The 72,089-nt window shown below is 44.6% G+C and overlaps 2 pseudogenes; both read right to left on the bottom strand.

Moving 5' to 3' along the window:
* Positions 1-33,096: 33,096 nt before the first annotated feature.
* On the bottom strand, positions 33,097-33,213 carry LOC124778349 (annotated as a pseudogene).
* A 7,825-nt stretch (positions 33,214-41,038) lies between these two features.
* Positions 41,039-41,156, bottom strand: LOC124778289 (annotated as a pseudogene).
* Positions 41,157-72,089: the final 30,933 nt, after the last annotated feature.

Below are 72,089 nucleotides of genomic sequence, written 5' to 3'. Positions count from 1 at the left end.
AATGTCATTCACACAATTCTCATTATGACATCGGCATGTACACAATTCCAAGGAGTGCAAGAACTGACAAGTGCGAAAATTCTCGCACAATCAGCTTAACGGCTCATGCATCCAAGCTTCTGACAAGAATAATATACAGAAAAATGGAAAAGAAAGTTGAGGATGTGTTATATGGAAATCATTTTCTAAACAAACAATCTACAAAACAATTGAGAAGATCGAATTCACAACATCTGCTGCAGACAAGAAGAAGAATACTGTGAAGAACACAGCTGCTACTGCACTTGTCGACGGACCATGCGTTTTCTGTGGATGTAGACTTAATTTCAGCATTGACATTAACGATTCATTTACTCATGGTAATGGTTGGTTGACTGTAGCTATTGTACGAGGTGGTAGTGGAGTTCCCAGTTTCTCATGAGAACAATCCTACCACTGAACTTTTCTCAGTAACTCACTCTCTGCCCTACTTATCTGTCAACAATGAACTGTGTTCGCGTTACGTCATTTTCTGCTGCAGTTGGAAATTTGGAAATTTTTGGTAAGGTCTCATGGGACCAAACTGCTAAGGTCATCGGTCCCTAAGCTTACGAACTACTTAATCTAAGATAAGCTAACTCACGCTAAGGACAACATCCACACCCATTTCCGAGGGAGGACTCGAACCTCCAGCGGGAGGGGTCGCGCAATCCGTGACATGGCGCCTCAAACCGCGCAGCAACTCCGCGCGGCTCTCTGTAACTGCCGTGGCCGTTAGTTACCTTTGAGATTGGACGTCGTGAGTTTATGTTAGTAAAGAACGGCTTTAAGGCGACAAAGACGCCATTATCAACACCTCACAGGTTTGAAAGGGGTTGTGTAATGGTGCTACGAGAAGCTAGGTGTTCCTTCTGCAATACTGCAGAAAGACTTGGCAGGAATTTAGCTCCTGCACACAGTGCCAGCAGTTCTTAGCATAAGTTAGTTTAAATAGTGTGTAAGTCTAAGGACCGATGACCTCAGCAGTTTGGTCCATTAGGGATTCATACACATTTGAACATTTAGTTACACAGTGTATTTAAAGGAAACCTTATTTGCATCCTCACAGTAACGCTACAAGCAGGCAACAAAAGATTGTCTTATTAAAAACATCAGTTTTGCTATTTGGGTAGCAAAATAACTGATGATGGTCAAAGTAGAGAAGATATAAAATGTAGATTGGCAATATCAAGGAAAACGTTTCTGAAGAAGGGAAATTTGTTAACGTCGAGTATAGGTTTAAGTGTCACGAAGTCTTTTCTGAAAGAATTTGTATGGAGTGTAGCCATGTATGAAAGTGAAATATGGACGATAAGTAGTTTAGATAAGAAGAGAATAGGAGCTTTCGAAATGTGGTGCTACAGAAGAATGCTGAAGGTTAGTTGGGTAGTTCCTTAACTAATGAGGAGGTACTGAATAGATATGGGGAGAAGAGGAATTTGTGGCACAACTTGACTAGAAGAAGGGATCGGTTGTTAGGACATGTTCTGAGGCATCAAGGGATCACCAGTGAGTATTGGAGGGAAGCGTGAAGGGAAAATATCGTAGAGAGAGACCAAGAGATGAATACACTAAGCAAATTCAGAAGGGTGTAGTTTGCAGTAGTTACTCGGAGATGAAGAAGCTTGCACAAGATAGAGTACCATGGAGAGCTGCATCGCCGGCCGGAGTGGCCGAGCGGTTCTAGGCGCTTCAGTATGGAACCGCGCGACCGCTACAGTCGCAGGTTCGATTCCTGCCTCGGGCATGGATGTGTGTGTCGTCCTTAGGTTAGTTAGGTTTAAGTAGTTCTAAGTTCTAGGGGACTGATGACCTCAGAAGTTAAGTCCCATAGTGCCCAGAGCCATTTGAACCAAGAGGCGCATCAAACCACTCTCTGGACTGAAGTTCACAACAACAACAAGGACCTATTACAAGGAGGAATTAAAAAGTCATTCTGTATCCTGAAGTAGAACTACAACCTGAACTGGAAACACAAGTCAATGACAAGAGGATCGTGAGGAAGAACATGTCAGGCCCGATTTTCCAAAACCAAAAAAGAAGAAGCGAAAACGCAGTTGTAAACTATCTATCTCCAACCCCTTGAGACACAAATAGTTTAGAAGTAAAAATCAAATCCTTTGGCCACTATAAAATAAGGGATCTCAGAAATCTAATTTCATGTTTTCTTGAATTCAAAAATTTAAGTGGTTTTGGGCCCATTAATGCTAGAATACTATATCAATTTAGAACCCTGCCATACCTATACCTTCGTCGATACGACCACCACACCTAGGTTTGGCCAGGAAAATTACTGAAAGCGACGCAACGGTAGAATTATAAAACCTTGCCTGCTGCGAGGAGGGCGCTTCCCTCCACTCCACAACAATAAGGGGGGGGGGGGGGGGGAGTTATTGAAGGGGAATGTGTTCGTCGAATCGACTACCAGTAGTATTCTGGGGTTGACAGCTTCCAAATCAATGTTTGGTGTAAGAGGTGCAATAACATAGAATAAAAATACCTGTCTTTTCCCAAAATAATGCTGTACAGGGTACGGTAATTTTTCTCAGTTTGGGGCCAATTTATTTGATCTTAAATTTTTGTACACTGTAATGTGCTATACGCCTCAAGGAGTTAACCACTTAATGCGTAAAGTGAACTTAGAAAGTCTGTTCACAAACTACATTTTAAGGGTATCATCAATATGTAAATTTAAACAACGATACTAAAGTGAAATTTTAAAAAGCGTTATCTCAAAATGCCTGTATTCCGTTACCATTGTTCAACCTGTCATAACTCACTTAAATTTAGAGATGTAAGTCTATTTTTTTCGAATTGTTAAGAATTTAACGCTGAACATAGAAGTTGCCATACCTCAAAGTCAAAAATTTTCCTAAGGGGTTCTTTTCAGTTTCCATCTCACATGCGTTGATGCGACCCACAGTCTACGTGGGCTTCCCGACAGCGGCTTTCCTGACCATGTCATAGGTGGACACGCGGCATTTCTGATCAACTGTTTTTACATCATGGTATTTCCGACCACCATGTATTCACGTCATTCGGTGACGAGCAGGGAATTTGTTGTCACTGTCAGTCAGGCAGTGCCCTCGTCGGCTGCCTTCGTTTGCTTGCAGTTTTGAACACTACTTGAGTTCTATACACTTTGTGTAATCAAAATGGTTACGGCGACGAGAGTGAAACCGTGACTCCTCGACGAAGGTGTTCGCTACTGGGTGCACAGAATGTATGGGAAGTGTACGATCTGGCTGTGCATGAATTCCGAGTCCTTTAAAAATTGTAAATAGCAGAATTGTGGTTCAACAGCAACATCATTGCCCAAATGACAAAACAGACGTGCACATTAAAAAGCGGTTGCATAAATGCACGAAAAGAGACCACGAAGAAAAGTCGGTGTCTGTGTTCCACATTTTTAAAGAGAAGTTTCAAGATCTGAAGGATAAAGGCTTAGATTTCGTCGCAAATACGCCAAGTTATGAGAACTCAAAGACGAGATCTGACACTCCAGTCCTTTTCACATTCATCAGACATCAGCAAAAACACCCTGTGAATGGGTTAGCGTCACTAGAATACATTAATGGGGTAGGAGTGGACCCTTATTCTACGACAGAGTACATCGGTGTGTAGCTGTTCAATACTGGTTTCTTTTTGTATTTGTGTCACTTAAGCACACTGGTTTACACAATGACAATTGTCAAGATAACATATTACACTACTGGCCATTAAAATTGCTACACCAAGAAGAAATGCAGATAATAAACGGGTATTCATTAGACAAATATATTATACTAGAACTAACATGTGATTACATTTTCACGCAATTTGGGTGGATAGATCCTGAGAAATCAGTACCCAGAACAACCACCTCTGGCCGCAATAAAGACCTTGATACGTCTGGGCATTGAGTCAAACAGAGCTCGGATGGCGTGTACAGGAACAGCTGCTCATGCAGCTTCAACACGACACCACAGTTCATCAAGAGTAGTGACTGGCGTATTGTGACAAGCCAGTTGCTCGGCCACCATTGACCAGACGTTTTCAGTTGATGAGAGACCTGGAGAATGTGCTGGCCAGGGTAGCAGTCGAACATTTTCTGTATCCAGAAAGGCCCGTACAGGACCTGCAACATGCGGTCGCGCATTATCCTGTTGAAATGTAGGGTTTTGCAGGGATCGAATGAAGGGTAGAGCCACGGGTCGTAACACATCTGAAATGTAACGTCCACTGTTCAAAGTACCGTCAATGCGAACAAGAAGTGACAGAGACGTGTAACCAATGGCTCACCATACCATCACGTAGGGTGATACGCCAATATGGTAATGACGAATACGCGTTTCCAATGTGCGTTCGCCACGATGTCGCCAAACACGGATCCGACCATCATGATGCTGTAAACACAACCTGGATTCATTCGAAAAAAGACGTTCTGCCATTCGTGCACCCAGGTTCGTCGTTGAGTACACCATCGCAGGCGCTCCTGTCTGTGATGCAGCGTCAAGGGTAACCGCAGCCACAGTCTCCGAACTGATAGTCCATGCTGCTGCAAACGTCGTCGAGCTGTTCGTGCAGATGGTTGTTGTCTTGCAAACGTCGCCATCTGTTGACCCGGGATCGAGACGTGGCTACACGATCCGTTACAGCCATGCGGATAAGATGCCTGTCATCTCGACTGCGATACGAGGCCGTTGGGATCCAGCACAGCGTCCCGTATTATCCTCCTGAACCCACCAATTCCATATTCTGCTAACAGTCATTGGATCTCGACCAACGCGAGCAGCAATGTCGCGATACGATAAACCGCAATCGCGATAGGCTACAATCCGACCATTGTGAAAGTCGGAAACGTGATGGTATGCTTTTCTCTTCCTTACACGAGGCATCACAACAACGGTTCACCAGGCAATGCCAGTCAACTGCAGTTTGTGTATGAGAAATCGGTTGGAAACTTTCCTCATGTCAGCACGTTGCAGGTGTCGCCACCGGCGCCAACTTTGTCTGAATGCTCTGAAAAGCTAATCATTTGCATATAACAGCATCTTCTTCCTGCCGGTTAAATTTCGCGTCTGTAGCACGTCATATTCGTGGTGTAGCAATTTTAATGGCCAGTAGTGTATGTCCTTATTAGCAGAAATAACACTGAATACAAGAACATCAAATTTAAATAGACGGTTCTCTACTAGTTTTTTCTTGCATTTAGACAGCGAAGCAATGTCTGAGTTGGCCAATATTGCGTCATATCATCAGATTCTAGGTTCTAAGCTTGGTACTGTTTAGGATGACAATCAAGTCTGCAGATGATGGTTAGTTTTTGTGACAAGATATGCAAGAGTATGCAAAAGATTACTCAAGGTTGCTTGTGTTGACAGTGGACGTAAGTTGATGATCCAATATTTTTACGCCTCTGCCAGCGGCATTTACCTTTAGCTGCGACGTGTTGTCGGCTGTATGGCTGCCCTCGTCCTCTGAAAATCCTACAAGAAGCTAATCAAAATCCTTACTGATTTTATCAGCTGCCCTATGTTTCTTGTTATGCGAGAAAACATGCACTCATCCCTAGTTTGGAAAATATGGCAATATAGACTCGCATAAATGGAGCCTCTCAGTTCTCGCAAAAACAATTAACTATGTGGCTGTTTCGTGTCTCCGCTATTGGAGCTCAACGACTCTTCAGATAATTTCTAGTCAAATGTCAGCCAAAGTGAACGCAGTGTTCACACAAAATTCCTCTTTTTGCGTCGTGCCGAGCTTGATGCGCCCTGTTCTTCACTTGACAGTGTTTCAGAGGAGAGTCCCGGAAGTTTTCGGTATTCATTCTTTCTTAGCAAACTGTCCCCACCTGTGTCCTTTCGTGCTATGTATCATGGCCTTTTAGACTAATGGGAGCATTCCTTCTATCTCGTGGAAATTACCACGCCAATCACAAAGGGCGTACCTTCAAACTGCTCCATAATCCCGCCACTTGTACCTCTTCCAAGTTTATTTCAGACAATTGGACATTTTCTGCTACACATATACATAACGAGAGCACCACGGACCTTTCACGTGATCAGAAAATGCGAGTCAGAGTAAATCCTCTGTGAAAATGAAACTGTTCTTATGGACGGGAATTTCGTTAGTTGTTCTAAACAACTGAAACAATAATTGTACAGATACGAGTCGACATCAGAAGCGCAGAAGATGAGATGAAGGTTTCTCCAGTTGTTTTTGCTTGTCTTCTAGACAAAAGTCACATGAAAGACGCTTTTCCGGATTGAAAATAAGATGCCTGAATGGTTACCGAAAACATCCTAACGTAGAGTTTCTTTAAAGTAAGCTGAAGGAGGAAGCACTAAATGTATTTGAGATAAAAGTTGGCGAAAGGTTAAGAGATATTATAAAAAAAAAGGATTAAAGAAGATGTTTAAAATCTCTGGCGTTTTACAAAAAATTGAACAAGAAATTGAAATTAATTAAATAAGACAAAAAGTTTACTTATTTGAAAGCGCGAACATTGTGTTCTGCGTGTGAGCTTGTAATTCTGAGTGGAACTAGTTATTGCTTAGCGAACAGACTGTGCTACGCTATTTCATAACCTGTATATGCGGTACTATGTCAGCACTGGTCTTTTACCTGACTCTAGTGTGTGGAAGGTAAGGTTTTGTAGTGCGCATAAAATTTTGTTTGTGGTTTTCCCCGCACTGCAGCTCTCAATAGCGGAATCGGACCTTTGCCCTGTAGGCCACATACAACCCTTCCCGTAGATGTGACGAATGCCAATTTTGCAGTGTGTTAATGTAAGTTCTTTAGCAAATATTTTAATTTTCAATACAGCTCTGCAGGATGGGACCATGCCTTGACGAAGACTGTTTCCATTTTCTTATAGATCTTTCTGATAATGCCGCAGAACGGTGAAACGCTTCAATAAAAGTATTGTTTCCCCTGCAACCAAGACTGCTTTCCTTTCGAAATACTGCCCACGGCAGCTGTGTCAGATGCACCATGGAGTGGCAAGAATTGTACAAGTTTACTCATTTGCTGCAGTACTGATGTAAAAAGAAAAAAAGGTAAAAATAAAAAATAGCATTCAAACATGCCTATGTATTATGCGCGTAACCAGTCCTAGGCCTGCTTAAAATGTGAAGTGATGTTTTTATTACTAGAACGCTCATAAAGCACACGGCCAAAATATTTGTGGTCGGAAACACAACGTTCACGTCAGGGGTCGCAAAATCAACGATCGGAAATTCTACGACGCTGGTTCATATATTTAGTACAAACTTAGCTGATAAAGAACAGTGTAAACTGGCCAGCCGCTTGGTTGTCTTTGGGATGGAAGGACTGGGCAAACAGGCCTTTAACACCATTGGTGACACAGATAAATTTTATATACGCTTTATTACAATCACCAAGTTCCTTGACAAAGTAAAAATAATAGTACAACAGAAAGCTCTTAGCTGAAGTTCAAAGAACAAGTTTCAACTCGGGCGTCATGGATTAATCAGGACGCTTGAACATACTAGTCTGGTCATGGAACTCAGACGCCGTTTCACTCTAAAACACAGACTGAAACACCTTGAAATGCGTGCAACAACAGCACATAAAATTAACACCATACACAGCACCGAGCGAGGTGGCGCAGTGGTTAGCATACTAGACTCGCATTCGGGAGGACGACGGTTCAATCCCGCGTCCGGATATCCTGATTTAGGTTTTCCGTGGTTTCCCTAAATCGCTCCGTGCAAATGACGTGATGGTAACTCTAAAAGGGCATGTCCCACTTCTTTCCTTAATCCGATGAGACCGATGACGTCGCTGTTTGGTCTCCTCCCCCAAACAGCCCAACCCAATCTCACACACCATAACTTACAACAAGAATCCTTCGTTTTAAAAACAAATTGAATATGCTTGATTGCAAACAGCCTCAAGAAAATTTTTTGTTTTGTTTTTATTTTAACAAACGGCAACTTATAAGTGCACAAAAGTTAGCAAGTGTCAACATCTGGGGAACACACGTGCGCTCCAACAACAATTAGAACAAACGTTTTAATTTAAGATCAAGTTCCTTAACATGGTGAACTAAACCCCACACAATTAGTGTGGCAAGGTAGTGAACAAGAAAGTGGATGCGCCGGTCCGCTCCGTGGTATTGAGAATACGTGAAGCCTATGGGACCTTAAGTGACAGAGCTTAGAAAGAATGACAGCTCCCGTTAACAAGCACAGAATGGGAGCAGAATTTATTGACTCCATTTCACAAGTCACCCAGATTAAATATCCCATGTTGACGTAGGGCAAGCGGTGAATGCATCACAGAATTCTTTTATAAACCACAAAATTTCAAAGGAACAGTTCTTAGAAAACGTAATAACGTAGAACATGACAATACAGAAATAAACTTTCAGGGGCGCTGAGGTGCACCGCATACAAATTTAACAGTAATAATAATAATGTCGTGTGATTAGGGCCACCCGTCGGGTAGACCGTTCGCCGGGTGCAAGTCTTTCGATTTGACGCCACTTCGGGGAACTGAGCGTCGATGGGGGTGAAATGATGATGATTAGGACAAAACAACTCCCAGTCCCTGAGCGGAGAAAATCCCAGACCCAGATGGGAATCGAACCCGGGCCCTTATAATTGACATTCTGTCGCGTGACCACTCTGCTACCGGGGACGGACAATTTAACAGTGAGACACGTGCTTGCCCGACCTAGTAAGTACACGAGGAGCAGAATACATATCGCTGTCGCTTAAAGCCACGGAAAATGCTGAAAGAACTTGTCGCACAGCAAACTGTCTTGCCCCAAGACCACAACGTGCGACACAACAGACTTAACCACAGGGAAAGTTCCGAAACATGCTCACCCGTAGTACGAGGGTTGCTCAGAAACTAATGCACCGCATGTTTTTTCTCGGGCGAAAACAATGCTACAAATGCGAAACGTTACGTATGTATTACTTGAAGTCTCCTGAATGAGCGCGCCAAGTTTCCGTCTCATACAACAGAGAACGCAGCTGCAAGACAGTTTCAAAATGGCGTCTGTTGGTGATGTACGTTACCACAACTGCAGAGAAAGAAACTGCGGGTAATATTCACAAATGCTTGTGCAAAGTCTATGGAGCATCTGCTGTCGACAGAAGTATAGTTAGTCGCTGGGCAAGTCATCAGAAGGCAATTCGGCGGAGCTTCACGATTTGCACCAGTCGGGGAGACCATCCACGGTTGTCACACTTGACATGTTGCAGCGATTTAATGTTGTCATTCGCGAGGACAGACACAATACGACTCGGCAGTTGGTGCTGCATCTGTCAATCAGCAAAGGATGTGTGAATGCAATCATCCACTCTCTTGGATATTCAAAAGTGTGTTCAAGATGGGTCCCGCGATGTCTAAAGGTGAATCACAGATCATACAGAAAAAAAAATTGTCTTCATTTGTTGTAACATTTTGAAGCTGAGGAGGAGGCCTTCTTGTCCCGGATGGTGACAGATGATGAAACCTGGGTTCACCATTTTGAGCCTGACACAAAACGACAGTCGATGGAACGGCGCCATTCGCACTCACCACAGAAGAAAAATTTCAAAGCAACTGCTTCCGCCTGTCAGGTCATGATCACCGTGTTCTGGGACTGTGAAGGTGCGATTCTCATTGATGTGATGCCAAGAGGCGCTACCATTAATTCAGAAGCATATGTCAACAAATTAACAAAACTCAAGACGGGCTTCCAGCGACTACGACGCCATAGCAACCCAAGAGATGTTTGCTGCAACACGATAACGCTCGGCCCCACACAAGTCTGAGGAGTGCTGAACACATCGAAAAACAGGGAGCCGGCCGAAGTGGCCGTGCGGTTAAAGGCGCTGCAGTCTGGAACCGCAAGACCGCTACGGTCGCAGGTTCGAATCCTGCCTCGGGCATGGATGTTTGTGATGTCCTTAGGTTAGTTAGGTTTAAGTAGTTCTAAGTTCTAGGGGACTAATGACCTCAGCAGTTGAGTCCCATAGTGCTCAGAGCCATTTGAACCATTTTTGAAAAACAGGGTTGGACAGTGTTACCAAATACATCCTTCAGCCCTGACCTAGCCCCCTCGGACTTCCACTTGTTTGGGTCATTAAATGATGCCATTCGTGGAAGACATTTTGAGGATGATGAGGAGGTGATTCACACAGTGAAGCACTGGCTCTGCCACCAGGACAAGGACTGGTACCGACAGGGCTTGCACACCCTTATTTCACGCTGGAGGAAGGCCATTGAATGGGATGGATATTACATGGAAAAATAGGGTGTGTAGGTAAAGCACCATTCTTTGATGTGGGTACTTCTCATTATGTTCAATAAAGAATTGTTGAAGAAAAAAAATGCGGTGCATTACTTTCTGGTCAACCCTCGTAAGTCTCTGATACCTGCTAGGGAGCACGGGTTGACGTCGATATACAGGGTGGTCCATTGATAGTGACCGGGCCAAATATCTCACGAGATAAGCATCAAACGTAAAAACTACAAAGTACTTGTCTAACTTGAAGGGGCAATCCAGATGGCGCTATGGTTGGCCCGCAAGATGGCGCTGCCATAGGTCAAACGGATATCAACTGCGTTTTTTTAAAAATAGGAACCCCCATTTTTAATTACATGTTCGTGTAGTACGTAAAGAAATATGAATGTTTTAGTTGGACCATTTTTTTCGCTTTGTGGTAGATGGCGCTGTAATACTCACAAACGTATAAGTACGTGGTATCACGTAACATTCCGCCCGTGCGGACGGTATTTGCTTCGTGACACTTTACCCGTGTTAAAATGGACCGTTTACCAATTGCGGAAAAGGTCGATATCGTGTTGATGTATTGCTATTGTGATCAAAATGCCCAACAGGCGTGTCCTATGTATGCTGCTCGGTATCCTGGACGACATCATCCAATTGTCCGGACCGTTTGCCGGATAGTTACGTTATTTAAGGAAACTGGCAGTGTCAGCCACATGTGAAACGTCAAACACGACCTGGAACAAATGATGATGCCCAAGTAGGTGTTTTAGCTGCTGTTGCGGCTAATCCGCACATCAGTAGCAGACAAATTGCGCGAGAATCAGGAATCTCAAAAACGTCGGTGTTGAGAATGCTACATCAACATCGACTGCACCCGTACCATATTTCTATGCACCAGGAATTGCATGGCACGACTTTGAACGTCGTGTACAGTTCTGCCACTGGACACAAGAGAAGAAGCGTCATTCACCAACAGCGGTAACCTAAACCGGCATAGTACGCACTATTGGGCAACGGAAAATCCACGATGGCTGCGACAAGTGGAACATGAGCGACCTTGGCGGATTAGTGTATGGTGCGGCATTATGGGAGGAAGGATAATTGGCCCCCATTTTATCGATGGCAATCTAAATGGTGCAATGTATGCTGATTTCCTATGTAATGTTCTACCGATGTTACTACAAGATGTTTTACTGCATGACAGCCGGCCGGGGTGCCCGAGCGGTTCTAGGCGCTACAGTCTGGAGCCGCGCGACAGCTACGGTCTCGGGTTCTAATCTTGCCTCTGGCATGGATGTGTGTGATGTTCTTAGGTTAGTTAGGTTCAAGTAGTTCTAAGTTCTAGGGGACTGATGACCTCAGAAGTTAGGTACCATACTGCTCAGATCCATTTGAACCATTTGAACTGCATGACAGAATGGCGATGTACTTCCAACATGATGGATGTCCGGCACATAGCTCTCGTGCGGTTGAAGCGATATTGAATATCATATTTCATGATAGGTGAATTGGTCGTCGAAACACCATACCATGGCCCGCACTTTCACCGGGTCTGACGTCCCCGGATTTCTTTGTGTGGAGAAAGTTGAAGGATATGTGCTATCGTGATCTACCGACAACGCCCGACAACATGCGTCATCGCATTGTCAATGCATGTGCGAACATTACGGAAGGTGAACGACTCGCTGTTGAGAGGAAAGTCATTGCACGTATTGCCAAATGCATTGAAGTTGACGGACATAATTTTGAGCGTTTATTGCATTAATGTGGTATTTACAGGTAATCACGCTGTAACAGCATGCGTTCTCAGAAATGATAAGTTCACAAAGGTACATGTATCACATTGGAACACCCTAAATAAAATATTCAAACGTACCTACGTTCTGTATTTTAATTTAAAAAACTTACCTGTTACCAACTGTTCGATTCCCGGCGGCGTCAGGGATTTTCTCTGCCTCGTGATGACTGGGTGTTGTGTGATGTCCTTAGGTTAGTTAGGTTTAAGTAGTTCTAAGTTCTAGGGGACTGATGACCATAGATGTTAAGTCCCATAGTGCTCAGAGCCATTTGAACCATTTTGAACCAACTGTTCGTCTAAAATTGTGAGCCATATGTTTGTGACTATTATAGCGCCATCTATTACAAAGAGATAAAAGTCGTCCAACTAAAACATTCGTATTTCTTAACGTACTACACGAATATGTAATAAAAAATGGTGGTTCCTATTTTAAAAAAACGCAGTTGATATCCGTTTGACCTATGGCAGCGCCATCTAGCGGGCCAACCATAGCGCCATCTGGTTTTCCCCCTTCAAACTAGAAAAGTTTCGTTCTTTAAAGTTTTTTTCGTTTTTCGCTTGTTCGGTGAGATATTGGCCCGGTCACGATCAATGGACAACCCTGTATAACAGCCGCGCTTGACCCCAGTGGTAGACCTTCGCTGCTAGCTGCTGCCCACAAGAAAGTTGTTACGGCAATAAACAACAGGCCGCTTGTTCCGCTAACCTGACCCCACACTCGTTCGTCAACTCGCTATGGTCAGCACGCTCCGCTTGCAGCAGCACGAGCTTAAGCGACAAACAATGGATCCAGAATACGAGACCACTCGAGGCGACACGGAGTAAACTTATGACCCACTCCCGAATCTGCTCCTCGGCGATCCTCGCTGTCCGACGGCCGGACTTTAAGAGAACGATGCCCCTTCCATCGTAGCATATCAGGCCGCCAGCCACGCCCTCTGGCTAAGGATGAATACGTTTGAAAGCGTGTGCAACCTTCGATTTTCAGCACGGCTCGAATTCGTGTGATGTGGAAGAACCGCTGATAATATGAATCTGGATGACAGGAATAAAAATTGACCGCCGCTCCTTCCGATGTACAGAGTGAATCATTCAAAAATTTCACCGCAGATATTGCAGAAATTGAAAGCGCTGTTGATGTGCAGTTTTCATAGAATGGATTGGTAATGAGGGGCTCATTTCGGTAGACAATAAATGGATTGTAATAATACTTACATAGTGCATTTTTTGTGCAAACATTTACAAACATATACTTTTTTGATGGAACAATGCCTACTTACATTAATAACTAAAAGTAGGGTGCTTTAGACTGCCAGTGGTGTTTGTTGCTTGATTCTAGTCGTTTACGAGATATCCTATTTTGAAAAATTTCGACACCGACCCTTGTTTGTGTCATTCAATCTGCGTAGTTGCTAGGTACGATGTTGTTATGTTTGCATACAGTGTGTTTGTGTGTTCCTTGAGTGCTCTGCGACTTGACAGTCAGTTAGTGTGTGACGGTCCAAGCAGTAGGTCGTGAGTGGACAATGGACAGTGTAGGAAGAAGGCAGTTTGTTCTTGTACTGTGTATGCGGCAAGATATCCCAGTTATTTACCAGCCTCTTCAGTCAGTTACGTGAAAGTCGTAGTGTAACGTCCAAACAACGTAACAGAAGAAAACAAGTCACGACAGAAGAGGAGGAAATTAATCTACTTGCTGCTGTCGCAATTGATCCGACGTTAGCTCCCGCGCAATCGCACGAGGAAGTGGCGTTAGTCAGGCAAGTGTCCTATGTATTCTCGACATAGGTTGCATCCCTATCACGTTTCTTCCCATCAAAAGCTGCATGGAAACGATTATGAGAATCGTGTAACCTTTAGCACATCTGCATTAAGACAGGATACTCCAGATGTATCATATATCTTGTTTAGTGATGAAGCCACATTTACCAGTCATAGCCAGGTAAACTGCTGAAACATGCACTAATGGTCTGTTGACAATCACCATTGGCTTCGTCAGGTGGAACGTCAACGTCCCTGGATTGTAAACGTGAGGTGTGGAATAGTGAGACATCATCTCATAGACCGTTTTTCATAGAAGGAATACTGCCTCCTAACAGACCATCTTACACAGATGCTAGAAGACGTTCTCCTGCCGGTTAGGCGGAAGGTGTGGTACCAACGCGATGGCTGTCCAGCCCATAGTGCACGAAGTACTTCCCGCATGTCTCCACGAATTGTTTCCTAATCGCTGGATTGGGCGCAGGGGACCTGTACCTCGGCCGACCGTTTCCCCGTATTTGATGTCAGTTAACTTCGTTCTGCGGAGAAAGCTGAAAGATGCCACCTATAAGGACACACCAACTACACTCGTAGATATGAAACGACGTATTACTGCACCCTGCTCTGACATCTTAACTGAAATGCTGCAACGTTTGCAGCAGTCATTCCTTACCAGACTGGAAGCGTGTACGCATTGCCACTGCCGGTGGTAATTTTGAACACAACCTGTGATGGTTAATTGTCTCGTAACTACATAGAATCCACATAACTAGTGTATGCACCTGTGTTGTTCCTTAGTGTTTGTTACCACGTGTATTGTATAAGAGTCTGTGTGGGAACTTTTCAAAATGCGATATCTCGTAAACGACTCGGACTAGAATCTTGCAACAAACACCATTGACATTCTGAGATACCCTGCATTTAGTTTGTTAGTGTCAGTAGGCATTGTTCCATTTAAAAAGGTTACCTTTGCACAAAAAATACACTTTATAAGTATCATTACACTCTGTTGATTGGCTAACAATACGACCACATGGCTACCAATCCATTCTGTGAAAACCGCACAGTAGAAGTTCATTCCATTCCCACAATATTTTCAGTGTGAGTTTTAGGTGATTCACCCTGTGTTACCACGCCACCTCACTCGATGGCTTCGAGTACGCTGCCAAACGAATTGATCCCCGTTATACTATTAGGTCGGTTTCAAACTTAGTCTCAAAACATGTGTAACTTATTCTGCATAAACCGTACCGGATATCTCTGGGGCCCTTAGCGTTCGACATTCTGGTTTCTGCCAGCGACAGAAATTGAGAATGTAAAATAAAGCAAGAAAAGGGAAAGAGCAGGTGGCGGGTGGCAGGTGCGCGTCGCTTCGCACTTCCCGCGGGACAGCGCCGTCGCGCTCGCAAAAACGCCGGGGAGGTTACACAACTTGTGAGCACAAGTGTCATTCGTACCTGGGGCAGTAGCAGTTACCGGCGCACGCGCAGAGCGTCCTGCCCAGCTTCAGAAGAACAATTTGCAGCCAGCTGCGTGCACTTTTTCAAACCAAACCTGACATCGTTCATGCAAAGCACACCTCGTACTTTACGTACACACGCACTCACACACACCCACACACCCACACACCCACACACCCACACACACACACGCACACGCAAACGCACACGCACACGCACACATACACACACACACACACACACACACACACACACACACACACACACACACACAGACTATCTCACAAACTTAAGACACAACGAAGACGATTAACAACAGTAGAGAGACTTTCTTAATGTTGTGACTTGGCACGACAGCCAAGCCACTAGTAGGAAGCCGAAAGGCACGCGTTTAAGCTCACGCAGGCTGGCGTGAAGTCTGGAACAGGTAAAGTAATTATACTAGCAAGAAAAGTACGTAGCTGCTGGAATACTTAACTTTAATCCATAATTGGTGAACATCAGTCTGACGGTACATGCATCACAAGATAAATAGCAAATAATAATGGCGCATTGCTAGGTCGTAGCAAATGACGTAGCTGAAGGCTATGCTAACTATCGTCTCGGCAAATGAGAGCGTAATTTGTCAGTGAACCATCGCTAGCAAAGTCGGCTGTACAACTGGGGCGAGTGCTAGGAAGTCTCTCTAGACCTGCCGTGTGGCGGCGCTCGGTCTGCAATCACTGATAGTGGCGACACGCGGGTCCGACGTATACTAACGGACCGCGGCCGATTTAAAGGCTACCACCTAGCAAGTGTGGTGTCTGGCGGTGACACCACATTTAACATCGTATTGGACAGAACACAGTACTAGAACAAACAAATACATCCTATTTCCTTGGAAGTAATATTCCACAGGATGACTGATGTTAGCAAGATGTCAAAAGTAGCTGCCGAATAAAGCGTTCTTCAGTAAAAGAGCTCTACTGGTATCAGGGAATGATATGGAAATGAAGGAGAAATCCATGAAAGTGAACGACTTGTAGTGTGTGGCTAACGACATGTAAGCCATGAGACTTCATTCCGATTGAAAATATGTTTTTTAGATTTTGTCCATCGACCATCAACAGCTTCATGTAGACCAAGACGTCTTTACATTTGTTTGTTTTTATTACATTTGCAGGTTCGTTCTTAAAAAAGTAATAACGTATTAATAAACCTTGAGAAAAAATAAGAGGACGACAACTACAAAAATCACTGCTGAACTGAATTTTACACTCACGAACCCTGCCAGCAGCAAAGCAACGCAAACGGAGCTCCAAAAGCAGGGAATTTTCAGGCGAGCTGAAATTCCAGGACCACTAACCAGTGATGCAAACGCCCGTAACAGGGAAACATGGCGCAGCAGCCATAAAATCAATGTAAGGAAGTCCTTTGGTCCGGTGAGTCTTGTTTCACACTGTTCCCAATTTCTGACCACGTTTACGTAACAAGAGGGAAACATGACGGGTGTTCGGTGGTGATTTGGACAGCCATATCGCGATCTTTCAGGGGCTCAATGGTTACCCTGCAAGGTCGCATGTGACCATTGTGGCTGATCAGGACGATCCCATGATACAATGGACGCTGGAGACTGTATCTGCCCTAAAATATCTAGGCGTAACTTTCCAGAGCGACCTTAAGTGGAATGACCTCATGAAACAGATAGTGGGAAAAGCAGATAGTCGGCCATTGTGGCCGAGCGGTTCTAGGCATTTCCGTGACGAAACGCACCGCTGTTCGTTCGATCCTTCTATCTCCTGTATGAGTCCTACCGGATTCTTCGTGAATGAGTTACATCTCCTTAAGATTCTTCCGATAAATCTGAGTCTGGTATCTGCTTTTCAAAAATGGTTCAAATGGCTCTGAGCACTATGGGACTTAACTTCTGTGGTCATCAGTCCCATAGAACTTAGAACTACTTAAACCTAACTAACCTAAGGACATCACACACATCCATGCCCGAGGCAGGATTCGAACCTGCGACCGTAGCGGTCACGCGGTTCCAGACTGAAGCGCCTTTAACCGCACGGCTACACCGGCCGGCATCTTGCCTATCATCTTGAGAGGCGGTATATGTGTAATGTATAGCATGTTTGTACATTTTATGTAAGACTGCATTTCATGGGTTTTTATTGAAATGGTCATTTTCTGGCCTTAAAATTTGATCCAAACGACACCCTTCAACCGTAAGAGTTTCTTTTAAAAACAAGTTGCACTTTCGGTAGTAAGTATATTTTTTTAAATGTGAGCGTTTTGTACCATTTCCATCCGTCCTATGAGGTGCTTAGTTTAAGTGTTTGTGTGAGTTGTTAAAATTTTTAGTTTAAAGTAATCTGGTGTGTTGCAGATTAGATTTGCACCAGTGTAGTCTTTCAGAGGCTGTTGTGAGTGGTCGTGACTGCGGCCGTGTTAAAAGGGAGCGGCAAGGTCTCAGCCCGAAAGCTCATACCGTCAAAAAAAAAAAAAAAAATAGTAGGTGCACATAGATAAGGAAATCAGGTCGTAGAGGATGCTGGACGTAGTAGTGTCGGAGGAATGAAAAAAAAACTCAAATTGGAAAAAATTGGGGTACAACAAGAAGGAAAACATTCTCATAAGTCTTGGAGATAGGCGAAAACTTAGAGTCCGTATCCTCGGAATTAGAAAATAAAGACGCTTGGTATGGTAAATACTCTCATGAAGAGTAACTAAAATATACAGCTAACTGAATGAATTTTTGCTCGACATAATTCTGTACACACAGTGTGTTTAAAACGGTGTCACATGTTCCTATATGAGATAATATTGGACAAAACCAGAAGGAAAGTTCATACAATTTTATGTCCGGATACCAACACCTGTAGAGATATGGGCCAAGATGCTTGTGACAAGAGGCATATGGCTTTCGGTGGTTTTATTTACAGATGAGGCAGGACTGACAAGAGATGGTATAGTAAAATACCACAATATGCATCGGCGAGCAGATGAAAATCTTTGAGCAATCATGGAGACATCAAAGCATGGGCAGGAATCATCGGTGAGAGACTCATGGGGTATACGCTTTAGCAAACGGATTACAAACGATTTCTTTGCTATGAATTACCAGCACTATTGGAGAACATTGTCCTTTCAGCATGACAATGACTATGGTTTACTCACGACGAGGGAACACCTTACTTTCTACAGATTGTGCGACAGTACGATGGATTTGGTCGCAGAGGTCCGGTAGCGTTTACCGGACATGAATCTGTTGGAATTTTGGCTGTGTGGACATTTACAGAAGCACTGGTGTATGCCCTACCCACCGACTATGTGCAGACGTTTAATGTGATGCAACCCGATTGGAGACGGGTGTGTTCGAAACAGTTAATGATTCACTGCGAAGAAGGGCTGAAGCAAGTGTGAGGATGCATGTTCACCACATGCAGCACTCTAGTGTTTATTTCTACGTAACAGACAGATGAGAATGAGAGGCCAGATTGACCTGTCTCTCAGCAAGCATAAGTTTCCAGACACGTCATTACAGGAACTTTCCTCCTAGTTTTGACCAATGTTACCTCCTGTAGAAATATACACTGAGGTGACAAAAGTCAAGGGGTACCTTCTAATATCATATGGGACATTCTTCTGCCCAGCGTAGTGCAGCCACTCGACGTGGCTTGGACTCAGCAAGTCACTGGGAGTCTCCTGCAGAAATATTGTGCCATGATGCCTCTGTAGCCATCCACAATTTGAAAGTGATGCCGGTGCAGAATGTTGTGCACGAACTGACCTCTCGATTATGTCCCACAAATGTTCGATGGTATTCATGTTGGGCGATCTGGGTGGCCAAAACATTAGCTCGAATTATCTAGAATGTTCTTCAAACCAATCATCTTGAGGCTGAAGCACTTCTGTTCGTGTTTGCTTACGAATAGATCTGTTTTTGGAGAGGGTCCACCTTGAGCAAAGGCGGACGCTCTCTAAAAACAAATCCAATAGCGAACAATTGTGGCCCAGTGACGTGACGTCATTGTTCGGGAACATGAAGTCCATGAATGGCTGCAAATGGTCTCCAAGTAGCCGAACAACACTATTTGCCGTTAATGATCGGTTCAGTTGCACCAGAGCACCCAGTTCATTGCATGTAACACAGCCCACACCATAATGGAGCCACCACCAGCTTGCACAGTAGGTTGTTGACCGGTACTCGAAACGTACCATCAGCTCTTACCAACTGAAATCGTAATTCATCTGACCAGGGCACGGTTTTTCACTCGTCTAGGGCCCAACCAGTAAGGTCAGGAGCCCAGAGAGGCCCTGTAGGCCTTGTGCTATTGGCAGACGCACTCGCGTTGGTCGTCTGCTGCCGTAGCCCATTAACACCTAATTTCGCCGCACTGTCGTCGTACGTCCCACATTTTATTTCACTGAGTGCTGCTTGTCCGTTAGCACTGATTACGCAAACGCCTCTGCTCTCGGTCGTTAAGCGAAGGTCGTCGGCCACTGTGTTGCCCGTGGTGAGAGGTAATGCCCGAAATTTGGTATTCTCAGCACACTTTTGACACGGTGGACCTTGGAATATTGAATTCCTATCTATGTTCGAAATGGAATGTCCAGTGTGTCTAGCTCCAAGTGCCATTCCGCTTTTAAAGTCTGATAATTCACGTCGTTCGGTCATAATCATGTGGGAAACCTTTTCATACGAATCACATCAGTACAAATGACAGCTCCTCCAGCGCACTGCCCTTTTTGCCTTGTGTACGTGACCCTCCGCCATCCTTACGCCGGCCGCTGTGGCCAAGTGGTTCTAGGCGCTTCCGTCTGGAACCGCTCTGCTGCTACAGTCGCAGGTTCGAATCCTGCCTCGGGCATGGAAGTGTGTGGTGTCCTTAGGTTGGTTAGGTTTAAGTAGTTCTAAGTCTAGGGAACTGATGACCTGAGATGTTAAGTCCCACAGTGCTTAGAGCCATTTGAACCATCCTTAGCATATCGCTATCCCATGAATTTTGTCACCTCGGTGACAACCACCGAGCGACGAAGTTGTATTCAGGCGGAGTGGGGCGGAAATCTTCATTCAGCCGTCCAGATTTGGGTTTTATGCAGTTTCCTTGAACTACTTAAGCCGGTTTTGGGGGTGGATCCTTTGAAAGCGCGCGACTGACTTCCTTTCCCATCCTTCTCTAACCAAAGCTTGAAGGGTCTAATTACCTCGTCGTCGACGGGAAGTTAAATTATGATGTTGCTTCCTCAATATTCAACACTTGATTGACTGTTACAAGTTTGGACTTTGTTCCGACAGATATTGACGACACTACATCTGCCGTCCCCCCCATGAACCATGGACCTTGCCGTTGGAGGGGAGACTTGCGTGCCTCAACGATACAGATAGCCGTACTGTAGGTGCAACCACAACGGAGGGGTATCTGTTGAGAGGCCAGACAAACGTGTGGTTCCTGAAGAGGGGCAGCAGTCTTTTCAGTAGTTGCAGGGGCAACAGTCTGGATGATTGACTGATCTGGCCTTGTAACACTAACCAAAACGGCCTTGCTGTTGTGGTACTGCGAACGGCTGAAAGCAAGGGAAAACTACAGCCGTCGTTTTTCCCGAGGGCATGCAGCTTTACTGTATGATTAAATGATCATGGCGTTTTCTTGGGTAAAATATTCCGGAGGTAAAATAGTCCCCTATTCGGATCTCCGGGCGGGGACTACTCAAGAGGACGTCGTTATCAGGAGAAAGAAAACTGGCGTTCTACGGATCGGAGAGTGAAATGTCAGATCCCTTAATAGGGCAGGTAGGTTAGAAAATTTAAAAAGGGAAATGGATAGGTTAAAGTTAGATATAGTGGGAATTAGTGAAGTTCGGTGGCAGGAGGAACAACACTTTTGGTCAGGTGAATACAGGGTTATAAATACAAAATCAAATAGGGGTAATGCAGGAGTAGCTTTAATAATGAACAGGAAAATAGGAGTGCGGGTAAGCTACTACAAACAGCATAGTGAACGCATTATTGTGGCCAAGATAGACACGAAGCCCACGCCTACTACAGTAGTACACGTTTATATGCCAACTAGCTCTGCAGATGATGAAGAAATTGATGAAATGTATGATGAGATAAAAGAAACTATTCAGGTAGTAAAGAGAGACGAAAATTTAATAGTCATGGGTCACTGTAATTCGGCAGTAGGAAAAGGAAGAGAAGGAAACGTAGTAGGTGAATATGGATTGGGGTTAAGAAATGAAGGAAGAAGCTGCCTGGTAGAATTTTGCACAGACCATAATTTAATCATAGCTAACACTTGGTTCAAGAATCATGAAAGAAGGTTGTATACATGGACGAAACCTGGAGATACTAGAAGGTTTCAGATAGATTATATAATGGTAAGACAGAGGTTTAGAAAGCAGGTTTTAAACTGTAGGACATTTCCAGGGGCAGATGTGGACTCTGACCACAATCTATTTGTTATGAACTGTAGATTAAAACTGAAGAAACTGCAAAATGATGAGAATTTAAGGTGATGGGACCTGGATAAGCTGAAAGAACCAGAGGTTGTGCAGTGTTTCAGGGAGAGCATGAGGGAACAATTGACAGGAATGGGGGAAAGAAATACAGTAGAAGAAGAATGGGTAGCTTTGAGGGATGAAATAGTGAAGACAGCAGAGGATCAAGTAGGTAAAAAGACGAGGGCTAGTAGAAATCCATGGGTAACAGAAGAGATACTGAAATTAATTGATGAAAGGAGAAAATACAAAAATGCAGTAAATGAAGCAGGCAAAAAGGAATACAAACGTCTCAAAAATGAGATCGACAGGAAGTGCAAAATGGCTAAGCAGGCATGGCTAGAGGACAAATGTAAGGATGTACAGGCTTATCTCACGAGGGGTAAGATAGATACTGCCTACAGGAAAATTAGAGAGACCTTTGGAGAAAAGAGAACCACTTGCATGAATATCAAGAGCTCAGATGGAAACCCAGTTCTAAGCAAAGAAGGGAAAGCAGAAAGGTGGAAGGAGTATATAGAGGGTCTATACAGGGGCGACGTTCTTAAGGACAATGTTATGGAAATGGAAGAGGATGTAGATGAAGATGAAATGGGAAATAAGATACTGCGTGAAGAGTTCGACAGAGCACTGAAAGACCTGTGTCGAAACAAGGCCCCGGGAGTAGACAACATTTCATTAGAACTACTGATAGCCTTGGGAGAGCCAGTCCTGACAAAACTCTACCATCTGGTGAGCAAGATGTATGAGACAGGCAAAATTCCCTCAGACTTCAAGAAGAATATAATAATTCCAATTCCAAAGAAAGCAGGTGTTGACAGATGTGAAATTTACCGAACTATCAGTTTAATAAGTCACAGCTGCAAAATACTAACGCGATTTATTTACAGACGAATGGAAAAACTGGTAGAAGCCGACCTCGGGGAAGATCAGTTTGGATTCCATAGAAATGTTGGAACACGTGAGGCAATACTGACCCTACGACTTATCTTAGAAGAAAGATTAAGGAAAGGCAAACCTACGTTTCTAGCATTTGTAGACTTAGAGAAAGCTTTTGAAAATGTTGACTGGAATACTCTCTTTCAAATTCTGAAGGTGGCAGGGGTAAAATACAGGGAGCGAAAGACTATTTACAATTTGTACGGAAACCAGATGGCAGTTATAAGAGTCAAGGGACAAGAAAGGGAAGCAGTGGTTGGGAAGGGAGTGAGACAGGGTTGTAGCCTCTCCCAGATGTTATTCAATCTGTATATTGAGCCAGCAGTAAAGGAAACAAAAGAAAAGTTCGGAGTAGGTATTAAAATCCATGGAGAATAAATAAAAACTTTCAGGTTCGCCGATGACATTGTATTTCTGTCAGAGACAGCAAAGGACTTGGAAGAGCAGTTGAACGGAATGGACAGTGTCTTGAAAGGAGGGTATAAGATGAACATCAACAAAAGCAAAACGAGGATAATGGAATGTAGTCGAATTAAGTCTGGTGATACTGAGGGAATTAGATTAGGAATTGATACACTTAAAGTAGTAAAGGAGCTTTTGTGGTGTCACCGCCAGACACCACACTTGCTAGGTGGTAGCTTTAAATCGGCCGCGGTCCATTAGTATATGACGGACCCGCGTGTCGCCACTATCAGTAATTGCAGACCGAGCGCCACCACACGGCAGGTCTAGAGAGACGTACTAGCACTCGCCCCAGTTGTACGGACGACTTAGCTAGCGATGCAACACTGACGAAGCCTCGCTTATTTGCAGAGAAGATAGAATAGCCTTCAGCTAAGTCAATGGCTACGACCTAGCAAGGCGCCATTTATCCTTTGCTATGTATCTAATGAAGCATGTACAGTAACAAGACCAATGTTCACCAATTGTGGATTAAAGTTAAGTATTCCAGAAGCTACGTACTTTTCTTTATAGCATTCATTACGTATCCTGTTTCAGACCTCACGCCATCCTGCATGAGCTTATAGCGTGCATTTCGGCCTCCTCAAACAACACGGTGTTGGCACTTCTGCCGACACTTCAGTTTTGCTATTTGGGGAGCAAAATAACTGATGATGGTCGAAGTAGAGAGGATATAAAATTTAGACTGGCAATGACAAGGAAAGCGTTTCTGAAGGAGAGAAGTTTGTTAACATCGACTATAGATTTAAGCATCAGGAAGTCGTTTCTGAAAGTATTTGTATGGAGTGTAGCCTTGTATGGAAGTGAAACATGGACAAGAAATAGTTTAGACAAGAAGAGAATAGAAGCTTTCGAAATGTGGTGCTACAGAAGAATGCTGAAGATTAGATGGGTAGATCACATAACTAATGAGGAGGTCCTGAATAGAATTAGGGAGAAGAGGAGTTTGTGGCACAACTTGACTAGAAGAAGGGATCGGTTGGTAGGACATGTTCTGAGGCATCAAGGGATCACCAATTTAGTATTGGAGGGCAGCGTGGAGGGTAAAAATCGTAGAGGGAGACGAAGAGATGAATACACCAAGCAGATTCAGAAGGATGTAGGTTGCAGTAGGTACTGGGAGGTGAAGGAGCTTGCACAGGATAGAGGAGCATGGAGAGCTGCATCAAACCAGTCTCAGGACTGAAGACCACAACAACAACAACAACAACATCTGCCGTTCACATATTGTTAATGGTGGTCGATAGTGAAAATGACTCTCAAGGCTCTCGTAAACACCACGTAGATCAAGGAGAAAGCTGTACTACCAGTGAAACAGTTACATTTAGATTGTCTCTCGCACTGCAGTAGGCACGGAAAACTTACATCATTACCGTTCTCACTTTTTACGTGTCGTAGTAAGCAAAAGGCTGTACACAGTTTTCGTTGAGTCCAAATGATACACGATGTTAACACACAAAAAATTCCGTTTTCACCCGAATTAAGACTTTCGGGATCACCTGTTCGTTGCTTATGACGTTATCTCCCTAAATATCACTAGCCTTCCGTAGGCGTTCGGAAACTTGGAAGCCAGTTAACGAACACAGAAACATTTCAAGAAACGAATTGTGGTTTGTTTCTGCTTCTGTTACAGTTATCCTTTATTTATTACACAGGCGCAGCGTTCAACAGCGAGACGATAAATACCCACGTTTTCTTGAATCTAGGAATTCATTTGTTGTTTTCCGTAATTTTTTTGAACAAAACTCTTTGACATGTATCCGGCTGCGTATATGGGTTATGAGGAATTTTAGAACACGATGGAACAAAATGTTGGAAGGTATCGTCGACTACTCAAAATGAATTCCTTCCGTTAGCAGCGTAGTCTGTGATTACCAACTGTAAGTGTGCCGCGCCCGACGGCGAAAGAGCGCAGTTACATTCGTAAATGTCGCTTTCCCACGCCTCCGCAGTATCGTATGGCAGACTGCCTGTACCATACAAACTGCACTTGGTTCCTCCATCGCAAATGCAATTTTAGCAGTAGGTCTCTAAGGTCATCAAAAATCGATTGCAAATCATTCAAAGTGGCCTCTACACTAGAAGTATTAACGACTTAAATCACTGTATAAAAGAGGCAGAAGGATAGGTTTGATGCACAGATCCCGACCTGCTGCTTGCAAGCCTGTCATTGAAAACTCGTAATACGACTGCTTCATTTGGAATTTCTAATCACAGGTGCACATTAGTGTGAGAGGAGAGACTGCAATGTTAAAAATTTAGCAAATGATATCTACCAGAATTATTAACATGGCGAAATTGTAATTCCATATTTGGATGTCTGTAATATATTACTTATACGGATGTATACTCATTTGCCGTATCTTTTCTGTAAATTACACTGATTACGCACCTTATAACCAAAATGAAGTAACCAGGATAAACAACAGCGAAAATAAATAACCACACCTTCTCTAACACTAGTTGAAACTATAAGAAAGTTGCCTCTGTGTAAAAAAAATATAACCGTTGCTGTTTCTGGCTATCAAATAAATTATCTTTCCCGTTACCATTCTGTACGCTTGTATTATATTGATACATGTGGCACTTTCTTTTATGCTTAAGACCCGAATGCAGCTGTGGGAACAACAATAAAACACGTATTTTCAGTTTCTATATGCATTTAAAGTAGTACAGTACGAAGGCAATATATAAATCATTGTGGTGTGTAGAATAATAACCGCTATTAGTCTTCTTCGATGAATCCTGACCCCCAAAAACGCACTCTAAAACTACGACACTTACTAATTTATTCGTGGAAGCTTCTAAAGTAGTTTATATCAGCAAATGAATATGGTTATGATTAAACAGCTTTCTCCCTAATTTGTAAACCTGTGGTATCTATGGTGCCGATAATAACTGTTGCTTGATTAAATTTCGGTGAACGATATTCACAAATCAGAAGATAAGTGTTAGATGGTGACACAATTTTCCTATTATTTATTACTAATTCCTCTTGATTTCTACCAATTTCCTGACAGAATCATTTCGTTTGGCGATATTCAGTGCCGTGACAACTATCCGCGCGGAGTGGCCGCGCGGTTTTAGGCGCCACGTCACGGATTGCGTGGCGCCTCCCGCCGGAGGTTCGACTCCTCCCACGGGCATGGGTGTGTGTATTGTTCTTAGCATAAGTTATTTCAAGTAGCGTGTAAGTCTAGGGACCGATGACCTCAGCAGTTTGGTCCCTTAGGAATTCACACACATTTGAACATTTTTGACAAAGTAGAAAAACATCGATCCAGAATTTTGCGACTTTTATATCTCTTTCAAAGTCGCAAATTTCTGGTTCGGTGAAGACGTTCTATGTTGTCACGGCACCGTATATCGCCAAACCAAATGAGTCCGTCATGAATTTGATAGAACTCAAGATGAATTGGGAAGAGATAATTTTGCAGATGCAGTGACTAATTTCGGGAGAGAGTGAAAGGTCAAAGAATGTTCCCGCACGCTTCACCGACGTCATAGGGCGCAATAACAGCTTGTCAGTGCGGGTGCAATGTGTGGATTGACTGGCCATCAGAAGTTATATCTGCGTTGCTGTGATATTTCAGCTCTGAAAGCGACAAAGGCGTGTGAACTGCAACAGTGGATAGAATAGAGAATTACACAACGACGTACTACTGCTGTTCATGGAACTGGACCACAATTACAGATGACTGCATTTAACTGGACGGCATTAAAGACTATAATTTCGACCAGTGCTAGTTCGACAGTGGAGCACCGCGATAGATAACGAACCTGTTTGCGTCGACGCTTCGCCACCACCTGTTATTCGCTGTATAGCGTGTCTATGCATTAAACGAATATACTGTATGTAGTAGTATATCCTACTCGTCCGATCTGGTGTAATGAAATTTTATTTAAGTTGATTTTTAATGAAAAGTTAAAGTTCAAGTCAATCTTGGAACTGGACTTGTTTCTGTAGTGCAGTTTCAAGTGTTGCTAAATGAAACAGTAATAAGTAATCATTAATGCTAGCTAAATTTAAATATCCTCTAAGCGTGTGTGCGAAGTATTAGATCTTTGCATGAAACTGATTGAATATATTATACATCAGAGTTGAGGCAATAGTTAATATAACAAACAAATAATCCTTTGAACATTTTATTTGATACAAGATAGTTACACAAGCGTATTGTATTGTATTGAAACTTCCCCTTTGAACATTTCTACATGACTGTGCTTAACCTGACACACAATATTTTGTTAGCGCAACGCAATCTGACTTTCAATAATTCGTACAAAAGAATGGGCCCTGACTAACATTAACCTATACCTTTCACAAATCACTTACCTCACAAAAATCTTCGCTGCTCAAGCTACTGCAATACAGCGAGCGCCACTACTGCCAGCTAAATAAAAGATTCAAACTACTGAAGGCACTAACTACTGATAGGGATAGTTAGCAAATGAAAGATATTAATAGAGAACAAACAATGTATTTACCTTAATATCATCACAAGTCATAATATATATATCAGTTCATGACAAATTACAAACCTCCGCCATCTCTCTCCCCACATCCACCACTGCTGGCGGCTCACCTCCAACTGCACAACGCTACGCGCTGTTCACATCCAGCTGCCGCTGCCCAACACTACAATGGCAGACAACAATGCAAACTAGCCACAGACTGCACACAGCACAGCCAGTGATTTTCATATTGAGCGCTACGTAACATTGCCAATAAGAAAACATAAACAGCCTACTTACATAGAGAAAACATAAACAGCCTACTTACAGTATGTTAACCGGGGGCCTAGAAACGACGGAGAGGCTCCGTCCCCGCCGCAGCCGCAGTGTTCCACAACCCCACGACGACCACCGCAGTCCAAAAAATAGTTCAAATGGCTCTGAGTACTATGGGACTTAACATCTGAGGCCATCAGTCCCCTAGAACTTAGAACTACTTAAACCTAACTAATCGAAGGACATCACACACATCCATGCCCGAGGCAGGATTCGAACCTGCGACCGTAGCGGTCGCGCGGTTCCAGACTAAGCGCCTAGAACCACTCGGTCACAACGGCCGACCCACTGCAGTCCACTTCACCCCTCCGCGCCCCACACCGAACCACTCTTTCAGGAGGGTTATTGCGCGGTTCGGCCACCGGTGGACCCCCCCCTCCCACCCTAGGAAACGTCTCACACCATCTGCCCCTATGTTTGCGTGGTAGAGTAATGGTGGTGTAAGCGTACGTGGAGAACTCTTTGGGCAGTAGTCGCCGATATAGTGTAGCTGAGGCGGAATAAGGGGAACCAGCCCGCATTCGCCGAGGCAGAGGGAAAACCGCCTAAAAACCGTCCACAGACTGGCCGGCTTACCGGACCTCGACACAAGTCCGCTGGGCGGGTTTGCGCCGGGGACCAGGCGCTCCCTCCGAACCCGGAAAGCTGTGCGTTAGAGCACATTTTGGTTAATATACTCCGAGAAGGGATAAACGTCTGGCGCAAAGGGCTCACTCGACAGCGTTATACTACAGCTGGAAACTTAATAAGAATCCATGCCGTGTCAGCTATCATTGCTCAGAAACTACAATCTTATTAGAAGGCAATAGGAACGTCAACAGAGGCACTACCGTGTTGATCGACACAAAGATGTGTTTCCGGACGCGTTCCGCTTCAACCAGTCCTAGATGTCGTAGATGATGCCGTGGTGACGGCCATCTGTCATATGCATTGCGGAATGGCATAACGGATATATATATATATATATATATATATATATATATATATATATATATATATATATATTGTTGTGGTCTTCAGTCCAGAGACTGGTTTGATGCAGCCCTCCATTCTACTCTGTTCTTCATCTCAAAGTGACTACTGTACCCTACATACTTCTGCATCTGCTTAGTGTATTCATCTCTTTGGTCTCCCTCTATGATTTTTACCCTCCACGCTGTCCTCCAGTACTAACTGGTGATCCCTTGATGCCTCAGAACATGTCCTACCAACCGATCCCTTCTTCTAGTCAAGCTGTGCCACAAATTCCTCTTCTCCCCAATTTTATTCAGTACCTCCTCATTAGTTACGTGATCTGCCCATCTAATTTTCAGCATTCTTCTGCAGCACCACATTTCGAAAGCTTTTATTCTCTCCTTGTCTAGACTACTTCTCGTCCATGTTTCACTTCCACACGTGGCTACACTCCATACAAATACTGCCAGAAAACACTTCCTGACAAATCTATAATCGATGTTAACAAATTCCTCTTCTTCAGAAACGCTTTCCTGGCCATTGCCAGTCTACATTTTATATCCTCTCTACTTCGACCATCATCAGTTATTTTGCTTCCCAGATAGCAAAACTCACTTACTACTTTAAGTGTCTCATTTCCTTATCTGGTTCCCTCTGCATCACCTGATGTTATTCGACTACATTCCATTATCCTCGTTTCGCTTTTGTTGACGTTCATCTTATATCCTCCTTTCAAGGCACTGTCCATTCCGTTCAACTGTTCTTCCAGATCCTTTGCTGTCTTTGCCAGAATTACAATGTTATCGGCAAACCTCAAAGCTTTTACAATGAAATGAATACCCTTAGCTGCATACAGGCGTTGATTTAAGTCAACGGGGAGAGTTGAAAATGTGTGGCGCGACCGGGACTCGAACCCGGGACCCCCTGCTCACATGACAGACGCTCTATCCATCTGAGCCACCGAGGACACAGAGTATAGTGCGACTGTAGGGACTTATCTCGGGCACGCCTCCTGTGAGACCCACATTCGCAACTTATTGTCCCACACTATATTCATAGTGCCCCTGCGCATCATACTCATTACTCGCGGCTTTACTGCCGATTCCCGTAGGAGTTCGGGCACTGTTTGTGCATCCGCACAGAAGAACATGGGCAAATGGTCGGTGAGCCTGAACTATACATATATATGAAGATGGTGTCCGTTCTTTCGGACATGTCCGAAAGAACAGACATCATCGGTGACCATGCAGCTCGTTACAATGAAATGAATACCCTTAGCTGCATACAGGCGTTGATATAAGTCAACGGAGACAGTTGAAAATGTATGCCCCGACCGGGACTTGATCCCGGGATCTCTTGCTTACAAGACAGACGCCATGTTCTTTGGAACAGATACCATACATGTCTGAAAGAACAGATACCATCTTCATAAATACTCCAAGCTTTTATTTCTTCACCACGGATTTTAATTCCTACTCCAAATTTTTCTTTTGTTTCCTTTACCGCTTGCTCAATATACAGATTGAATAACATTGGGGATAGGCTACAATCCTGTCTCACTCCCTTCCCAACCACTGCTTCCCTTTCAAGCCCTTCGAGTCTTATAACTACCGTCTGGTATCTGTACAAATTGTTAATAGCCTTTCGCTTCCTGTATTTGACCCCTGTCACCTTCAGAATTTGAAAGAGAGTATTCCAGTCAACATTGCCACAAGCTTTCTCTAAATCTACAAATGCTAGAAACGTAAGCTTGCCTTTCCTTAATCTGTCTTCTGAGATAAGTCGTACGGTCAGTACTGCCTCGCGTGTTCCAGCGTTTCTAAGGAATCCAAACTGATACACATATAACATTATTATCATATTATATTATATTGATTATAATAAATTATAGTAGTTTTGGCTGCTCTTGTGTACAATATGAGATATTGAGAAGCACATGTTAGGGGACGTTTTAATGCTTGAGATACTGCCTCTTCTTCAGGGAACTGCATGTTTTATATTTTGGTAGCACAATGCTTAGCCACATGTGCGTGATGAGGAATGTGGTAACCTTCTTCTGGCCGATATTACTATTTCTGAGTCCTGCGCATTCATCTGGCATGCAACGAAACGTCAGAAGTGGATGATTGATGAAAAAATCGCCATAGTATGTCCTCTAGCAACCACTTTTGATGCTTGTGGACTCGGATGCATAATTCGTGTAGAAAGACTTCCCAGGAACAAATCCAGGCCCAGTCTGATTCCGTGCCACGATTAACAGAGACTCTGATTGCACTGTGTGGTGGCTTATTTCACGCTATACTGAACTCCTCAGGTGAGAAAGCATGGACCGTTCTGCAATTGCAATTTGTGTATTGACATGTACTGTAATGCTTGGCTCCAATTTCGTTTGTCACAGTATCCTCTGGTGTTTCAATTTTCACAAACTTGACTGTATTACTATCAGTGTTTTTTCTAGGTCACTGTTTCCACGTACAACTGGAGTTTTAATGCTAAACTTTTTCATGGAGTTGCAGTTTCGACATTTAAAACTAATATCATTTATCTTACGGTTAAAAAAAAGCACTCCGTCTTCAGGCCGCAAGCGGCCCATCGGGACCATCCAACCGCCGTATCATCCTCAGGTGAGGATGCGGATAGGAGTGGCGTGTGGTCAGCACACCGCACTCCCGGTCGTTATGATGGTGCATCCATGCAGCTCTCTAATATGGACAACCTCCCCTGAGGTGGTCTACAATATCGGAGTCTGTTGTCAGTTGACATTTACTCCACAAAGATAAAGGTAAAATTTGCTGGGATTAAAAAGGGTTTGCTAAAACTTGTCTGAGCTCGACAGGATAAAATACAATTGGTGCTAGGAAACTAGCGGCGAGAGGAAGAGGAATGTTTGTTCTTCTTCTGCTTAACTCTCGGAATAGCAGCGATTATACGCTGCCAGTCATGATCGGTAAAAACAGGGAAGCGGTTTATAAGGTCCAAGTCCCTCTTAGGAATGACGGCGGTCAGATTTGCAATTGCCCAGCCGAAATCATAAGGCTTATGAGGTAGGGGTGGTTTAGGAGGCGGTAAAAGGGTACGGGGTGTTGAGATGCGCAAACGTCTTGTCACGCAATGATTTTGCGACCATCTTCAGCAGTTCTGTCTCTGCTGGCGGCGTGTGGACTACCTCTTCTGTGTCCTGTTCTTGGATGGGCGCAGCAGTTGTGACTTCATCTCCCAGCAGCGGCAGTCCCGCCTTGTCCTCGGAAGGGCGGGCGGGCATTTCGACGCCCTTGGTCACGGCATCTCGTATTGCTGGTGGAGCTGGTTCGGAATCTTGTTTCCGCTGGCCTTCCTCCTTCGAGGAGGGGGCAGACATCTCATTTGCCACCTCCATGGGCACCTCCACAGCACCCTGCGTTACCACAGGAGCCGGGAGAGCGTCCGTCTGCGTGACGATGGTGGCAGTCGTAACTTCTCGCCCCTTGCGCGACTTACAGGCCAGCAACTCGCGAAGCTGCGCGAGCTGGAGGCGTACGTCGTCCACCTCGGCCCGAAGTGCGGCCCTCTCACATGCCATGCAAGATTTGAGAGCAGCAACTGCGTTGGCCAGCATCGTCGATCTTGTGAATGCTGTTGTGAATGCTATTGGGATTGCAGCAGCACAGCCCTCCACTCGTACCAGCACCGGCAGAAGTGCCAGTGGCATGATGCGCGGGCAGAGAATTTACCGCTTCTTGATTCCTTGTCACCCCTTCTTGCGCAGTGGTTCGCCATCGATGTGTGTCCCGCTCCTTCCCGCGGCCACGGCACTTGAGATAACTGCAGCCACGGTGGTTGGCGGCATGGGAATCGCCGCAATTACAACATGTAGCAGCGGCTTCCCTGGGCTTCGTACAGTCGCGAGTGAGGTGCGGCTTTGCACACTTCAAACACGCGAGTGCTCCTATGCAGTCCGCGGCGAAGTGCCCCAACTTCTGACAGCGGAAGCACTGTAAAGGTTTCTTCCTCTTCTGCTTGCTGTCCAGTCCAAGCGCTTGGCCCAGGAGGCTAACGATTGCGGCAACTTGTTCTCCTCGTCTTCCCTTCTGGCGTCCAGACATGTTGGCGCGGCGAGCGAGAATGCGAGTTATGATGGTTTTCTTTGACCGGAGTCGCTACTATTCGATCGAGTCGCTCCTCAATTGGCATCACGAGGCTGATTGCACCCCGAAAAATGGCAACAGCGCATGGCGACTGGATGGTCACCCATCCAAGTACCGGCCACGCCCGACAGCGATTAACTTCGGTGATCTCACGGGAACCGGTGTATCCACTGTGGCAAGGCCGTTGCCCATCTTACGGTTAAAGGTATTGCATAATAGACAAAGCGGCTGCACCTGGTAATATAGATAACATGTGTGCGATTGCCCATTCGACTTGGCAGTTTCAGATTGCATACATTGTTTCGACGACTGACAATCATCTGCCAGCGAAAATCTTTAGTTTAGGCGGAAGTAGTAATTAATAATATCAAGTTTTTGTTCGTGTTATACTTGAAGGCAAGCCATGCATAATCTTTAAATATTCTACACAGGAAACGACCACCAATTATCATGCAAAACTGCGTACATCTTCAGGAACTCAGTTCGCTCTGGGAAGCGGAGGAGACGACGTCGGCCCGTTACGGTGTACATACGCTTCCTGCCCGGCTAGTGCTCGCGCAGCATTTACAGTGGTCGTTCGTTCCAGTATTTGTTCTACTTCCATAACCTCTGCCGAATCACTAAAAATTTAGTTACGCTGCGGTCATCACAATGTCGGTGGCATTTGCTGCTCTCCTGCTCCACAAACTTCACGAAACCTGCCACACAGTGTCGAAATGGATACTGAAGCAGTTCGTGCATGTGTCAGTGAAGTGATTAGCGAAGCAATCATCCCGTCACATAACGCAAACACACTCCAATATGTTCCACATCTCGATGCAACTACAGCAAGAGAACTGCAGCCCTCGCAGACCGCACGGAGGAGGAAGAAGACGGCGACCATCGAGACGAAGTGGGAAAAGTACTAATTTACATGCCGACGCCACCAGCATGCAAGTAGCACTGCTCATTTATACCAACTACGGACAAAGAGCCTTTCATCTTATTTTTTGAAAGCAGGGACAGAAACAGAGGCAGGCTCCATCCTATGGCGCTACGCAAACTCATTAGGCAGAACTACGAGTCACTAATACTACGGCAGCAGGGAGAAACCGAGTCAGATTTGAGACTGTATCAGGATTAACTGCCAACGCCTTAGTTCAAATCTTTTTCTTAGACAAAGCAAATATTTAGGCTTACATTCCAAAGTTCTTCACTACTAAACAAGGCATCATCAATAATGTTGAAACCTCCATTACGGAGGATTAATTACTAACGGAAATAACTTCTTGCTGCGAAGGTATTACCATCAGGAGATTTAGTAAAATTGTAATTCTGAACGGGGAAAAGGTAACAGAGCCGTCTCCAGTTTGTATTGTGACATTTAGATCACAGCGGCTCCAGTAGTTTGTTTACATTTATGATGTTCGTTGTCCAGTGGATGTGTATGTATCTTCCGTCTTACAATGCTATAATTGTTTACGATATGGACATAAGAGCAAACGGTGCAGAAGTAATACAAGATGAGCCTACTGCGCAGAGCCAGTCAACCAACCAACCTGTATTCATTGTACCGGTGGTTACAGTACCCTACCTCGAACCTGTCACATGTACCTTAAACACAAGTAAATTAACAAAATTATGTCTGTCAACAATTGTACCTTTCCAGAAGTAGCAGCTGTGTCTGAAAACGTACTTTATGCAAATGCAGTTACTTCTCCTCCTCCCCCCCCTCCAAACAAAACATTAGAAGACATGGTACAGAATTCCCACCCTTCGTGGCTCAACAGCGGCACAATGAAAGTTATCAGCACCGCAACCTACGATCCCCAGCAACCACCCCATGACATGAGGATAGTGCCGGAGACGTCGTGGACAGTGGATCCACCGCCGGTACCACCACCCCCTCCTCTAATACAGCATGCCCAGCTGTCCCACCAGCAACGCGTAATTTCTGTAGAACATAGACCTAGCCAAAACGTGGTGGCTTGGGACTAATTGCACCAACCAGAATTGCCCCACTCCTTACATCCCAAAATGGCTTATAAACTCATCCAATGGAAAGTAAAATCGCTCCAGGCAAGCAAAGCATTTTCTGCTCGAAAGTCAAGTAGACGATTGTGCCAACACCGAAACATGGTTAGAAGCGAACGAACAGTTAGCATTCTCGGGCTTCTCTGTCAGAGAAGATAGAGATGATGGCTACGGCGATACACAGTTGATGGTAAAACAAGATATCCACTTTTCCGTCGTCAATACTGGCCCTCAGCGTGGCCCATTGCAAATGGTCGGTATCCGTCTGTGGATCAAGGACCTCAATCTGAATTTGACCTCAGCATATAAGCACCAAATATAGGTTTTCCAAACAACAGTGAGGAACAATCATCGCGTCCTACGGAAAACACCTTCTACTACTAGGTGGTTTTGACGGTCAGCATGTAAGACTGCAGGAGTGCCAACGCAATGGGAAAAATGCTAGTGGATGTACTAGATTCGGAAAACCTTATAGTACTAAATGATGGCTCAACCACACGAAAAGTCCGACCAAATGAAGACCGGACGGCTGTGGACTTGAGCGTAACATCCCCTGCACTGTCTACCGTAACAATATGGGAAGTGATACTGGATACTTTAGGTTCGGATACCTTGCCAATTCAGATTGTAATAAACGCACAACCTAGGGAGGCTGTCGGACGCAGTCAACAGGAAATGGAACACAACGAAAGTCAATTGGAACCTATACGGAACACTACTGGAAGCCAAACTTGAACCGATTATCGAAACTGGGAATCCAGAAAAAAGACTGTTAGATCTTGGTATCGCTTATCAATGAAGCAACAGAAGGCTCAATACCTGAAAAAGGACATAAGCGAACTGCTAATAGGCCATCGCCCTGTTGGTGGGATTCAGAATGTGACACAATCCTCAGGGAACGGACGGACGCGTTAGCACAATACATAAATCTCTCTAACGATACAAACTTTCTTGTCCTTAAAAAGAACAAGCTACAGTTAAGAAAACATTCAAACACAAAAAAGGAAATTGTGGCACGATTTCTGCACTGCAGTCTGCAAAGAAACTCCATTAACCAGGATCTGGAATGGAATACGGAAAACTTAAATCGGTCTGACAATGGATTAGAACACACCTCCACCGTCCGACGAACTTTTAGAATCTTTTTGTGTATGCTAGCTCCACCTGACGTACTGGGCAAGGAAGCAGAAAATGAAGAGGATAACAGTGGCATCACATAAACCTCTTCCTGGAAGAACTCCAGATTGCACTTCCCAAGGAAAGGGTACTGCATCTGGCCGGTATTATATTGATTACCCGATGCTACGACACATCCTGCACGAAGGGAAACTGCTCCTGCTCAAAATTTACGTACGTGGGTGGACACTAAAGATCAAAATCGGCTCGCTAAAAACGTGTCTCGTCGTTCCTATCCACAAATCGGGAAACAGATGTGATAAATTCGACTCATATCCGCCTATCACCCTACTTTTGTGTGCGGCGAATGTAATGGAAAGGATTATTAAGCGGCGCTGAGGACGGTGGTGTAAAAACAAGAAACTACTACCGAGAAAACACCTTGGATTTTGAAAAGGAAAAGAAACAACTGAAATCCTGTTACGGTTAGTTACTGACATACAACTAAATTTCTCTCGTAATAATTATATGATAGCTGCATTCACAGACTTGACTAAAGCATATGACAAAGTCGTCCAGTCAATCTCAGGGAGAAAACTGGGAAAAAACCCACTCGTGCATAACGTTGTAAGCTTTAAGAGCAATAGGAAAACAGTCACTCTGCGACACGGAACTACACTGGGACCCAGAGAAACTAGCAGTGGACTTCCGCAGGGATCAGTCTTGGCTCCCTTATCACTCGATCTCTATTCTGCAGACTTTCAGGACCTCTTTGTCAGTGACATCCAAATATTACAGGTAGAAGATGTGTGCGTGTATTCCGAAGCCAGTACCCTTTAGTCATGTCATCTCAATATGCACACTGCGCTTGCAACTGACCTCTGTCTGAGTGTTGTACAGAAAGTGGCTTCGAAATCTCTGACAGCAAGTCCACTCTTAAGATCTTTAGTCACCATAGGATTCCAATTCCCCAAACAATGCAAAGTGATAACCTAAGACGGATTCCTCAAATCCGTCGTACCATTACCAAATGTGAGAAAGCCTGCAGTCTCATCAGAGCTACGACTAGAATATTATGGGGCTGTGATCGGCGGACAGTTTTGTCTTCGTGCCAGTCCCCACTTTGATTATGGACACCTATGTTACGGACCAGCATAAGAAGGCATGCACCAAAGAGTCGACACAAAGCAGTACAAAGTTTTGTATATAATTAGTGGGACGTTCATGTCCACCCAACAAACGCACTACTCGTTGAAGCGAATGAACCACATTTAAAACTGCGACGAATATTCCTCTGCAAGAAATTCCTCCTGCGACGGTATTTCAATGAATAAGAGCCCCTTGACGAAAAAATTCGGGAATTAACGTGCTGCTGTGTGGATAAATAAGGAGCTTCCAACTGTCGCGGCTGAATACAGAGAGATATAAGCATTAAGGCAACAGGTGTGGAAAATTCCTCTTCTACCGCACTACAACAGGCCATACGAAACGTCGATTCTGCAGATTGCTGTCAGGAGCAGTTAAACTTGTCAAAACCAGGACTGAACTAACGCAACGGCGATGGAATTTCTGCCTCACTATCACAATGCGTGCGTGGTGTATGCAGATGGGTCTAACTCTAGTGAAGGCACTGGTAGCGCTTATTGAGTACCCCGAAGCAAACAACAAGGCCTATACAAACTGGACCCATACTCCACTATTATGACAGCCGAGCTGATTGCCTTTTTGGAAGCCCTCCTGTTCACACAGACGTCCACAGCAGACACAATAGTCATTGCTTCTGAAAGTATGTGAGCCCTACAACTGATTAGAAACCATCATAATAGTTATACCAGTCCCATAGTAACAGCAACTGAAGACGTTGTGTTTCGAGTGCAGACGAGCTGTCGCGACATCGTGATAGTGTGGATGAAAGGCCACTTTGGGACACCCCGGAATGACAAAGTAGATGTCCTGGCAAAGCACGCATCTTTGAATGGAGCCATTAAATATGATAAGCTCCCTCTCACAGATATGATACCCATGCTCAGAAAGCACTTGTCTCGGATTGGCAAGAGGAAAGGTCGCGGACGTCATCAAAGGCGGTCAGTACGCACTAGTTCATCCTACGATTCCAGGAGTACCATCGTATAGTAAGTCGCGGACATCTAAAGACAAAGGGAGTCACTACGCACTAGTTCATCCCACGATTCCACGAGTACCGTGGTACAGTAAGGTACAAACATCAAGGAGCTTCACGAAAATTGTAGCACGGCGGAAATTTATTCACTGGAATTCAACAAATACCTCTATCGGCTCAAGCTACGTGTTTGCGGAGAGGAAGAATATCCAAACCATATGCATCCTCGGAACACATATCACATAAAACCAGATCCCAAGAGGCCTCCAATTCTTGATAGCAACGTATAAGCTACTGTAAGTCTTCGTCACCAATGCCTACATCAAGATATAGCTCCTTGCGCTGCTAATGTAGTGCTCCTGGTACTTAGAATTCCAGTGGAAGACCACAGCGCAAAGCTCGAAATGCATATTTTAACGTAACCTATTAAAAGAAAAAACATTATGCAAGGAAACGCTAATGAAAGAAGTTGTGATAAATCTTTAGTTGAAAGCATAGGCTTTTAAATTCATTACTCTTAACATATGCACGTGGCGAACAGCCCCTGTTTTTAGCATCTGATGATAATGAAACTACTTTTCCCTTGCAGCAAATTTACTTTACTTCTTAATTTTTTCTTTTCTGGGAATTTTGAGCTGTTAAATCTACTTGACTTCCAACAGAATGAGTTGTTAATGGGACACTCTGCAAGATTTTCAGTATTTATATGAGTGCTGGAATTTTCATTCATGTTTTCAGCCTGAAAGTAACGCATACCGTAGGCATTATTTACTTGCATGTCTGGATGAACAATCGTTAATGACGATTTACGGCCTTCGACATTAATTAGAAATAAACTGGCGTGCACAGATAGCCGAAGTGGTTAAGGCGACCTCTCGCGATAAGCGGCAAATCCGAGTTCGAGACCCGGTCCAGCATAAATTGTCGTATGTCATTAGAAACGTGCGTCTACTTGGACGAAGTGTTCAAGACTGAGCTGCAGGCTGCTTTTACGTGACGCCGTCAGGTAGCACGCTAAAATAAAAATATTCTATTTTCTCAATATTGTAGTGAGATGGGGCTTTTCTTCCGATTTTAAAAAAACGCTTGCTATGTGTTAGCCACATTTAGTGTACACAGCAACGTATGCCTAAAGTGAACCAAACATAAAGAATCTAGACATTTTTTCTTGAAAACTCTTCAAATTTTTTGGTGCAGGGTACTAGGAAATCAAGAATCACAGTAACTATGGTCAGTATCGAAAAAATAGACATTTCATCATCGAGCTGCGATATGAAATTATACGATACGAAAGAAATTAATTTTGTGCACCATTTAGTTTCTTCAGCATCGAATGAGAGGTATATACAATAGTGAAGAAAACGCACATGTGCAAAATAAGTCGTTTTAAATTTTTCAGAGGAAAAGAAGAACCTCTGACGAAACCCTAACTCCAGGAGTTGATGCAGCTTCGTATCATTTACACTTCGTATTTTTTTTAACTGTTTTATGAGCCTTTATTGTTTACATCACGAAAATCAGAAAACCCATTTTTCTCATGTGTTGCTATCAGCCTTTTCGTGGGCAACGATCGTGGTTTTTCTGTGTGTGTGTTTTTTCTCTTACTACTACTCATTATATATTCCTAACTTAAACAGTACATCAGATAACTGTTTACTTGTGGGCATGTCCAACATCTAAAATACACAATCAATGAAATAAACAAAACTTTGGCCTTTGTTTACTTGGTTTCAACATGGCAGACTTAGCGCAAGCGTACCAAATTTTGGCGCATGGAATGCAACTAAGTTTCCATTCTACATTCCGTGACACGGTGGAGTGAATGTAATAATGTCGGTGAGTGAGAAACAGAATGATGTAATCGTATTTCGAATTTGAGGAGTTCGTCCACACACGGCGCACAGTCTCCTTCAGCGCGACCACACACGAGCGCTGTGACATATGCAACAGTCCAACGCCTTGGGTTCACTGTTATCGATCATCCCCCATACCTTCCCGTCTTGGCCCCATACGGTTTTCAGCTATTTCCAAAACATAAAGAACACCTTGGAGAACTTCAGAGCGTTGAAGCGGTGCAAGAAGAGATAAGGTTGTTACTATATCAACAAAGTCAAACATTCTACAGTGACGATATCAAAAGACTGATCTCTCGCTGGTAAATATGTGTTCGTCGCCAGGGTGACTTTGTCGACAAATAAATAACCAGATACGAAGACTGAGGATGTAGAATATCAATACAGTTTTTTTTTTTTTTAAAAAAAGCTTTCAGAGTTCAGTCATGAAAGATTTGGAGGCAATGCTTTTCAGTACGCCCTCGTGTTAATCTTCACTGTCATCTCTTCCCTTATTTATTTCTCACTTTCAGCAAGAATGTTTACATCTTTCTGTGTTGCTTTCTCATTTTTAGCGGAGGTGTGGCTCGTAGCTTGTCAGTTCCTCCTTGCCGGGTCGGTTTCAAAGCCTCATCCGACAGATTTTCTGTTCTTTCCTTAATTCGCCTCCCGCAAGTACGCGAATATCGTTTTCTCGTGAAGCTCCTATCCTGCTTTCTGACTCCTCTCCTCCCGCACAGGCCATGAAGGCCCAAAGGTACCGACTGGCTGCCGTGTCATCCTCAGCCCACAGGCGTCACTGGATGCGGATGTGGAGGGGCATGTAGTCAGCACACCGCTCTCCCGGCCGTATGTCAGTTTCCGAGACCGGAGCCGCTACTTCTCAATCAAGTAGCTCCTCAGTTTGCCTCACAAGGGCTGAGTGCAGCCCACTTGCCAACAGCTCTCGGTAGACCGGATGGTCACTCATCCAAGTGCTAGCCCAGCCCGACAGCGATTAACTTCGGTGATCTGACGGGAACCGGTGTTACCACTGCGGCAAGGCCGTTGATTGTTTTCTGACTGCTGACCTGAATTATGACCTTCCTTCACAACTCCCTCGCTTAGCCATTGCCAAACCGACACGCCCCAGTATCAGCTCAGTTCACTACAGCTGCCAGATACGTAGTAGCATAGGTGCATACAGGCTGGAAAGTACAGTTAGAATCCTATGTGATAACACATTCTAATATGAAACCATCGTCACCCACCTCTGCAACATCGATAGCTGTTCATATCACGCTTGTATCCGGCTTTATTGCGTGTTTGATATGCACAGGATAGTTAGCACGGTACCACATATCAGCGCTTCCTCGCATTCCATTCGCGAATGTATTCCTTCATTAATATTAGTTCTTGAAATTTTGTAAGTTGGCTTTCGCGTTGGAATTTCCGTCTATCTCCAAGAGACTTCCAGTTGAAGTTTCTAGCATTCACCTAACGCTCTCTCCTGTGAGCATTCGTGTGTACGTTGAATACCCCCTATTAGTCCTGTTTGCTACCGCTCCCGTACACGTCAAAGATATTGTAGGACGGATCACACGAGAGTTGTGTAAGCGGTCTCCTTTGTAGATTGACTGCGTTTTCCCAGTACCCTGACAATGAACAGGAGTCTGCCAGCCGGTTTACCTATGAATGAGACTACGTGATCGTTCCATTATATACTCCTACAAACTGTTACACCTAAGTATCTGCATGAGTTGACTGATTCCAGTTGTAAGGCGCTGATATTTTGGTCATAGGATACTACGTGTTTTCGTTTGGTGAAGAACAAAATTTTACATTTCTATACATCCAAAACAACTTTCCAATCTTTGCACCACTTTGAAATCTTATCCAGATCTGACTGGATATTTCTGCAGATTTTCACAGCTACTAAGTCATTATAGATAAAAACACCTTCAGCGAAATTTTCAGGTTTCCCATTAACGTCTACTACGATAATATCGAACGGGAGGAGAAAGGGTCCCAAGGTACTTCCCAGGGGCACACCTCAAGTTACACGTACAGGATGTTTGTAAATCAGTTGTACAAAAGTAACCTTAAATTACGGAAAAGGTTAAGAACTTGCAGAAATGTTTGATACAGCTGTGCATGCACTATATTTTCAAGTTTTATTTACGAACGTTCAATGCGCCTTCTGTAACACGACAAATGTCCCATCTGTAATCAGTTTCCTGCCTAATCCTATGAAGCAAGTCTTAATATATGATGGGAACTGCTTGTGTTCTCCGTTGTCGCAGCTCGCTGACGTTTCCCGGAAGCGGAGGAACAAACACTCTGTCTTTACGTAACATCGTGCACAGAAGTCCATTGGGGCTAAATCAGGTGTTCGTGTGGCCGGGATACTGTTCCTCCATGTCCAATATTAGTCGGCATATTCCTATGGAGATACGCAACTTCACGATTATAATGTCGTGGAAAATAAATTGTCCCCATATCCTCTTGTAAATGAGACATTAGATAATGTTCATGCATGTGTAGGTAAGACTGCAGGACTTGTTAAATCGCTGCGGCAGAGCCTGCTGGCCAGCCGTGACCCGAGGTCATGTGCGGCACACAGCCAATTTCTGTGAAACGATTGTACTAATTAGTAACATAGTCATTTTTTCTGTTTTCCGTTGTTCCTTAGTTGATTCAAAATTCGTGGAGGTATGTTACATCTATGCAACTAACTGAAAGGCAGTTTGTCTATTGCCATACGCGTTCCGCTTCTTTTATTTGTGAAGCATCTTCAGTGACCTGTCATACCTGTTTCTTTATATACATAGTAACTACTGTATATATATATATATATATATATATATATATGTGTGTGTGTGTGTGTCTGTGTGTGTGTGTGTATGTATAATAGATGAATTGTGTAGTAGTTACAATATGTTACTATGTTATATTTTGTCATGTTTTTCAGTTTATAATCAAATTATGTAGCACAAATTTCGTGAAGTGAAATTATCGTTCGGTGTTACTTACGATTTCCAGTCTAAATTATTAAAATACTGTAACTACTGTGTAGTACACTTATTATTTGTATAAAAAGAAACTTGTAAGACAGGCTTCCGAAGATGCTTCACAAATAAAAGTAGCGAAACGCGCATGACAATAAACAAACTGCCTTTCATTTAGTTGCATAGACGGAACATGCCTCCTTGAGTTAGTAACAGTCTGTCTTTCGTCTTTGAGGTGATGGCTTGCGATATACAGGGTGATTCAAAAAGAATACCACAACTTTAAAAATGTGTATTTAATGAAAGAAACATAATATAACCTTCTGTTATACATCATTACAAAGAGTATTTAAAAAGGTTTTTTTTCACTCAAAAACAAGTTCAGAGATGTTCAATATGGCCCCCTCCAGACACACGAGCAATATCAACCCGATACTCCAACTCGTTCCACACTCTCTGTAGCATATCAGGCGTTACAGTTTGGATAGCTGCTGCTATTTCTCGTTTCAAATCATCAATGGTGGCTGGGAGAGGTGGCCGAAACACCATATCCTTAACATACCCCCATAAGAAAAAATCGCAGGGGGTAAGATCAGGGCTTCTTGGAGGCCAGTGATGAAATGCTCTGTCACGGGCTGCCTGGCGGCCGATCCATCGCCTCAGGTAGTTGACGTTCAGGTAGTTACAGACAGATAAGTGCCAATGTGGTGGCGCTCCATCCTGCTGAAATATGAATTGTTGTGCTTCTTGTTCAAGTTGAGGGAACAGCCAATTCTCTAACATCTCCAGATACTGTAGTCCAGTTACAGTAGAACCTTTGAAGAAAAAGGGATCAAAAACTTTATTGGGTGAAATGGCACAGAAAACGTTCACCTTAGGCGAGTCACGTTCATACTGAGTTGTTTCCCGCGGATTCTCAGTGCCCCATATACAGACATTGTGACGGTTGACTTTCCCGTTAGTGTGGAAAGTTGCTTCATCACTAAACACAATCTTTGAAACGAAAGATTCATCTGTTTCCATTTGAGCATGGATAAAATCACAGAAATCGATTCTTTTAATCTTATCAGCTGCAGACAGTGCTTGAACCAATTTCAGACGATAATGTTTCATAACTAACCTTTTTCGTAGGACTCTCCATACAGTTGATTGTGGAATTTGCAGCTCTCTGCTAGCTCTGCGAGTCGATTTTCCTGGGCTGCGAACAAATGCTTGCTGGATGCGTGCTACATTTTCATCACTCGTTCTCGGCCGTCCAGAACTTTTCCCTTTGCACAAACACCCATTCTCTGTAAACTGTTTATACCAACGTTTAATACACCACCTATCAGGAGGTTTAACACCATACTTCGTTCAAAATGCACGCTGAACAACTGTCGTCGATTCACTTCTGCCGTACTCAATAACACAAAAAGTTTTCTGTTGAGCGGTCGCCATCTTAGCATCCGCTGACGCAGACGCCTAGTCAACAGCGCCTCAAGCGAACAAATGTACAACTAAATGAAACTTTATAGCTCCCTTAATTCGCCGACAGATAGTGCTTAGCTCTGCCTTTTGTCGTTGCAGAGTTTTAAATTCCTAAAGTTGTGGTATTCTTTTTGAATCACCCTGTATAGTCATGAATTGTCTCTGAACTGTTGTAGCGATTTTGGATTCATGGGCCATAAACAATACTACGTTCTCTCTGTGCCGTTATATGACTCCATGATGACTATTGGAATAACGCATTCACGCATGCCACCTGTCAGGAACGCCAGGAAGAACCAGTGTTAGGTGAGAGTAAAACTTGAGGATATACTGCATTAGTTCTGTATCAGACATTTCTGTAATTTATTCACCCTTTTCATAATTAAAGGTTACTTTTGTGTAACTCATTTATAAAAAAACCTATACTTCTGTCGATGACTTCCATCCAAGGTAACATGTTGCGTCCTCTCTTCTACAAAGTCGTCAATCAAGTCACAAATTTTGTTTGGTACCCCATACAGTCGTATTTTTCCTTTTAATCGTTCGTGTTGTACTGCTCAAGTGCTTTCCAGAAGAAATACTCCGTCCACCTGAGTGCTCTGATCTGCGGCTTTCAGGACGTCCAATGAGAAAAGTGCAAGTTGGGTTTCGCGTGACTGATATTTTCGGAATCCATGCCGTTAGGCACGAAGGAGTCTTTCCTGTTAGCTTATTATATTTTATATTTGAGCTCAGTTCCTAAGACAGATGGACGTCAGAGAGATAGAAAAGTAGTTTTGTGGTTCACCACTGTTGTACACTGGTGTGTTTTCTTCCAGTCACCAGGCATAGTTTTTTGTTCGAGGAATCTACGGTGTATTGTGCATCAAATGGGAGCTAACTCAGGTGCAAATTCTATACGTAGTCCGACAAGAATTCCGATGAAGCCTTGTTCAGTTTTAGCTGTTTCTCAGTTCCGCTGACATTGCCCATAAGGATTTATATTTATCGATCCACAGAAGGACTGAAGCGATTTCGGATGCGGGAGGTGGTCAGCTACATCCTGTTAGGTGCTTGTTCATATTCCTTTTACCGTATTTTTTGTTTACAGAGTTTCCCAAATTTTTATACGCGTTCGATGGTGGATCGCTGTGGAGAATGGAGTGGCGGATAGCGTACACTGCAGATCTCAAGACGCACGCCAGCCGCCCGCATGCGCACTCGTGAGAAACGACGCGGCCCTCCTTGAACTGTGGCAGGGACGGGGCACGCCCGCCTTGGCAAACTCTCTCCATTGTGGCGGCCTTCCTGGGAGGCCACAACAACTAAACACTCCGTGTCCCCCTGTAGAGCCCACTGCCTTTTCATAGCGCACCCACCCTCAAGCCGACACCGAAGGACACCTACCACCGCCGCTTGTTGTTTGTTGCCTACACGCTTTTACACTCGAAGTCAAGTCGTCCGTCATTTATCACTTCCGTCGGGCACCTTTCCCTATTGCCTCACCCATACCGTCAACACGATGGAAATAAGCCAACACGAGGATATTGCTTCTTCTCTCGGTTCCAAATACGTAGACTTTTTTTTGAAAGTAATATCTTTCACATACCTTACCTCACAATTGGTCTTAGGTACATTACACAGCGCAAAGAATGAAAGGGTTACATTTTTCGAAACCCCTTCATTTACGCCCACTGCAACTCAGAAGTTCGAAAGTTTGAAGTTTGGCTCAGAGGTGATTGAATTTTATTCATAGTGGATGCTGTTGAACTCGGTGACTGTTCCTTTACAGGGTGTAGAAAAATTTCCGCTACCAGTCACAATAAAGGTCATTTAACTGTCACACGACTGGTTTTGGGCTTGTGCCCATCCTCAGGTGTTTATACAAAAATGGTTCAAATGGCTCTGAGCACTAAGGGACTTAACACCTGTGGTCATCAGTCCCCTAGAACTTAGAACTACTTAAACGTAACTAACCTAAGGACATCACACACATCCATGCCCGAGGCAGGATTCGAACCTGCGACCGTAGCGGTCGCGCGGTTCCAGACTGAAGCGCCTAGAACCGCATGGCCACACCGACCGGCGTTTATACATGAATGTATAAACACCTGAATGTATATACACCTGAGATGAATCTATAGACCTGAGGATGGGCATAAGCCCGAAACCGGTCATGTGACAAATAAATAACCTTTCTACATCTACATTTACATACATACTCCGCAATCCACCATACGGTGCGTGGCGGAGGGTACCTCGTATCACAACTAGCATCTTCTCTCAATGTTCCACCCCCAAACAGAACGAGGGAAAAATGACTGTCTATATGCCTCTGTACGAGCCCTAATGTGTCTTATCTTATCTTTGTGGTCTTTCCGCGAAATATAAGTTGGCGGCAGTAAAACTGTACTGCAGTCAGCCTCAAATGCTGGTTCTCTAAATTTCCTCAGTAGCGATTCACGAAAAGAACGCCTCCTTTTCTCTAGAGACTCCCGCCCGAGTTCCTGAAGCATTTCCGTAACACTCGCGTGATGATCAAACCTACCAGTAACAAATCTAGCAGCCTGCCTCGAAATTGCTTCTATGTCCTCCCTCAATCCGACCTGATAGGGATCCCAAACGCTCGAGCAGTACTCAAGAATAGGTCGTATAAGTGTTTTATAAGCGGTCTCCTTTACAGATGAACCACATCTTCCAAAATTCTACCAATGAACCGAAGACGACTATCCGCCTTCCCCACAACTACCATTACATGCTTGTCCCACTTCATATCGCTCTGCATTGTTACGCCCAAATATTTAATCGACGTGACTGTGTCAAGCGCTACACTACTAATGGCGTATTCAAACATTACGAGATTCTTTTTCCTATTCATCTGCATTAATTTACATTTATCTATATTTAGAGTTAGCTGCCATTCTTTACACCAATCACAAATCCTGTCCAAGTCATCTTGTTTCCTCCTACAGTCACTCAGCGACGACACCTTCCCGTATACCACAGTATCATCAGCAAACAGCCGCACATTGCTATCCACCCTATCCAAAAGATCATTTATGTAGATAGAAAACAACAGCGGACCTACCACACTTCCCTGGGGCACTCCAGATGATACCCTCACCTCCGATGAACACTCACCATCGAGGACAAGGTACTGGGATCTATTACTTAACAAGTCTTCGAGGCAATCACATATTTCGGAACCAATCCCATATGCTCATACCTTAGTTAGGAGTCTGCAGTGGGGCACCGAGTCAAACGCTTTCCGGAAGTCAAGGAATATGGCATCCGTCTGATACCCTTCATCCATGGTTCGCAAGATATCATGTGAAAAAAGGGCGAGTTGCGTTTCGCAGGAGCGATGCTTTCTAAAGCCGTGCTAATGCATGGACAGCAACTTCTCTGTCTCAAGGAAACCTTTATTGTGACTGGTAGCGGAAATTGAATGTATAAGCACCTGAGGATGGGCACAAGCCCGAAACCGGTCGCGTGACAAATAAATAACCTTTATTGTGACTGGTAGCGGAAATTTGTCTACATTCTTCAAAGGTGACTGCTAAGTTTCCCTATAAGTATGCAAAAGCGTGTTAGTGACGTTTCCCTCGGGCTGGGCGACGCTTCAAGCAGCATGCCGTCGACACATGCGAAACAGAAGGCCACAGCTCAGAAGTTCATGTGGCGTGTCAAGTGGTTAGTGAACATTACATTTCACGACAGTTCTGCCCAACCTCACCGTGGACGTCTCATACCATGGCAGGGTCATCGCACGCCCCATTAATCACATCTCATTCCTTCTCTTCACGCCTCTAAAATGGTTCAAATGGTTCTAAGCCCTATGGGACTTAACATCGGAGGTCATCGGTCCCCTAGACTTAGAACTACTTGAACCTAAATTACCTAAGGACATCACACACATCCATGCCCGAGGCAGGATTCGAACCTGCGACCGTAGCAGCAGCGCGGTTCCGGACTGAAGCGCCTAGAACCGCTCGGGCACAGCGGCCGGTTTCACGCCTCTGCGGTGGATATCCAAACCACGATTCCCAGTTTTGAAATCACGCGGTTTTCTTACAGGTGGTTGAGGAAAGAATTTCAGACACATAGCCGCTCAGCATTGCCATTCGTGATGTGCAACAGAAAGTACTTGCTGACAACCTCTCGCGCTGCCGACACCCTCCGGACAACAATTCAAACCTTCTCGAAGGACATCGTGGGGCTGAAACCCCATTGAACGTGATCTGAGCCCTTTGAGTTGTAGTGCGACCCTAGATTTTGCTTTGGTGCACAGGCTGCATCCACTTGGGACCTTTCAAAACCATTTGACAAAATTTGAACATGATTCGAAGCAACAAAGGGTGTTTATTCTGTTTTCAGTCTCCTTTTCCTGCGCTCTCCTGTGGTATGATCATGGAGGGTTGGGGTGGGTGGGTGACATTGACAAGTGCGTGAATAAAATGTTAAAGGGTGTATCTGAAACCCCAGTTTGGTATCCTGCGCACCTTTATTGGGAACTTTAAAAATGTATGTCTGCAGAGACAACCCTTAACCGATCGCTACGATCCTGCACATAGGAAACCATTCGACACTTCTCAGATTCCGCATGCATCTAAGCAGGTGCTAGAGACTAGTGTAGCGTCACCCACCTTTGCGCATTGCGGCTAGTCGCCGTGCGGCTGTAGCTTGTCCCTCATGCAAGTAGAGGCCCGCGTGTAGGTTTCGTGTATCTCCCTCATTCACGTGCGAGTGATTCCGTTCATACCTGTGTTAACACCGGGCGACTCAGCTTCCGTGTGGGGCAAGCTACAGCGGCCACAAGCCACACAGGTGTAAACGCACCTTCAGGGTGTCGATAGAGTTGTGCGAGTAGCGGCAAGGGTGTTGCCGAATTAGGCTGTTTTAGAGGGATGTTATGGTGTTTAATTCATGCACCTTTTAGTGTCGCGCCCTCTCCCGTCCCCTGCGCTGTCCCCTTCGCCCGGGATCACGCTACAGGAGAGCACGAAAAAGAAGGGCTGACAAAGCTTAAAAACTCTTTGCTTCTACAGATCGCACTAAAATTACGAGGAATGGATTTTAACGGCCCCTAGTGGCTCCAACCTGTACAACAGACCAAAAATTGCGTTCCCCTATAGTCCTAAGGAGTCAGATCACATTCAATAGAGTTATAGCCCCACGACGTTGTTAGAGAAGAGCTGAATCGTGCAGAATGTAGCGCAGTGTCAGACATTGTCAAGAACATCGTTATGCTGCACGTCGCACTGTAAATTGTTGTTTCCGACCGCGAAATATGTGTAAATGAACATCCCAATGGAAGGAGTGGTTTCATTGACGCTCTGTATGTGCTCCCGTAAAGCTTTTCGTGTCGTTTCAGAGAGGTGGTGCATCTGAAATGTTTTCTTCGGTCAGTTAAGGAAACAGTGTGTTGTAAAAGCCGGGCATCATGGTCTTGACCTCCGTCGCAGAGGCCTCAAGAAACGGGTGAGATGTGGTTAAGAGGGTCTGTGACGGCCTTCATCTTGTGACACGTCCACGGTGGCGTTGGGCAGAATTGTGGTGAAATTTTGTGCCATCGTGATATTAACCCACCTTACACGTTGCATGCCAACGGCCTTGCCGCAGTGGTAAAACCGGTTCCCGTCAGATCACCGAAGTTAAGCGCTGTCGGGCTGGCCAGCACTTGGATGGGTGACCATCCAGTCTGCCGAGCGCTGTTTGCAAGCGGGGTGCACTCAACCCTTGTGAGGCAAGCTCAGGATCTCCTTAATTGAGAAGAAGCGGCTCCGGTCTCGTAAACATACGGGCCGCAGAGTGGTGTGCTGACCACACGCCCCTCCATATCCGCATCCAGTGGCGCCTGTGGGTTGAGGATGACACGGCAGCCGGTCGGTACCGCTGGGCCTTTCAATGCCTGTACGGACGGAAAGAGAGATAGAGGCACGTTGCATGGACTTCTGATCTCCAGCTTTTTTTCACGTTTGTCGACACATTGCTGTCTGTAGCGTCGCCGAGCCAGAGGGTGACGTCATAGGCCACCACGCTTTTGCACTATTGCAAAGGAAAGTTGTAGGCACCTTTGGGCCAAATTTCAAACTTGTGCTTTGCAGGGAGGATGGGATGATAATGAAGGGCTTCCAAAAAAGTGACCCTTTCATTCTTTTGTGCGATGTATATAGGTCCAGCAAGTCATCGATTGATCGACTTATATACTAGGCTTTCATGTTTTTTGTCTAGGAAATATTGTCCGTAAATTAAATTAAAAGTAATTCCTACCTCTGACCAACGCTTTCGGGAGGTTTCTCTGGGTTGTAAAGCAAATGCCGCTTATCGTACCGGTCGCCTTTCCATTAGGCTATTCGAGAAAACTCACGGTCACACCCAAACTTCCATACGTCGTCAACTAGGTGTCTGAGAACTTCTCGTTCATCCATTATGTATATTTCCGTACAAGGGAGACATTTTACTTGAAAGTATCTTTCCATTTGTCGGCGGATAAACGCAACATTGTACCGCCTGTGGTATTCCGAATTACGATGCAGTGTTCCTTCGGAAGTGTAGGAATGTACGAAGGAACATTGCATCGTAATTTGGAATAAAACAGCCAGTGCAATATTGTATCATATTGCACTCCCCGGTCAACCAGAGTCACCAGAGTAGTCATCTTTAGTGGTGCCGACGCGGCCAGAGGCACAAATGATCTTAATCCTGCTGCAAGCAGGCGATCCCACCGGTCTCTGACGACTAAGCAGATGCAATACATGTCTCGAATTCGTCCCTGGATGATGTGAGGTCAGCTACCTTTGCTCGCACAATGCGTCGATCTTGATGTTCGTCTGTACTACGCTGACGTCCAGAAACTGGTCTACAGGTGTCAGAGTGCTCCACAAACCACTGTCTGAAAGCAGCAACACACCACCGATACATTGTGCCCAAGATGTGCAACTATCCCTCCATCTGTCCATCAAATTCCCCGCAGGCCCACAATGTGACCCTGTCCAAATGGCTGAAGCTGTTCAAAAGAAGTATATACTCTTCGGATGGACATGGTTGTGCCCAGAATGGATGTTGCATACACTGTTCACCTCTAAACTCAGCACAGCTACTGCCTGCAGAGCGAAACCGGAAGGTGCACAGACAGGCCTCCTGAGTGTCATCTGGTCAGCGATAACTGTAACAAATGAATAGCTAGCACTACAGCCCCTCAATATGCACACGTGCAGGTGCCCATGAGCACAGTCCGTGAGGGTGTTGTACTTTTGTTCTCCGGCATTGTGTGTAAAGGTAAAGTGTGGAAACCGTTAACATAGGAACGATATTTACAGAACAGAACGGACGAGATGTCATTGGCATACAAGGAAAACAATTTGTCGACTGACCCAATCTCTTTCATCGGGTAATGGTATTAATTGTGTAATGCTTCCTGGATTTCAAATAATTTGTTGGCATCCAGGTTCAAATGGCTCTGAGCACTATGAGACTCAGCTTCTGAGGTCATTAGTCCCCTAGAACTTAGAACGAGTTAAACCTAACTAACCTAAGGACATCACACACATCCATGCCCGAGGCAGGATTCGAACCTGCGACCGTAGCGGTCTCGTGGTTCCAGACTGCAGCGCCTAGAACTGTTGTGTCGGTAGCTGGGCCGACACCGTGAAGTTGAGATGGCTGAAAAGGCAAGCTAGACTAACGCAGACGGGCGTGAAGTACTGGAACAGGATACGTAATTAATGTTAGGAAGAAAAGTACGGAGCAGGTTTAATACTTAACTTTACTCATTCCTTGTGGTACATCGATCTTGACGATACACAGAAGACTTTAAGTACAATCACTGTATGGCTAATGGCGCCTTGCTAGTTCGTAGCCATTAACTTAGCTGATGGCTATTCTGTCTCTCGGCTAATGAGAGAGAAAGGCTTCGTACATCTGGTCGGTAGTTAGGTTCTCGTACAACTGGGGCGAGTGCTCTCTCGTATCACGAGACCTGCCTTGGTGGTGGCGCTAGGTCTGCGATTACACAGTGGCGACACGCGGGTCCGACATGTACTAAATGGACCGCGGCCGATTTAAGCTACCACCTAGCAAGTGTGGTGTCTGGCGGTGACACCACATTCCTCCCCCGCAAATCGGCGAACGGTCGTGTGATAAGGCTTCCGCCCGCCGTGGGGAGGACCACATGTTGACGTATGCGATGAGGTGGGGAGCCTAACAACAGGCGAGGTTGTGCCACCCGCACCCGGCCATTCGGTCCGAGGGGAGCTAGGAAACGCCTGAAAAACTAGTCCAGGGTGCACGTCAACATGCGGTGTATGCGCCCGTAAAGAGACAGGAGGGACCGAAGGATCAACCTCCATTGCGTCGGGGTAGCCGACGCGCGATGACGTCATGTGGTCCGGAGCGGGCGGGAGTTCCATGGCGGAGGACAGCTGGTCACGGGAAGCGAACGGCGGCGCGTGACCCTGGGAGGCGCTTGGCGGCTGCAACGAAGCGTCGAATGCGGGCGGCGCCGGCGGGAGAACAAGCGGCGGCGGCGGCGGCTGCTGCTGCTGCAGCGGCGGCGGCGCGTCGCCATGGGGCAAAATGGAAGGCATCGTCGGTAACACCTGGGGATGAGGCGAGCCAGTAGATGGGTCCCCAGGGCGCTGACCGGACGGCACCGTCGCTGAAAGCAGACGGGGAGCGGCAGAACCCGAGCGACGACAGAGGCGCAGCTGATTGAGATGCCGACGCACCTCACCAGAGGCCCCCAAAACCAAATACATCGCGCGGCCGAGGCAGCGAAGAATGCGCCCTGCGAGCCAACGCCGTGAACCTCGATAGTTGCGATAAAATACAACGTCGCCTGGAGCAAAAGCAGGAGTCTGCCGCTGCACAGGAACCTGATGCGGCGGATGCAGCAAAGACATCAAGGTGCGATGAGGACGACCGTGGAGCAACTCAGCCGGCGAGCGACCATCTCGGGGCTGAGAGCGATACGAAGACAAAAAGAGCAACAATGCGTCCTCCCGAGAATGCGACTCTTTCAATTTCAACATCTGTGACTTGAAAGTCCGGACCAATCGTTCAGCGGCACTGTTGGACTGAGGCGAAAACGGCGCGGATGTCAGATGTTGAATACCATTGGCCTGGCAGAATGACTGAAATTCTGCGGACATGAATTGTGGGCCATTGTCGGAAACAATAGTCTGCGGAAGACCTTCAATGCAAAAGATAGCAGACAACGCTTGGATGGTGGCGGAGGACGTCGTGGAAGACATCCGGACAACAAAAGGAAAATTACTGAAGGCGTCGACCAGAACCAACCATCGAGCATTCCAGAATGGACCAGCAAAATCAATGTGCAAGCGTTGCCAAGGGGAAGTGGCTTTTGGCCATGCAAAGACTTTCCACGGCGGTGCGGATTGTTGTTCGGCACACGCCGGGCACGAAGAACACATATTCGTAATTGCAGCATCGATTCCGAACCAAGTACAGTGCTGACGAGCAAGTTGTTTCGTTCGCACTATACCCCAATGTCCTTGGTGAAGAAGCCGTAAAACAGAGGACTGTAACGAACGTGGGACCACGACTCTGGACTGATCATTATCAGAACGCAACAACAAAACACCACGTCGAACAAAAATTCTCTCCTTGTGAGCAAAAAATTGGCGAACCAACGGATCCTCGATCCGAGACTTTGACAAAGGCCATTGCGTAGCAACAAAACGTAAAACAGTAGCAAGGACAGGGTCAGCAGCTGCGGCTGTAGCGACACGACGAAAATCAATCGGAAACGATTCGACCACTTCATCGGTTTCCGAATCAATGAACATGCAAGCAAGTTCGGAAGAATCGAATGCATTATCCTCAGCAACAGGCAAACTGGACAACGCATCGGCGTTTCCGTGCTTAGCAGTGGACCGATACAAGATATCGTAGCGGTACTGCGAGAGGAAAATAGACCAGCGAATGAATTTCTGCGCTGTACGTGGAGGTACAGGCTTGGTCGGATGAAAAAGCGATGTCAAAGGTTTGTGGTCTGTGATGATGGTAAAGTGACGACCATACAAGAAATCATGGAACTTAGTAACACCAAACACGAGAGCCAAAGCTTCTTTCTCTATCTGTGAATAATTTCTTTGCGCAGACGAGAGCAATTTGGACGCAAAGGCAATAGGGCGATCATGGGAGCCAACTTTGTGCGCAAGCACAGCACCGATCCCGAAATCCGATGCATCTACCATCAACAAAAGGGGTTTCTGGGGATCGAATGGCGTAAGGCAAGTATTAGAAAGCAACGCCGATTTCAACTGGCGAAAGGCGCGTTCACATGCCGTCGTCCAGACGAACGGAACACCTTTACGGCGTAAGCGATGAAGCGGAGCTGAAATGGAAGAGGCATTGCGCACATATTTATTGTAATAATTAATTTTACCCAACACACTCTGTAGCTGTTTCACATTTTGAGGGGAAGGCAATTCTTGTATGGCACGGAGGTGCTCTGGACTCGGATGTATGCCTTGGGCATTAATGACATGTCCCAGGTATGGTAAGTCACGAGCAAAAAACACACATTTGTCCTTCCTCAAGCGAAGACCATTTTGCCGCAAGACCTGAAATAATGTTCGTAAGTTCGCAAGATGATCTTCTTCTGTCTGTCCGGAGATCACTATATCGTCCAGATAGTTTGCTGCAGTAGGGACCGACGCACAAATAGTTTGTAAATATTGCTGAAACAAGGCAGGGGCGGATGCACACCCGAATGGCAGTCTTTTGAAGCGGTACAATCCAAGATGCGTGTTAACCACCAATACGCGCTGGGATTCGTCGTCCACCGGTATTTGCAAGTACGCATCGGCTAGGTCCAACTTTGAAAAATATTTTCCGGGGCACAGTTTAGCAAAAAGATCTTCCGGGCGGGGCAAAGGAAAAGTAGCAGTCACTAGCTGTGGATTCACTGTGGCCTTGAAGTCCACGCAAAGTCTCAATTTTCCGGAAGGTTTTGGCAAAATTACTAAGGGTGAGGCCCAGAGAGAAGCTTGCACACGTTCAATTACACCCTGTGATTCGAGATCGTGTAACGTTCTTGCGACCTCATCACGCAATGCGTGGGGAACATTGCGCGCCCTGAAAAATTTCGGTTGCGCGTTTACCTTCAGTTCTAAATGTGCTTCATAGTTTTTAGCGCAACCTAAGCCCGGTGCAAAAATGTCTGCAAATTCGTCACACAGCCGAGAAACACTGTCTGTAGGCACAGTCTGATTCACTGATAGGACCTGATATACAATAGACATGTTAAACAACTGAAATAAATCTAGACCAAACAAGTTCACTGCAGAAGAAGAACGAAGAACGTAAAATGACACAAGTTTTGTTTGTCCCTTGTATGTTGCAAGAAGGCTGCACTGTCCTAACACAGGAATTGTCTGTCCGGAATATGTAGTTAGCTTAACATTTGCGGAACGCAACGGAGGTTTGCCCAGTTGTTTGTACGTGTCGTGATTGAGCAATGAAACTGCAGCTCCGGTATCGAGCTGGAACGGTATCACTTTGCCGTCAAAGTCTAAGTCCACAAAAAGTTTATTGTCCTGCTGACGACAAGAGCGACTGTTTTGTGCAAATGGAACAGACACTGGTACAGAATCACTTGCTAATTGACGTGATTTCCGGCGACGTCGACGCACAGTTTTTGTGGGACGAACACAGTTACTGTTAGAGAAAGTGTCACTGGACGAAGTGGAATTAACGACATGAATGTCCATAGGCGAAGGTCCACGAGCCTGAGTGTCCTTGGTTCGATTCCGGCGCGAAGCAAAGGGCCTGGAATGATTGTGATTGTCTGATCTGAGCTTTTTCTGGCAAACACTTTGAACATGTCCTTTCTTATTGCAGAAAAAGCAAATAGCTTGGCGTGACGGGCAATGTTCACGCGAATGTCTAGTAGCACACCGCGGGCATGATTTCACTGCATTTGTGTGCTGGCGCGGCACACCTGGCTTAGCACGCGGCGGCCGCTGTGTCGACGTGCGCAAGGCCCGGTTACCGGGCCGCGCAGCGCGTCCAGCGGGCCGGTTAATGTTACACACGGCTGGCGAAGTTTCAAAAGATTCCTGAGCACAGTCAAGTGTGTCCTGTCTATCCAATATGTCTATCACTTGTTGAAGGGAGGGATTAACTAGTTTCAAAATTTGCTCCCGTATGCGAACATCAGAAACGTTCTGTGCAATTGCATCACGCACCATTGTATCTGAATAAGAAAGACCACAGTCACATTCAAAGGCACAGTCCCTAGTAAGTCCTTGCAATGTTGCTACCCACTCCCTATTAGTTTGACCGGCCGTACGTTTTGTACGAAAGAACGTATACCGTTTTGCAACCACATTAACTGTTTCTTTGAAATAGGCATCTAATGCAGACAAAATTTCCTCGTAGGACAGAGTTGCTACGTCGCGTCGGGGAAACAATTTCACTATCACACGGTATGTGGACACACCGACACAAGAAAGCAAAAACGGCTGCCGCTCTTTACCTTGAATTCTGTAGGCTGCTAGATGAAAGTTGAACTGGCGAGACCACTCGTGCCAGGTCTCATCGGTTGCCACGTATGGTCGAAAGGGAGGTGCAACAGCGTTTAGTGGCAGCGGTAGCGAAGAAGCGGCGGCGGCCGCATCGGTGTGCAGCGCACGTTGACCCTGGACGAGCTGTCCAAGGGCATCCAATAACGCCTGCGTCTGCTGATTCTGCAAGCGATAAAATTCGGACAGTACATCTGGAGAATGTGGCGAAGCCATGACACAAATGTAAGCAATCAGAAAGAACTCTATCCCATCCTCGTCGCCAATGTTGTGTCGGTATCTGGGCCGACACCGTGAAGTTGAGATGGCTGAAAAGGCAAGCTAGACTAACGCAGACGGGCGTGAAGTACTGGAACAGGATACGTAATTAATGTTAGGAAGAAAAGTACGGAGCAGGTTTAATACTTAACTTTACTCATTGAGGTACATCGATCTTGACGATACACAGGAGACTTTAAGTACAATCACTGTACGGCTAATGGCGCCTTGCTAGTTCGTAGCCATTAACTTAGCTGATGGCTATTCTGTCTCTCGACTAATGAGAGAGAAAGGCTTCGTACATCTGGTCGGTAGCTAGGTTCTCGTACAACTGGGCGGTTGCTAGGTTCTCGTACAACTGGGGCGAGTGCTCTCTCGTATCACGAGACCTGCCTTGGTGGTGGCGCTAGGTCTGCGATTACACAGTGGCGACACGCGGGTCCGACATGTACTAAATGGACCGCGGCCGATTTAAGCTACCACCTAGCAAGTGTGGTGTCTGGCGGTGACACCACAAGAACCGCACGGCCACTTCGGCCGGCTGGCATCCAGGCTGGGAGTATTTATGGGAGTCTCTTACATCACCCAGAGATGACTGCTGGATACTCCTTGCATTTCAGCTGTTGAGTACCTATTGCACCATCTAACAAAAAGAGTGCCACTCGTCGAAATCCCGTCCATGAAAAAGGGAATGATCATCATGACTACTCTCCCGAACGGTTACTTCTGTCAGTCATGCTGGAAGATCTCAGCAATCACTACAGTATCCCCCACTGGTGGAGGAAGACGAGGAAGTAATCGAATGCGATGGCGAGGCGGCGTGTTTACCTGGGCGCGCGGTCTGGCCTTCGGGGGCGGCGGAGGCGGCTCGGGGCGCCTAACAGACGGCGCCTGCGCAGGAGCACAGCAGCAGCAGCAGCAGCAGGAGCAGGCAGCGTTAAATTAGGGCGCGCCTGCTGGGACGCGCAGTCTTGTCCCGCGCCGCGTCCCCCGGGATCTCCTGATGGGCTAATTTACCGGCACACGCCCGCCCCTCCCATCTACGCCGGCGCTGGGACCCAGCGCACCCACGGAATCACGCCGAAGAAACGACGCGAGCGCAACAGGGCAAAACCTATTGGATTCTTTCCCTGCGTACCGATCTCAGGTCAAGCGTTTCGATTCGAACCACGCTGACACTTCTTCCCTCCTTTCCTGTTTAGCTTGGGCGCTCCCATCAGTAATTTGCGACGTTATACGTTTACACTAGCTGACAAACCCGGCATTGTCCGTGTATTCATTTCGGTAATCTTCTATTAGAAACAACCCAGCATTGTCCGGGTATTTATTTCGATAATTTTCTATTAGAAACAAAAACAAAAGGAGTGGGGAAGGGGGAGGTCTCGCGCACTGAGGGTTTCGCACAACCTTAACTATGTACAGTACATGGACAGTTCATCCATTCCGACAATTGAGAATCTCGACTAATTTTGGCTGTTACCGACACTAATACCGGCAAGATATCGGTCCCAGGTATTCCAAGAGACCGAGAATTATTTAATTTCAATATCATAAATGCGACATAAAGCCATGCAGGAGGTGCGCGATTGTTTTTTTTTTAAATTTTCTTTATTCACAATACATTATCATTATACAAATGCAACCCACCACCTTAATGATTAGTGGATCCTAAGTGTTACAATTTTGTTATTTGCAGCTAATTACATTTTTTTACTTGTGAACTACAGACAGCGCAGGTTAATGGGCAAACTTAAGTTCTATGTTAAGCTGTACACACTAATACCTACTTATAGCTAATCTCAACTGCCTGCAGCGTCACAGGTGTGTCAGTGTGGATATAAACCTGCTGCAATGCCTTGCTCATCGAGCTAATCCCGATGAGCGTGCCCCTGACACTAGGCACGCCAAAACTGCTAATCGCTGCAGGTTCCTATTCAGTTTTCTATTTCTAAAACCTACTAGCTACTAACTAACCTACGTCAAGACGGTGCATGTCATTGTTGTGAAGTTAATGTACCCCACTCTCCCTAGCCCTGCAAGTGGCGGATTCCAACTTACAAGTCGACCTGTCCACGCACAGGCGGTACAGGATTAGGGTACTAGGACACGCTCGGTAGTTTGCTGTTGATCACGAATTTCCCTCAAGTATGCTGTCAGAACTCTTCGTGATACCTCGTTATCCAGATTATTCAAGGTATGGAATGTCTCCCCATGTCTCAGCAAGTCGTATATGTCGTTGTTCGGGAGGTGCTGTCGTAGTGTTGCTGCCGTATCATCGAAAAGGGGGCACTCGTAAACCACATGGTTGGGAGCACCCTCTGATGCGCCACAGTTACACGCGAGCGTAACCCTCTTCCCAAACCGGCATAAATATGTCGGATAGGGCCCATGACCAGTGAGAAAATGGAACAAACTCCGGGTTGGCTCAAAAGACCTCCTACCTAGCCTTTCCTTTACATTTGGTAAGAACTGGAAAGTTCTTCTACCAGATTCGTCCGTTTTCCATGCTCCTGCCATAGTTCTTCGCCTCTTTTCCCTATCTCACCCTTGTCCCTAACCCGAACTCCCAAAATCTCTTCTATTTTCGTATCATCATCTTTCTTAGCCCAATACCATGCGGCTTGTTCCCTGATTTTGTTTTCCAGAGGACAAAGCCCCCCCTGGAGATGTCCTGTAAGGCCCCACAGACCTTATCAACATGTTTCTCTGTACTCTTCTCACTGTCATGGCGGGCACCACCCTCGTGAGCCTGCGTGCCCAGACTCCCGAGCCGTAACCCACTACTGACGTTAGTATGCTATTGTGGTACAATTTTATCAGGTGGGGAAGGTGAAATCTTTTATGACCTATAGAGATGAGGTTACTGAGTACTTCTAATGCTCTTTGAGTCACAGATTCAATGTGCCTTCCGAAGTTCCACCTCTCATCGATGACAATTCCCAAGTGGCGTGTCTCACGTCGCCTAAGGACTGGTGAGCCCTCAATTCTCACAGTAGGACTTCTCGCTAGCTGTTCTTTTAGCAGAAGGTAAGTTCATTACGTTGGTGAAGTTGACATCTTGGTATTTCGGCACCACAGTTGCAATTTTTCCATGGCTCTCTCTATTTTCGGTTCAATGTCTTCGCGGCTCCGGCCGCCAACCAGCAGGAAGAGGTCATCAGCGTAGGCTATCACCACTTCACTCTGTTGCTGGTCGTCCAGAAGTGGCTCCATGTGGATGTCCCAGAATAGGGGACCTAATACGGAACCCTGGTGACATCCCTCCGTTAAGGTTTTTCCAACTTTACCGCTAGAGTATGATAGCCAGACCTCCCGATCCTCACAATAACTCCTCAGGCAACCATATAGCGGCCCTCGACACTCTTTCTCCCGGAAGCAGGAGAAGAGCGAAGGCCACTACAGTTTATCGAAGGCTCCACTGATGTCCACCGTGATGCCAACAACGTACTTGTACGGGGCTGAGCCGTAGACCTCAGCGGCAATGTTTGTTTCACATACTCCTATGACATGAAACGCCATATCTGTGTGCAATAATCGCCGCTGTATGTCTGATGCTGGATAAAAACCGAAACGCGTCATATCAATATCAAAGTTATTCCTTGCCTGAACACTGACTTTTACCATTGCGACCCAGTCAGCCTGAATGCAGAACTACTGAATGTTTTATGTTCAAGTTTGACGTCGCACAACAGATGACAATTTTTTATGTGTGATATATTTACACATTAACAGTTTTCGGATTTTTTGCTTTAATTGCACTGTGAAACCTTAATTCTTGCCAAATTTCATCACTATAGGTCAACCGGAAGTATCCTATAGGTTTTGATGAGTGAGTTTGGGAGTAGCAAATATATGTGACATAAATGGCCGTAACTTTTGATTGCATTGACTTAGAAGCGTTCATTATACCCTCAAGGAACTATAGACTTTAGTATATGAGATAAATTTCAACTTTATACATCTACCCGCTCCTAAGAATAATGGGTCTTAAGGGGCTCCAGAAAGCCCTATCTTTCTAATGTTAAAATAGCGCTTATAAATTACATGTTTTCTCAGAAAGTTAATGAGCTAGGAAGCAGGTTATTTATTCAAATACTGGCTACAATTTAAAACAAGGATTTTTAGAAATTTGAATTCAGTTGTTAGAGATTAATTTTTTCTATTGTAGTGAAAAATCACTACTTTTTGTGCCTTTTTTGTTTATAAATTCAACCATACACAGGTTTTTTGGAAAAAGGCTGATTTATCTTACACAGAAGGGACTGTGTAACATTTCTTGAAAATTTGAAGCAAATTGGTTTGTTAGATCGTAAGAAAACATGTAATTTGTAGGAAAAAATAATCCAAAGTTTGGATTACCTTTTTAGTGCATTTCAGGTATATAGGATGGATTATCTTGATCTTCTGCAAACTCCTCCTCCACCTTCCTCTTATTCCTCCTATGGTTTACTCTGGCTTTTATCTGTTGGCTAATTACAGCCCTGTCAGCAGCCGGAATATGTTCTTTGTCTATAGCAAGCATCGTTCGTACCTTGTTGAAACCTATCTTCATCCCCACATTTCGAAATACGTAGTCATCATTGAAAGTAGCAACAGGATCATACAAACCAAAGTGAACTGTTTCTCTTCCAACAAATTCAGTGTGGGAATTATTGATCATATAACCCTATTCATACTTCCATTATGCTTTTGGATTTTCCATGAACATACTTTCCCAACGGTTCAGGTGTTGCCAAGTCTCTGAAAATAGGTTTTATCATCTCAGTTACCGCATGAAGCAGATTATGTTTATGAGTGTAAACTTCACCAGTTAGTAATCCCTTGTTGTATTCACACCAACTGTTTGCTCCCTTGGGACACAAGTAATGATGGGGACTTTCATCGGTTGAAAAGTATGTAAAAAGAAGAGTCCAAACAGTCTTCTTCATTTCATCGACACTGTGTGTGTTTTGCCTAATAGCCATTCCATAATAGTTCTGTATTTTGTCAATTACACGGTCAGTTAACCTCGCTTCCCATACAACCCTTTACCGTCAGCGAGGTTTTATTTTTTATACGAAGCTTTCAGTCACCGAAGACTTGATCCCATTCGTTTCTATACGCCTCCAATACACTCAAATTACTGCACTACATCATCTCACCATAGGATTTCAGTTCTTGAATCTGCCTGAAACTTTTAGAATCACCGTCACCAAGGTAATTCACACGCAACAGAAAGCTGAAATACACTAGCGACACCAGCCAATTCCATTTCTCCACTAGTGCCACTATAGTTAGCTGTGCAATTATTTTCATGTGTACCTTTATTTTTTTGTGGACACCTACAATATTTAGATATTACTACTACATCTGAAACTTCCCCTGTATACACAACGGTGGCAGATACTGCACCATGAAGAGATGTGTGTCCCCGTTTATGTCAGGTACCATCGAATGCTGCAGCCAAGTCTCTGTTACTACTGTTTTCTATGACTGCCTCTTCCACAGCTTTCTTCGTAGATTCTATACAGATATTTTCTACTTTAGACGCTATAAATCTAATATAGCTCGTAAACTTGGTTGGGGGATTTGAAAGATTCATCATGCTAGAGAAAACTGCACCTGCAGTAGCACCCTTACCAACTGCATGCAAGGCATAACTAAATCTAATGTTTTCATAGATTTTGTTACTATTTTCTTCATTTGGATTTACTGCAACACTTTTCCAAAAGGTGGTTATGTACGAAAACTTACCACACATCAGTTCCATTTCACTGCAAGACCTAAGTGATTTTTTATAGAGAGTTTCAGACCGACTTCACTACATTGAATACATCTTACGCAGTTTGCAAAAATTCCATTGAGAACTGACATACCAATTATTTCATTTACATCCAGTTACCCCACAAAACATGCATACTTTTCATTAACTGAACCAAGGGGTAAACGGAGCCTACAGACATGTGTACGGGCGAACAGACGTGCAACTGTCGAAAAACTGAACGCCCAGGTGAAACAAGTGGTTATCAACAGTGTCTCTTCAATGAATGTTCAGCGAACGTTGCTGTGTATAGTCCTCAGCAGCAGTTTGCTGGTTCATGAGCGCGTACCGACTCCTGTTCGTCGGCGACGAAGGCTAGAACTTGCGCGCCACTGAGTGGTGGCAGAAGACCTTTTCAGATGAATCACGTTTTGCGCTCTTACGGACAGATTACCGATACCTTGCGACAATTGTCGGTAGGGTTCAAGACGGAGAAGGGAGCGTTATGGTCTGGGGAATGTTTTGGTGGCATTCCCTGCGCCATCTAGTCATTCTGGAAGGCACAGTGGATCAAAACAGGTACGCGTCTATCCTTGGGGGCCATGTCCACCCCTACATGGAATCTACCAGCAGGACAATGCAACGTGTCACACAGCTCGCAGGGTACGCGCGCGGTTCGAAGAGCATCAGGATGAGTTTGCCGTAACACCCTGGCCACCACGCGCTGCAGATTTAAGCGCAATACAGAATCTGTGGCACCACCTCCATCCTTTAAAAGATCTCTGTGCCTCAGTCTTCAATTACTGCTTACGTACAGAATTACAGTAACAAGCGTTAAATTACAGTCCAAAACTTAATTGCATTACCAAAAGAGCAAGTCCGTAGCCGAAGAAGGAATTTAAGGACTTATCCTGAAAACTTACGTTGATTTGCTGGTGGAATTATGTACCTTCACCACAGATCTCAGCAGGCCTTCCCACAAGATATACGCATGTGTAATGAAACGATTAGGTTTTAGAGCTGTAAAATAGAAAAAACAACAATATTACCATACATGCCCTAATTGCTTAAAACAAATACATATAATTTAGCTCGTTTATTGTGTGTGTTTGGTGCAAATGTAACTTTGACGAGTACTTTTCTTCCTCTCAACTACGGAGTTTCGAGATAAGCGGGTAGGGATGTCTGTCAGTGTCAATGTGCGCAACGGAAACTTAATTTAAAGCGTTCTTCAAATCTGACCCTGTCACTCATTCATATCCCCTGTGGCTAATGTTAGAGCACAAATTAAAACAATAATCATATCAGTAAAAGAAGGATCAAGGATAAACTATAATGCTATTGGAAGGACAAATGCTATGTTCACTCTACAATCTATTTTAAATAAAAGCCCAGAAATTTACCTACACAAGTAAGAAACAACACATGTCTTCTAGACTCAATCAGTTGTGAAATAAATGAACTTAAGTAATATCTGGAAATTTCTGCGTGCTTATGGCCAAAGTGGATAAGGCGACCTGAAAAATACTACACGATATGACTGACTTCATTTGTTGCACCAAAAACTAAAAGAAGCGACTCGAATCGACTGATTGGGGTGTAACCTTAGTGCGTTATCCTTTACATGTGATTCCAATAATTTAATCGCTATCTACCCTAAGAAGCCGGTGCCGTTGGCAATATCACCTCTGGTACCGTGCGCCGCGGAATTTGAATCCCCGCCAGACGTCATGGACGTCGAAGACCCCTAGAGGTCTCTGCACCATCGCGCCGTAAGCTGTGGCGGCGCGCGCCTCCTGGCCCGCTTTTAGTGTGAGGGCGCCACAGTGGAACACGTGGTTCCAGCGGCCAATAGCGGCGCCCTCGATAGCGTACTTAAGCGCCTGCCTCGCGTTCTGCCAGCTCGCCTGTTTTTCTTGTTTCTTTTCTTCTTCCGTTTTTAAAAAAAGTCTGTCGGCTGTAGAGCAGCGTACTAAGCTGCTGCCAGCCCGCCCCCTTCGGAGGGAATTGAAAATCAATAAAGAAAAAAAAAAAGAAAAGTTCTGCCAGAGAGTCTAATCTCGCGTACGTCGGTTTACACCTCACTTCGCGCTATATTGTTTACTTCCTTGTTCTGTGTACGAGTGGACGTGTTTGTTTCCTTGTGACTCCGTTGTTCGATCGTGTTGTATTCGTACTGTCCTTCTTTGGTCGTGTCCGTCCTCTCCCGTTGTGTTGTTGTTCGCGGGCCTCCCCGCGGGTCCCGGCGCGCTTTCCGTCATTGCCACCCCGCGACCGTCCTGGTCGCAGTTACATCACCGTGGCAAAAGCTTGCTGGTTGAATGCAATGATGATACTCGATGTAACTGGCGCTGGTGACAAAGCAGCAGACCCACAGATATAGTGAGTGCTGAAACATAAGACCTTAGACAGCAGACTGCTATCTTCAACTGCTAAAGCAAAACTGGATCTTGTCACTTCAGTGCCAGAAACAAACATAAGACACGAATTCCCAGCACAAGGCGGAATTCAGCAATGTCTTCTGTGCAATTTGAATAACAGCAAAGCGCTCCCAAGAACTGTATGCCAGGCGCAAGAAGAGTACTCCCAACACGAGGCGGAGTACAATATCTCTTTAAACGTACAGCAAAATACAGTGCCCTAACTGATCTCTAAGACAGAAGTTCTGTGTCGCACTGAGGCTATAACAGAATTCTTCTGTGCGCTATAGAGCAAAGTCAAGAAAATATTTTTTGCACTTTCGAGAGATGATCCTTCCAGAATTCAAAAACCTGCCGGCTCACATGCTCGCCTCTCTTTACCTCCACCTAGGTATGGGCGAGCGAATCACAGCGCAGAAACCACAGTGCATACTCTCTCTCCTCATACTAAACAGCCCTGACAACTTAGACTCAAGTTTTCGTCGAGTTTTCCAGAAGACATTCCTTTTACCAATGCTTTAAGCAAATGTACCAGTCCGGAACGTCCGACTCAAAATTTCGCTGGAACAAGTCTGTTGTATGTGCCAAAACAGCTAGAGACTCGAGGCGCCAGCCTGCCGCCTGGCCCTTTCCGATTTGCCACAGTATCGTTTGAAAGAATTTGCGTCAGCGACTACACGGCACCTGTCGGCCTGCACCGGTCAGACTGGAACAACTCTCCCCAATCTTACAGCGCCTGCGCCGCTCATAATACTCGGTGGCTCGGCCCTCAGCCCGATAGGTAGCAGCATTCATGTACCATTCCGCGTTTCGGCGACCGGCCAAGACGAGCGTCGTTCCAAGAGCCAGCTACTGCTGCCCAGGGACATCCCGATGGACCCCTTGTCTGCCTCCGGCCGCGTCGTGCGTCCTCGGGACCATGGCTCCACTTAGCTTATGCAGCCATTCTATATAAAAGCCCATCACCCAAGAAACAAGTGAACTACAAGTATTACACTAATGGCCATTAAAATTGCTACACCACGAAGATGACATGCTACAGACGCGTAATTTAACCGACAGGAAGAAGATGCTGTGATATGCAAATGATTAGCGTTTCAGAGCATTCACACAAAGTTGGCGCCGGTGGCGACACCTACGACGTGCTGACATGACGAAAGTTTCTAACCGATTTCTCATACACAAACAGCAGTTGACAGGCGTTGCCTGGTGAAACGTTGTTATAATGCCTCGTGTAAGGAGAAGAAATGCGTACCATCACGTTTGCGGCTTTGATGTAAGTCGGACTGTAGCCTATCGCGAGTGCGGTTTATCGTATCGCGACATTGCTGCTCGCGTTGGTCGAGATCCAATGACTGTTAGCAGAATACGGAATCAGTGGGTTCAGGAGGGTAATACCGAACGCCGTGCTGGATCCCAACGGCCCCGTATCACTAGCAGTCGAGATGACAGGCATCTTATCCGCATGGCTGTATCGGAGCCACGTCTGGATCCCTTAGTCAACAGATGGGGACGTTGGCAAGACAACAACCATCTGCACGAACAGTTTACAGCAGCATTGACTATCAGCTCGGAGATCATGACTGCGGTTACCCTTGACGCTGCATACGCTGCATCACAGACAGGAGCGCCTGCGATGGTGTACTCAACGACGAACCTGGCTGCACGAATGGCAAAACGTCATTTTTTCGGATGAATCCAGTTTCTGTTTACAACATCATGACGGTCGCATCCGTGTTTGGCGACATCGCGGAAACGCACATTGGAAGCGTGTATTGGTCATCACCATACTGGCGTATCACCCGGCGCGATGTTATGGGGTGCCATTGGTTACACGTCTCAGTCACCTCTTGTTCGCATTGACGGCACTTTGAACAGTGGACGTTACATTTCAGATGTGTTATGACCCGTGGCTCTGCCCTTCATTCGATCCCTGCGAAACCCTACATTTCAGGAGGATAATGCACGAGCGCATGTTGCAGGTCCTGTACGGGCCTTTCTGGATACGGGAAATGTTCGACTGCTGCCCTGGCCAGCACATTCTCCAGATCTCTCACCAATTGAAAACGTCTGGTCAATGGAGGCCGAGCAACTGCCAGTCACTACTCATGATGAACTGTGGGCAACTGTACCTGTACAAAACATCCAAGCTCTGTTTGACTGAATGCCCAGGCGTATCAAGGCCGTTATTACGGCCAGAGGTGGTTGTTCTGGGTACTGGTTTCTGAGGATCTATGCACCCAAATTGCGTGAAAATGTAATCACATGTCAGTTCTAGTATAATATATTTGTCCAATGAATACCGATTTATCATGTGCATTTCTTCTTGGTGTAGCAATTGTAATGGCCAGTTGAGTATAAAACCCTATCACCCAAGAAACAAGTGAACTACAAGTATTAGTATATAGGTGTACTTGACGATGTTGGCCATATTCTTTACCTTTAATGAAGGGTTCCAAGTCTATCAACAGATGTCTAATCACAATATAATCGCATGTATGGAACTGAGACACAGTCTTTGTAAGATGCCAAAATACTGCCATATTACATACCTTCCGGCTAATCAGCAGCATAATAAATTTATCATACTAGTGTTCCAGTAACTCGGTTGACTACACAGCCTCTTTCATCCAGTCACACACATTTAAACAGAGTAAAAGGTAATACTGTAAGTAGGCTGTTTAGGTTTTCTTATTGGTAACGCCACGTAGCGCTCTGTATGAATATCACTGGCTGTGCTGTGTGCAGTCTGTGGCTAGTTTGCATTGTTGTCTGCCATTGTAGTGTTGGGCAGCGGCAGCTGGATGTGAACAGCGCGTAGCGTTGCTCAGTTGGAGGTGAGCCGCCAGCAGTGGTGGATGTGGGGAGAGAAATGGCGGAGTTTTGAAATTTGTAAAAATGGATGTCATGAACTGCTGTATATATTATGACTTTTGACGATATTAAGGTAAATACATTGTTTGTTCTCTATTAATATCTTTCATTTGCTAACTATCCCTATCAGTAGTTAGTGCCTTCCGCAGTTCGAATCTTTTATTTAGCTGGCAGTAGTGGTGCTCGCTGTATTGCAGTAGTTCGAGTAACCAAGATTTTTGTGAGGTAAGTGATTTGTGAAACGTATAGGTTAATGTTAGTCAGGGCCATTCTTTTGTAGGGATTTTTGAAAGTCAGATTGCGTTGCGCTAAAAATATTGTATGTCAGTTTAAGCACAGTCATGTATAAATTGTTCAAAGGTGACGTTTCAAGGTCGCCATATGAAACAATGTATTTACCTTAATATCATCAAAAGTCATAATATATACAGCAGTTCATGACATCCATTTTTACAAATTTCAAAACTCCGCCATTTCTCTCCCCACATCCACCACTGCTGGCGGCTCACCTCCAACTGCGCAACGCTACGCGCTGTTCACATCCAGCTGCCGCTGCCCAACACTACAATGGCAGACAACAATGCAAACTAGCCACAGACTGCACACAGCACAGCCAGTGATTTTCATACAGAGCGCTACGTGGCGTTACCCATAAGAAAACCTAAACAGCCTACTTACATAGCCCCCATGCTCTCCATAAAAAATTTTACAAATTGTTTTGGGCAGTGGCCAATAATGATTTGATAAAATTTTTCATAATTACAATAACAAAGAAATCAAATGCACACACTTATTGATGCAATGTTGGTCAAAAGCTAAAATTTTCTCACAGTCCATAAAGATAGTCCTGATCGTTCGTCATAATAGTAATTACAGTTTTTTTTCCAAAGTCTCATTAGTAAAAGAAATTGCACACAGAAGTAGTGGATTTCCATGCAGTCTTGAAGAAGTAGTGTTGTCCTTCCAGCGGAAAGACAGTGCTGACTCTTGACATGCAGACAGGTAATGGGCCACAACAGAGCAAACCCACAGCAGAGTCAGTCGACGTTTTGAAGAATACTGGTAGGTAGGTCATCACAGAGCAGGCCACTGTAGTCTTGTTAGAGATTACTGTATTGGTGGGCCATCAAAGATGCAGACCCACTGTAGTCCTTGTAGAGACGGCCAGCAGCCATCTGTTGTGACTGTGCAGGTGCACAATCACCATTGAAGAGTCTTGCGGATAATATAGCAAGTCCATAACCACCACTTGTGCATTCACAAAGTTTTTGGAATTGTCCTTAGAACCAGCAATGCTGTTATCCAGTTCCTTGCTGAATTATTAACACACATGTTAACACTAACAGTCCCTACTTCTCACATATTGTCCATATACTATGACCAACAGAAACGTGTACAGTGAAATGGAACTTACAAGTTACTTAATTTGATGAACTGGTGTCAATTACAATTTTATAACATAAGAAAGCAATAACAAAGGTACAAAATACATCATTAAAGAAAATAATAGTGCAGATAAGATTTGTAGTAAAACAGGCTTTACAAAAGAATAGAAATAAACATGCATATTAGTGTTACAAGAATTATGACGTAAGTACATACATAAAGATCAGAATAACTTTTGAAACATCAACTTCACATATGAGCATTAAAACAAAACTGAATAAATAATGTCTAAGCATCTTTACAAGGTAAATAACATAGTATTTGAAAAATTCTACACCATAAATCTTATTAGCTAAACAGTTAAAGACAGGAAAAAGACAAATACACAATGGTACATACACACATAGCAAAATAATACAAAAGGAAAGGACAGGGTTTGTTTTACTGCAGTATTTTGCATGGAGATCTCCCTTGGTTCATCATTATTCCCAAAAGTCCTATCTATACCTGCTTTCTGTACTTTTTTTCGTATAACTTCTCAATGCATTTCTTCCAATTCATTGCAACTCATTCTCTTATATAGTCTACCCCCTCTTAAGCTAACTTAAATCTACTGAGCTCAGATGCTAAACTAAGGGACGAGGCAATGCAGCAGCATAAAACAATTAATACAAACAGCAATGAAAAAAAAACGGAAACTGTCAAAGCAAGCAGCAGTAAAATAAATTAGCAGAGCAATTGCAATATTACAACTAATATAAGGCAATGTCCAGCAAACAAAAAAAAAAAACAAATCAGTAGTAAAACTGGCTTAACAGAGTAATACAAAGTCAAATTCAGCAACACTATACCTGGCAAACAGCAGCAGCAAATGCTATAACTTATACCTAAGCATGGCAAAGTTCAACCAGAAAAAATATTACACTAAAGACAACAATGCAGAAAAAGGGAAATGTCTATTCACATCTTAATATCTATGTCATTAAAGTGGTGCACCACAACTTATTGTACGAAAAATATTACCAAGTAAGTGAAAAGAAAATTATGAATGCAGTTCCTGTGAAGGTAAATGTCTTTTTGTGCTCCCTCATTTTTTTGAAAAAAATTATTATTTACTCGATCTGTAGACAGAAAATATTTATATTAGTACATCTATAAAATTTTATTTTAACCAATGCTGCAGTGCCGCTAGAAACTAGATATTAAACAAAATGAGCAATCTCTCAACTAGAAAGACAATGAATGTAAAATGTTTCTCATCATTTCATTAGGCATTTTAGTAAATATCATAAATTAAAAGCTCCACAGTGTAATCATATGTTCTCAAGTTTGAGCGTGTCGTATTTGCGATGCTTTCTACAAAGGAATGTCAATAGCGAGGATAATGGCCTCTTTTTTTTTTTTTTTTTTTTTTTTTTTTTTTTTTTTTTTTTGCACCTAAAGGCTTTCTTTTGTCAGACGTCTACCTCTCAGCTGGGCACCCAAAACGCATTACGCCAAGGTCACTTACCTTTCTTGCTGAAATATTTACGACGGCAGTTTCCACTACAGTGACAGTCTCATATAAAAATATTTCACAGGTCAAGAATTTGGGTTACAAATCTGTAGAAACAAAATCCTATTGATATAACAGTGTCCAAAAAAATTTCATCGGCATTGTAATACATTCACGCATTTACATACATTTCATAACTCTTAAAGTACGATTCTTGGTTTCTAAGAACCTTTTTCACAAACCAGAGTCTCTAACCACTACTCATTATTCCTTACCTTATTCGTCGACACTTCTTCAATATTTCATCATAACATATGTAGCATAATCAGATAACTCATATAGGATCAGCTTATTGATCATAAACATACCGCAACAGCATAATACACATAGTCATCGTAATAATAACATCACAACACCTCAGTCAACTCTCAAAATCGTCGTAGCTTCCTCCAATAATTTCAAAACCTAAAAAAATTCTCTGCTCATGTCAAATGTGTCATCTGCCTCAAACATACTTTAAAAATCGTGATCCCATACCAAATATATCATTCAAAGCTCTCATAATATCACAATGGTTCCGAAAAAATATGAACATTTCACAAAGTACAGACAAAATACAATTTCGTAAGTGTGAAGTTATTCAACGGTCTAATTACGTAAACATCTGTCACTGCTGTAGTAAAGAAGTTTGTCTCCCTCAGTTAAATGATCAGATAGCTGTGTAATTATGTGTTAGAGAAATATGGTACTGATGTGTAAAGTTGTGTAAGCATATACCATATTAGCTAGGGCTCCTTGTGCTTGCCAAACACATGATACACAAAGTAA

The sequence above is a fragment of the Schistocerca piceifrons genome, chromosome 2 (genome assembly GCF_021461385.2).
Source record: "Schistocerca piceifrons isolate TAMUIC-IGC-003096 chromosome 2, iqSchPice1.1, whole genome shotgun sequence".
NCBI lineage: Eukaryota > Metazoa > Arthropoda > Insecta > Orthoptera > Acrididae > Schistocerca > Schistocerca piceifrons.
The sequence above is the reverse complement of the archived record's forward strand: the minus strand, read 5'-3'. Positions and strand labels throughout refer to the sequence as shown.